The sequence below is a fragment of the Callospermophilus lateralis genome, chromosome 6, assembly GCF_048772815.1.
Source record: "Callospermophilus lateralis isolate mCalLat2 chromosome 6, mCalLat2.hap1, whole genome shotgun sequence".
NCBI classification, from domain to species: domain Eukaryota; kingdom Metazoa; phylum Chordata; class Mammalia; order Rodentia; family Sciuridae; genus Callospermophilus; species Callospermophilus lateralis.
The window spans coordinates 117375304-117436251 of record NC_135310.1 but is presented as its reverse complement, the minus strand read 5'-3'; the positions used below and the strand labels follow the sequence as shown (position 1 = coordinate 117436251).

Genomic DNA, 60948 nt, shown 5'->3' with positions numbered 1-60948 from the left:
CTTCCCTGGCTTTGATAAGACCTAAAAGAAGAAGGAGAAGGAGAAAGAGAAGGAAAAACAAAAACAAGTCTTTGGTGTTAGATGGGCCCTGATGGGACTCTGGCTCTAGCCCCCTGTAGCTGTGTATGGCTGTCTGATGGCTTTCCCTGAGGCTCAGTGTCCCCATCTATAAAACACTGACGATGAAACCCACCCCCTGCTTGACGCTGACATTTCATGGTCTTAGGACGCCTGTCGCCCTGCCCTGTGCTTGGTACAGAGAGGGGGTTCAGCGTGTGTCTGTCCCTTCCTCTTTCCAGATGGTGCCTCTCTCTGAGCCCTGGACAGAGGCTCCCTGTGCTCCTGGTGCTTGACCCTGGGGACCTTCCCCAAAGTTTCCTCTGTGGGGTGTGGGGGTCCCAGGTGCCCAGCCGCAGCGTCCCCAGCCACGCACAGCCGCAGTCTGGGGAGCGGGAGGCTGTCAGGAAATTCTGCCAAAACCGGGGGCGGGGGGCAGGGGGGGCGAGTCCCCAGGGAGCCCATGGTGCCGGGAGGGTCCCGACAGCGCTGTCCCCAGCCCTGCCTGGGAAGAGGGCCTGACGTGGCCTCCCTTCCAGGAGGCAGGTGTGTCCTCTTGGGGAGCTGAGCGGTGACTCACGACTGCCATGGCTCGTCCTCCCCAGGACACCCACCCCTCTGATTCTGTGTTGGCACAGCGGCCCTCGGGGTCCTCTCATTGATCAGATTTCCGGGCACCTGGAGGCTGGAAGAGGGCGTCCCACGCTGTGCAAACAGGTAGTACTCACTGCGTGACAGCCCCGCCCCCAGAGGACTGTTCCCAGACCTTGATCTATTTACCAATCAGCCCTGCAGGGTGTTTTCAAAGGTGAGGGTCAGCCAAATGTCCCCTGTTGGAATACCTCTAAAATGTCAGGGACTGGGGACACAGCTCAGCGGTAGAGCACGTCACGTCCCTAGCTGCCAGAGCCCTGGGTTTGATCCCCAGCAGTGCAAAGAAAAAAATGTAACTCCAGCTCTGTCAGTGGGGGAAACTGAGGCACGTGCAGACCTCAGAATGAGACCAGGAGAGGCTGGGTGGGAATTTGTGCATCCTGCCAGCCGGGCATGGGGGCCCACACCTGTGATCCCAGCCAGTCAGGAGGCTAAGGCAGGAGGATCAAGTGTTCAGAGCCAGCCTCAGCAACAGCGAGGCCCTAAGCAGCTCAGTGAGACCCTGTCTCTAAATAAAATACAAAATAGGGCTGGGGGTGTGGCTCAGTGGTCAAGTGCCCCTGAGTTCAATCCCCTGTACCCACACCTCCAGGCTTTGACAGTAACAAGAGACACCGCAGGCTGAATGCCTACACTATGTCCCTGTCACTGTTCCCCATACACCATCTCATTTAATCCTTCAAACCAGAACTGTCCAACATGGTGGCACTAAGCCATAGGTGACTACACAGCACTCAAAATGTGGCTAATGCAACTCAGAAACTTACATTTTATTTCGTTTTTAATTCAAAAACAGATACTTAACTTGGTTGTCAGAAAACTTTTGGTTTTTGGAACAACTTGGGTATGTATGAATGATTTTTTGGAAGTCGAACTGCAGATCAAGTATATGTACACTGAAGGTTTAGTGTCCAACTGAGATGTGCTGAGGGGGCAGCCCACGCTGGTTTCACGAGGTGGACAAGTGCTCTGACACCAAGCTCTCCCTCCCCCCACACCACCAATGTCGCAGACTTGATTTAGAAAAGGGAGTGTGAAGCCTCTTGTTCACTGTGCTTTTTAAAATTTATCTTATTTTTATGTTTTACTTTTTGCAGGGCCGACATCAGACCCAGGACCTCGAGCCTGCTAGGCAAGGACTCTACCACTGAGCCATGCGCCCAACCCCATTATGTTTTTTATATTGATTAATGTTGACATGACAATATTTTTCATGTGTCAGGTTAAATAAAATATATTATTAAAATTTATTTTATGTGTTTCTTTGTACATTTTTTTTTCTAAAAGGTGTGGTGGTACATGCCTTTATTTTTTATTTTTATTTTTTAAGATAGAGAGAGGAGAGAGAGAGAGAGAGATTTTTTTAATATTTATTTTTTAGTTTCTGGCGGACACAACATCTTTGTTTATATGTGGTGCTGAGGATCGAACCCGGGCCGCACGCATGCCAGGTGAGCACGCTACCGCTTGAGCCACATCTCCAGCCCCTTGTACATTTTTTTTTTTTTAAGCCAGACTCTTGCTAAGTTGCTGAGGCTGGCCTTGAACTTGTGATCTTCCTACCTCAGCCTCCCCAGTTGCCAGAATTACAGGCATGTTCCACTGCATGTGGCTCTTTTTACTTTTTATAATGTATTAATTGAAAAAATTAAATCAGCCAGGTATGGTGGCACATGCTTGTAATCTCAGCGGCTCAGGAGGCTGAGGCAGGAGGATCTCAAGTTCCAAGCCAGCCTCGGCAACTTGGCAAGGCTCTAAGCAAGTCAGTGAGACCCTGTCTCAAAATAAAAAATAATAAAAAGGGCTGAGGATGTGGCTCAGCGTGTTAAGCACCCCTGAGTTCAATCCCTGGTTTCAAAAAAAAAAAAAAAAAAGTTAAATCATATATATGCCATATATGCCATACATGAAACCTGTCAAATGTCTGTAACTTAGTAATGATATCGTGCCAATGTTAATTTTTGAGTTTTGGCAAATGTATTGTTGTTATGCAAGAAGTTAACCTTAGAGAAATAGGTGAAGGGTTTAAGAAAACTCTCTGATTATCTTTGCAATTTTTCTGTAAATATAAAATTATTCTCAAATGAAAAGTATAAAATACCCTCCTCCAAACGTATTTGCAATTATGTTATATTCTATTGGAGAAGTATACAACTCCATTATATATATTTTTAATTTATTTATTTTTAGTTGTAGTTGGGCACAATATCTTTTTTTTTTTTTTTTAGAGAGAGAATTTTAATATTCATTTTTTAGTTTTCGGCGGGCACAACATCTTTGTTTGTATGTGGTGCTGAGGATCGAACCCGGGCCGCACGCATGCCAGGCGAGCTCGCTACTGCTTGAGCCACATTCCCAGCCCCGGGCACAGTATCTTTATTTCTTTATTTTTATGTGGTTCTGAAGATCGAACCCAGGGTCTCACACGTGCTAGGCGAGCCCTCTACTGCTGAGCCCCAGCCCCCATTATATTTTTATTACAGAACTTTAAATAGTTCTGTGAGGTTATCATCTTCCTCTTACAGATGAAGAAACTGGTGCCCAAATAGGGTAATGGCTGCATTTCGGACTCATCTATCTATTTTGAAGCCCTTGGATTTTCTGCTGAAGCCCTTTGGTTTCTGACTTAATGACCGGCACCCACAGATCTGAGAATTTTTCTTGTTGTGCCCTTTTCAGAGGGCACTGGAGTGCCAGGTGATGGTGCACACCTGTCATCCCAGCAACTTGGGAGGCTGAGGCAGGAGGATGGCAAATTGGAGGCCAGCCTCAGCAACTTAGTGAGATCTTGTAATCTCAGCTACTCAGGGGGCTGAAACAGGAGGATCTCAAGTTTGAGACCAGTCTGTACACTTTGGGGAGAACCTGTCTTAAAAGATAGAAATGTCTGGGTTTGTAGGTCAGTGGTAGAGCACTCACCTAGCATGCACGAGGCCCTGGGATGGTTCCTAGCAGTGAGGGGTCAGGGCAGAGAGCACTGGTGTATGTCCACTACTTGTTGCAGTGGGCCGGGAATGGTGGGTGGTAGAGAAGAGGCAGGGGATGTAGAATGGAGGCTGGGTGATCTGGAGGGTTCCTTTGATAATGGGATGTCATCCAGGATGGACCCACCTGAGGTCTAAAGCTGTAGGACAAAGGAGAAGGGCTAGCCCAGCACAGTGGCACATACCTGGAATCCCAGTGACTTGGGAGGCTGAGGCAGGAGGTCAGCCTCCGTGACTTACTGAGGCTCTAAGTAACTTGATGAGCCTGTCTAAAAATGAATAAGTAAAAAGGACTGGGGGGTAATTTAGTGGTAAAGCGCCCCTGGGTTCAATCTCCAGTACCCAAAAAATAAAGGAAGGAAGGAAGGAGTGATAGGTTCTGACATTTCTTTGGCTACTTTCATCTCTGCCTGACTTTGGAGAGAGGCTCTCCAGAGCATCTGCTGTTGCCTCATGGGAAGAATTGGCAGGGGCACTGAACATCAGCTTATCAGGACCCAAAGAGACAAGTAATGGCACCATGGGGGTGGAGCAGGCGACCCAGGGTGTCCTGGAGTGGGGAGAAGGCAGAAGTTTCTCTTCTCACTTCAAACATGGGGTATTTCCCTTCCAATATAGAAAACCTGCCTCCTTGCCAGGCTCCGGAGTGCAAGCCTGTCATCCGGGTAACTTGGGAGGCTGAGTCAGGAGGATGGCAAATTGGAGGCCAGTCTCAGCAACTTAGTGAGATCCTAAGCAACTTAGTGAGACCCTGTGTCAAAGTAATAAACTAAAAGTCCTGGGGATGTACCTTAGTGGTAAAGTGCCCCTACATTCAATCCCCAGCACCAAAAAAAAAAAAGAAAGAAAGAAAGAAAGAAAGAAAGAAAACCTGCCTCCGGCCTTGGGTCCCCAGCTCTGAGCGCCCTGGGGCCGGGCAGTCGGTTCCGGCATTCCTTCCTTGCCGCTCATCCGGAGCTGCCCACGGGATGCAGCCCTGGCCTCCCTGAGCGCTAGACCTGCGTGGCTGCCTCCTCCCTCTGCCCTCAGCCTTGGCAGCCTCCGGGGCCCACGGTCCCCGCGCCGTGAGGTCACAGTGGTGCCGCGCTCCAGGGCCGGCCACCCGGCCAGCGCACCGTCTGCGGCCGGCCTCGCGGGCAGCGCTGTCCTGACGTGGCCCTTCCCCTTCGCTGCCCGCAGTGCACTCCGTCTCGCCGCGGCCAGATGTGCCGGCTTTGGTGCTGGCGGCCTCTAATGAGGTCCAGATGTGCAGCCGGGCCGAGGCGACGGCGGCGGCTACCAAAGAAGAGGGAGGCCCTGGGCGGGGGCGGCGGGCTGCAGCTGGCCCGCGGGCCGGGACGTCTCTGCCTAAATAAGGGCCGGCCTCGCCTGGAGCCGGCCTCCTCCTGGAGGTGCAGGAGCGCTCAGCTGTTCCCGGAACCTTCCCTAACAACTGGGCGGAGGGGGGGGGTCTTTTTTATTTTTTCTTTTTTTAAAAAATCATTACAGAAGTCATCCATGGTGACGAAAGGCCACCCAGAAGAACCAGATAAGAGCTGGGGGTTAGCTCCGCGGCGGCACAGGCTTGTCTCGCAGGCACGGTCCTGGGTCCCAGCCACCACCACAGTAAATGAAGCCATGTCCCAGCCACGGTGGGCATGAGGAGAAAAAGTATCAGTCATCTGGCATCTCCCCACCCCAACCCCCTTTAAAGTTCTGGGGTGCCTTCTGTGCTTTTTCCAAATACAAATTCATATGGACAGTTTTAATCAGGAATGGGACCCAGGGGCGCTCAGCCACGGAGCCCCGCCTCCAGCCCTTTTTATTTTATGTTTTGAGACAGGGTCTGGGTAAGTTGCTTAGGGCCTCGCCAGATTCCTGAGGCTGGCTTGGAACTTGCGAGCCTTCGGCCTCAGCCTCCAGAGCCACAGGGATGACATGGGATTGTGACATGTGCCACAGCGCCTGGCTCATAAATTAGTCCGAGTCATGCTTCCAAGACTCTCATAAACTGAGTTTGGGGCTCAGTCCTTAGGCCCTGGGTGGCTTCACCAGGATTCCCAAACTGGCTACACAGGACACCGGGACCCTTTTGTTATTAATTGGGATCCTTTGCCAATGTGCAGGATGCATCGACATTCGCCGACTTCAATGGGATTCTTTCCTGGAGGGTTTCTTGGAGTCTTTAATTTACTAATGTGTGTTCTGAATCATCACGAGGAGACTGGCATTGCTGAGACATATTTCACTTTGAAATCCCTCGAGGGATGCTCTTGAGGCTTGGGTCTGTGGAGTGTCATGTAGGAAATGCATTATTCATCATGGCTGCGCAGAAGCCAACTGCATTTATAACCCGCCGATTACTTCAGTATTCCTCAATGGCTGAGCATTAGGGTTGTTTTGAACTTATCACTATGGCAAATAACTCTGGGATGAGCACTCTTCTACTTCCATTTTGGTCGAACACAAACATCCCAAGAAATGGGACTGTTGCTTATGTTAAAGACTATTTTTAAGCTGGGCTTGGTGGTGCTGGACTGTAATCCCAGCAGCTTGGGAGTCTGAGGCTGAGGCCAGCCTTCAGCAATTTATGGAGGCCCTGACATTGAGCATGACCCTGTCTCAAAACAAAAAAATAAAAACATTAAAAAAGGGCTGGGAATGTGGCTCAATGGTTAAGTATTCTTGGGTTCAATCTCTGGTTAAAAAAAAAAGAAAAAGAAAAAACTAATTTTAGCCAGGAGCCCAGTGATATGTGCTTATAACCCCAGCAACTCAGGAGGCTGAAGCAGGAGGATTGAATGTTAGAGACCAACCTCTGCAATCTAGCAAGATTCTATCTCAAAGTAAAAATCAAAAAAGTCAGTGGCAGGGCTGGGGATGTGGCTCAAGCGGTAGCGCGCTTGCCTGGCATGCGTACGGCCCGGGTTCGATCCTCAGCACCACATACAAACAAGGATGTTGTGTCCGCCAAATACTAAAAAATAAATATTAAAATTCTCTTTCCCTCTCTCTCCTCTCTCTCACTCTTTCTTTTAAAAAAAGAAAAAAAAAAAGTCAGTGGTAAAGCACCTCTGGGTTTGATCCCCAGTATCAAAAACAAAATTTAAAAATATGTTTTGAAACTCTTATGTATGGAGTGCCCGCAGCTCTCGACCCTATTCCTTTTGTGATGTGGAGGCCACCCCCCACCACCAAAGAGCATCAGAGATGGGGATGGAGTCTTTAACATCCTTTGAGCTCTTGCACCCCTTTGGGTGTCCTGTGTGGGGGAGGGGGGAGGCGGCAGGTGGTGTTGGGAATGGAACCCAGAGCCTTGTGTGGGCCGGCAAGCGCGCTGCCACTGAGCCACCTCTTTGCCCCTTTTTGTGTTTTATTTTGAGATGGTCTCACCAAGTTGCCCAGCTAGCCGGAGCTTGCAAACCTCCTGCCTCAGGCCCCTGAGGAGCTGGGATCACAAGTGTCCACCAAGCCTGCCTGAAAAATAACTTTTCTTGGGTTACTATTTTTAAAAAAATTAATTCTCATTTATTTATTTATCTATTTTAGGAACTAACATTTTTGAACAACAATTATTTTCCGAAGAACCATTACAGCCCCAGAGGGTGAAAACACGTTCAGATCCCTTCTACGGGGTCCCCCAGAGGCCAGGACAGCCCCCAGCCAGTCTGGTGCCTCATGGGCGCACAGTGCTGGTGGCTCCCGGCCCGCGGGAACCCCGTGGGCACGTCCAGCACAGTTCAGACCCCGGCAAGACCTCCCCTTCGTGCTTTCTCCACGTTATTCCTTTGATCCTCACAACATCCTGGGGCAGTCGACTGGATGAATCCATTCCACAGAGAAGGAAACTGAGGCCGGGGAAAAAATTGCCCCAGCCACACAACTGAGTGGCCGGGAGGTGCAAGGACAGCGCCCAGAGTCTCTGAGTGGAGCCCCGTGGGCCACCGCTCTCCTTCCTCCCCTGCAGCACCAGGCACCCAGAGCCCGGGCACCTGGAGGCCACTCCTGCTCTTCTGTGTATTCGCTTTGGTGAGGGAGGGGAAAGTGAGGGAAGAAAGGTCAAGAGGGCTCTCATCCTACAAGAGCAATGTGGCCAGAGGCACCATCACCAGGGGACCAGGGGACTCATCTTTGTCCCCAGCACCGGGCTCATGGCGGTGGTCTCCAGAACAGGACTCTGCAGCCCTGGGACCATCTCTCCCAGACTCAGGCCTCCCCCAGTCACTCTCTGACTTCCCCTCCCGTATCCCTCTGCACGTCCTAAACCACTTGCCCCTTTCTGTCCTCTCTTCCCCAACAGTCACTGAACAGCCCCTCATCAGGTCTGCAGCTGAGGGGTCCAGGCAAGGACACTTTGATCTCAAGGGCACCTTCTAGCTGTGGATCACGTCTGTGACTCCAGCGGCTTGGGAGGCTGAGGAAGGAGGATCGTGTGTTCAAAGCCAGCCTCAGCAACTCAGCAAGACCCTCTCTATATAAAGTATAAAAAGGGTGCCAAAAAAAAAAAAAAGAAAGAAAGAAAGAAAGAAAAAGGGCAGCTTCTAGCAGGGTCCTTTGTTTTTTGCTCTGTGTGGGTGGGTGTGTCACTGGGGACGGAATCAGGGCCTCAAAGGCGCTAGGCAAGTGCTCTATCAGGGAGCTGCATCCCCGGCCTCTTGGTCTTATTTGGGAGGGAGTCTTCTTTTGAGAATCGGAGCACAGGTGGGATGCCAGAAGAACCCCCAAATGCATGTTCAGTAAAAGTGTGCCTTCAGGGTCAGGAGCTCATGCCTGGCCTGAGAGCCAGGTCAGGGGACCCTGCTCAGAACACACTCTGTGCCCTTCCTTCCCTCTGTCGGGAGACCTTCCCACGGAGCCCAAGGCCTGGCTGAACTCATGGGTCTGCTATCCCTTAGTCTCCATTTCAGAACCCCCAGATCTCGGGAAGCCACAGGCTAGATAAAGTGAATCTTGTCATCATGCATTGAGATGCAGAACTTGACCTGAGGTGAACTCATTTGGCAAGAAAATAGACCTCAACTGAGGTGAACCTATTTACAGCCTCTATTTACACCACTTAGCGAGTGAATATTCATAGACTTTGCTCAGAAATATTTATGTGTTTACCCATCGCCGTCCCAGATCCTCCCCGGGGCATTTTATGATGTACAGTGTATTCACCGTGGCACCGACTACACCAGGAGAAACTCTGAATTCTGAAACCTAACTGGCCCCAAGGGTTTCAGGTAGAGGATTGTGGCTCGGTATTTATAAAATCGCCCCTAAAAAAAGTTCGCAGGGACATGAGTGAAGGAACCAGACACGTGGCATATTACAGTGTGATCCTATTATCACAAAGTTCAAGGACAGGCAACACTAAAGGGTGGTGGTAGAAGTCAGAATAGCAATTACCGGGGGAGGGGCCAGGGGCCTGGGGGGGAGGGGAGGGGAGGGGAGGGGCCAGGGACCTGGGGGAGGGGGAGGGAAACGTACAGATGCTGGAAATCCCGGCCTCTGATGGGGTGGGGTGCAGGTTAAGTGAGTATCCACAAATGTAAAAATGCACCCAGTTATTCTGAAAAAATCCGTGCACTTTGCTCCAAGTCTGTTATACCTCAAAATAAAAGTAAAAATAACATTTATGGGAATATGTTAAGTCAAGTTAAGCAATAAGAAGCTGTTCCCGTTGGCACTGGAAGCCACCACCCTGTGAGATCTTCAAACTTCCCAACAAAGCTTAAATTAAAATCATCTTAATATAAGTCTGACTTTTCTTTAATCCCTAGAAATGAGTTTAACACAAAGTCAAATGTAGTGAACATAAAAAAAAAAAAAAAAAGAAAAGAAAAGGAAAAAACCCTCTGATTTCCCCTCCAAAAGAAGCCACCCCAGAGCGGGTCGTTGGTTTGAAATCTCTGAAGGGAGCACTTGGGGCCAGTCCCCTTCACGAGAGGCTGTCCACTCGCACGTGGCGGGAAGGTGTCTGCCGCCCTGTCCCTTCCTGCGGGGTGGATCAGAACCAGCTGGGTGTGGCACCCCATCCAGGCCAGCACCCGCCGGTGGTGCTGTGTGCCAGAACCTGTACCCAGCAGCAGGGTCCTTAGGGCCTCCTTGATGAGACAGGTCAGGTAACAACCTGTGGCTGAGGGAAGCAGGGCGCCTCTCTCCTTGACCTTGCTCAACCTCTGATTGCGCATAACCTTGTCCTTTGACACTCAGTCCCTCAGCGTCCCACCTCCGCCTTCCCTCCCCTCCCCTCCCTATCCCAGGCCCTCTGGGCCCCGCTTCTCTCCAGCTCCTCTCCTGACCCTGATCAGCCCATGTGCCAACCTTCCCCTGTCTCCAGCCAGAGGGCACTGGCCTGGTGGCCTTGGGCTGTCCCCAGCTGCCTAGGAGCCTTTGAGGAACGGTCAGGGTATAAACAACCACCAACCTACTTGGGCTCCTTCCTGGTCTTTCTAGAGCAGGACTGTCCACCAGACCTGCCTTGTCCAGCATGCCAGCCTCCAGCTACGGGGGTCTCTGTGCCATCTGATTCGTAGCTTAGTGCAACTGAGAGCTGGATTTTTCATTAAGATGTTTTAAATTAAAATGAAAAACTAGGAACCTGGTGTGGTGGTGCACCCTGTGATCCCCGGATGGGGGGAGGCGAGGTAGAAGATCCAAAGTTCAAGGGCAGCCCCAGCAATTTAGCAAGACCCTATCTCAAAATAAAAGATTAAAAGGGCTGGCGGGGTGGCTCAGTGGTAAAGCTCCCTGGGTTGAAGTCCTAGTATGGAAGGAAGGAGGGTAGGTAGGAAATTTATTTATTTTTTATTTTTTTTTGGTTTGTTTTAATTAGTTACACATGACAGTAATTTTTTTTTGGTAGGAAATTTAAACACCCTAGTGGCTATTGGCTGCCACACCAGGCTCTGGAGGGAGCGGACAGCGGGACCTAACTCCTTTAACCCAGCCTGGCAGTATCTCTGGAAAGCGCCCTGGCTGTTCACTAAAGATACCAGCCCTAGTCTCAGGAGTTCCCAGATCCCTCTTCCTGCAGAATAATAACTAGAAGCATTCGCTGAGTCTCTGCAATGTGTCATCCATGTTGTGAATGTGACCCAGATGTGTTGGGCCACCTGGAGACTCATCCTAGCTCTTGAGAGAAGCTCAGATTCCAACACAGTTTGGAAAGTAAGATAGTAGGCACAGGCCTATAATCCCTGCCACTTGGGAGGCTGAGGCAGGAGGATCACAAGTTTGAGGCCAGCCTTGACAACTTAGTGATGCCCTGTCTCAAAATAAACAAATAAACAAAAGGGCTGGGGGTGTGACTCAGTGGTAAAAACAAAAAACAAAAAAACAACCCTGGGTTCAATCATCAGTACCTTGAAAGAAAGGGGGAAGGAGGAGAGAGAGAGGGAGAGAAAGAGACCTTTTCTAAGACACTGTTGCTTCCCAAGCCCCCTCTTGAGCACAGCTGCGCCTCTTCTTTCTTCCCACCACCCCGTGCCCTCACATGTGGACTTCACGTGGGCCTCTCTTCCTCCACCTCCTCCTTCCTTCTTTTTTCTTCTCCTCTCTTTTTGTTCTCTCTCTCTCTCTCTCTCCTCCCCCACCCCTCTCTTTCTGGTACAGGACTGAACCCCAGGGGCACTTGACCAGCAAGCTACATCCCTACCCCACCTACTTGTTTATTTATTTTTAGTATAGGGTCTTATTAAATTCCCCAGGCTGGCCTTGAACTTGCAATCCTCCTGCTTCAGCCTCCCCAGTCCTTGGAACTGCAGGCCCGTGTAGCAGGCCAGGCCCCCTTCATTCTTATTTAGATAAAGAGTGGCAGAGGCACGTGACACCTGCCGGCAATCCCAGCAGCTGTGGAAGCAGAGGCAGGCTGATCCCAGGCTCTAGGCCGGCCTGGGCCACTTAGTGAGACCCTGTGTCAAAATAAACATCAACAACGAAAGGGCCAGGGACACAGTTCAGTGGTAGAGCACTTGTCCAGCACACATGAAGCTACCCACCCCCACAAAAAACTTGGCCCCTCTGGGTTTGCCCTGACTTCCCTCACCTGTAACAGCTTCTGACAGACCGGCCACCACTCCTTCTTCTAGCAGTGGAGAGGGAAACGTGACCCGTACTTAGAGTGAAGTCTCCCCGTTATACAAAGCCACTGCTGTGCCATTTTACAGATGAACAAACTGAGGCCGGGAATAGTTAGGGCCCGCGGCTGGGAATGGAGAAACCACCGATTTCATGGACCCAGGGCACTTCTCATCAGGACAGGATGAGCGCCCTGCTCAAGGATGTCAGTTGCCCATGGATTAATGTGCCGGCTTACCCCACCCCAAGAAATGGTTTGTTTTAACCAAGAGACAAAGGCTTGACCCCAAGGAGTGACTCAGTGAGGATCTTAATCCCAAATTTCTCAACCTGGAACCAAGGCTCAGCCAGCCAGGCTCAGCCTCCTGTCACCTCCTGGTCCTGACGGTGGAGCCTGTTCTCCAGCTCAGGGAGACTCAGCTCCGTGGCCAGGCTTCCCCACTGCTAAACAAGCTGTGCACCCCATTCTTTAAAATCAGGGTAAAATATGCATCATATAAAATGTGTCATTTTCTCCGTTTTCGGGTGTATGGTTCAGTGGTTTTCCCATTGTCACACAATCGTCTCCTAAGCTTTTTCAGTTCCCAGACTGAAACTCCACACCCATCAAACAGAAAGTTCTTCTCCCTGCTTCCGACGACCACCCTTCTATGCTGTTTCCAAGGGCTTGACGATTTTAAACACTCATACAAATGGAACCATGCCAGGTTTGTTCTTTAGTGCTAGGTGTGGTGTGGTGGCACACTTCTGTCATCCCAGTGACTTGGGAGGCTGAGGCAAGAGGATCAAAAGTCTGAGGCCAGCCTGTCACATAGCAAGACACTGTCTCAAAATAAGAAGTAAAAAGGACTGGGGGTGTGGCTCAGAGTAGAGCAATTGCCTAGCATGTGCAAGGCCTGGGTTCTGGGTTCAATCCCCAGCATGTCTTCCCCCTGCCAAAAATAAAATATCCAACCCTGCTGACGGCTAAGGCCAGAGGATCCCAAGTTTGAGACCAACTGTGGCAATTTGCTGGGGGTGGGAGTATGTGACAGGGGATTGAACCCAGGGCCACTCTACCACTGAGCCACATCCCCAGCCTTTTTTATATTTTATTTAGAAACAGGGTCTCACTGAGTTGATTAGGGCCTTGCTAAGTTGCTCAGGCTGACTTTGAACTAGTGATCCTCCTGCCTCAGCCTCCCACCTGGGATGGCAGGTGTGCACCACTACGACAGGCCAGCCACGTGCTATTTAGCAATACCCTTTCTCAGAATATAAAAGGCTAGAATATGGCTCAGTTATCATATGAAAGACCTGTTTTCAATCTCTAGCACCTCAAAAAAAGAAAAGTATACAGTTTGATGAGCTTTCGCTGTATGAACTTGTGAAATAGTCACCAGAATCAAGAACATGTCTCTCATCCCAGTTTCCTTGTTCCTCTTTGTAATCCCTTCCTCCTGCTCCTCCCTGAGCAGCCACAGAGGGACTTTCACCGTAGACTGGTTTGCATTTTGAAAAATTTTATATAAATGAAGTCATACAGCCAGGACTTTTGTTGTTTTTCCATCTGGCTTCTTTGACTCAACATGATTATTTTGAGGTTCAGCGGTGACGTTCATCACCATGGACCAATAGTTGTTCAAGGGTATTGATAGCTTCTTGTTTTTCTTTTTCTTGTTTTTGTTTTGTTTTGCTACTAGAGATTGAACCCAAGAGTACTTTATCACAGAGCTGTAGCCCTGGACCTTTTTATTTTTTATTTTAGGACAGGGTCTCACTTAAGTTGCTGAAGTTGGCCTCAAACTTTCAATCTTTCTGTCTTAGCCTCCTAAATCTCTGGGACTACAGGTGTGCACCCCTGCACCCAGTTTATACTTGGAATTTTAAAAAGGAGTCTGATGGCTGCGCACAGATTACACCTGTAATTCCAATGGCTCTGGAGGCTGAGGGCAGGAAGATCGCAAGTTCAATGTCAGCCTCAGCAACTTGGTGAGGACCTCAGCAACTCAGTGAGAACCTGCCTCTAAATAAAAGACCAAACAAACAAACAAACAAACAAATAAATAAATAAATCCAAGGCCAGTCTGGGCAAATTAGCAAGACAGACCCTGTCTCATAAAAAATTTATAAAGGGAATGAAACTATAAATGTCTATTACAAAATCAGAACCTGGATGTGAGTGTGGCTGATGTATTTTTTCACACCATCTCCTGTTCCTCCTCCTCCCCTCACCTGTGGAGCTACTTTGTGTGCAGGGTGGCGTGCCCACTCCTCAGGTTAGGTGGCCATACAAGGGTATGCTACAAGGACATTGTCTGAAAGCTGATGACTTGTAATATCCCCCTAAACAGATGTGACTAAAATAAAATGTAGTCCATATTTTCTATTAAGGGTCTTAATGGACCCTATAAGAATCTTAATCCAAGAAAATAGACTAAGGATATTTATTCACTCTAAGGTAAATAAATTATATTCAAAGTTTTTTTTTTTTTTTTTTAAGGGCTAAGGATATAATTACCCATGAGTTAAATCCCCAGTACCAAAACAAACACCAAAAAAAAAAAAAAAAAAGTACATGGATTGCCTATTTAATAAAATTAAGATGGACACAGTGGCCCACACCTATAATCCCAGCAATTTGGGAGGCTGAGGCAGGAGAATGGGAGATCAAAGCCAGCCTCAGCAACTTAGCAAGACTCTGTCCCCCCCAAAAAAAAATTAAAAAAATAAAAATAAAAATAAAAAAGGGTAGGAGACAGGCACGGTGGCACATGCCTGTTATCCCAGTGGCTTAGGAGACTGAGACAAGAGGATCAAAAGTTCAAAGCCAGCCTCAATGAGGATGAGGGGTTTAGCAACTCAGTGAGACCCTGTCTCTAAATAAAATACAAAAAAGGGCTGGGGACGTGGCTCAGTGGTTGAGTGCCCCTGAGATCAATCCTGGGTACAAAAAAAAGAGAGAGAGAGAGAGAGAGAGAGGGAGGGAGAGAGAGAGAGAGAGGAAGAGAGAGAGAGAGGGAGAGAGAGAGAGAAAAGAAAAAGAAATCACTCATGGTGGCCCATGCCTATAATCTCAGAGACTCAGGAGGCTGAGACAGAAGGATCAAAAGTTTGAGGCCAACCTCAGCAATTTAGTGAGGCCCTAAACAACTTAGTGAAAGCCTTTCTCAATCTCAAAATAAAAAATAAAAAGGACTGGGGATGAGGCTCAGTGTTGAAGCCCCGGGTTTCGATTCCCAATACAAAAATAAAGAGAGAAGAAATTAAACTAAAACACTATTTTGAAAGAGAATAGAGGCTCCTGCTTGGTCCAGCCTGTGGCGCTAGTCAGTGCCCCTCAGTTTTGGCTGTTCAGCCTCCCTCCTGGAACCTGCTGCCCAGGGAGTCTGGCATTCTTTGCTCCTCCCAGGCAGCCTCTAGACCTGTTTCCCAAACATCCACGGCAGACCCAGCAACCTGGACTGTGATTCAGCAGCCTGGGGTGATTCCCAGACTGAGTTCTCAGCAGCTCCCAGGAGAGGCTGGAGCTGCGGCCCGGGACCACCCCTGGTGTAGGGAAGGCCTGCAGCTCTGTTCCTCATGGTGAGAGGCCTTGAGAAGCTGCCCTGGCCCACAGAGTCAGGACCACTGCCTGCCCCTGGTTTCCTCCCTCCTTAGCACTGTTGAGGCCAGAACACAGACTGGCTCCCCAGCCGCCTTCACTGAACAGACTCTGCCAAGCAGATGGGACAATGCCACCCAGAGGCCCAAGGGCTGGTGGAGGATACTCTGGGATACAGTGTCCCCACTGCACAAGTTCAGCTGGCCCAGGCCTCATAGCCAAGGAGCACCTTTCCTGTTTCCCATGGGCTATGGGTGACTGCCGGCCACTCTTCTCCTCTCTCCCTGAAAACTCAGAAGCCAAACCAAACCTCCTTCAAATGAAACCAGACGGCGCTTGGCACAGACTCCCTGCTTGTTGTGAGAAGCTCGCGTCTTGACTCCAGGTGCGGGTGGACCACCTGCTCCCGCCGACAGCTGCTGCCCCCGGGCGGGCAGAGGGCTCCTCTCTGCCCAGGTGGGAACTGACCTGCTAAGTCGGAAGTCAACTGCTGAGCACCCAACGCCCCACCGCGCCCCTCGCCCCGGGCACAGGGTGGTGTACCAGGCCACACACACGAGTTTCCCTGATGAGGCATTTTCTGTGTGACAAACCCCACTCCCGGCCACAGCGGGAGAGAGAAAGGAGGATAGTGGGGGTTCTCCAGGAAAACAGCAGGGTGGTCCCTCAGGGTGCACCACCCCTGGCTGGGGCAGGCAGGGGCCCGCGGTGACCACTGGGGGTGTTCCAGGAAAGGCACCCCCCCACACATGTTGTCCCCACCCACCAGTGACCATGCCAGAAATTGCAACCGTGCACATTCATTCTTTTGAGATGAGAAACTGCATCTCTTAGAATGCCTCCACCCACAGGAGAGGTCGAACATTAAGCTGTTATCAGTCATCTACAGCTTAATGGGAATTAGCTGATCAGACCTGGAATGTTAAACCTGGAATGGCTCTACTCAGGCCCACTTTTTTTTTTTTTTTTACAAGTCAAAACATTGGAGCCCAGAGTAAGAGATGACTAGTTCAAGGTCAAGTTCAAGGTAGTGACCCACTCAAGGGCAAGAAGAGCCATGAGAGATGAATTGTAAACAAGTGACTAGGATGAAGAAGAGTGGGGCATCTTGAAACTTTCACTTTATTGACTCAGAACTGTACCAAAGCCCAGCCCAGGGGCACACACCTGTATAATCCCAGCAGCTCAGGAGGCCGAGGCAGGAGGATCCTGAGTTCAAAGCCAGCTTCAACAATTTAGCAAGGCCCTAAGCAATTCAGTGAGACCCTGTCTCTAAATAAAATACAAAAAAGGGCTGGGGATGTGGCTGAGTGGTTAAGTGTCCCTGGGTTCAATACCGAGTTCCAAAAAAAAAAAAAAAAAAAAACTGTACAAATTTTTCTGCCAAGAGAAGGCAAGAGACAGAAAGCAGGAACAGTGCCCAACTGGCCCCATCCCTGAGCATAAAATGTCTTTAAAGTCTCCTGTTTTATCTTAAAGTTCATTCAAATGCAACATTTTACTCCATAATATACACTGATTTTCACATCAAAATAACAGAGATTCATTTAGTGAGATACCATTTTCCCTTTATCAGATGGACTGATAACAAAGTTTGTGTTCCTGGGGAGGTATGTGAATGATTGTGACAGAAGTAATGTCTCACTGTAGGCTCTTTCCTGACCTTTTGTGAATTTTGTGCGATCTGAAAATATTACCCAATCAAAATTAATGAAATTTAAGTTTAAAATATGGGTTGGGAGAAGGCGGTGGGGAGAAACAGTTATTCTCAGCCTGTGGCCAGGCAGTGCAAACAGGAACATCTGCATGTTGGACAGTTGTGATATTTGTCCAAGATGTTAAATATGCACACCTCTTACTCAACAATGTGTAGCCTAGGAATCTAGCCCACGGCCAAGGGCAATGGTGTCCAGCATATTTACTGCTACCTTCTTTGTGCTGACCCTAAGGGCTGGCCTGAGCATCTTACCATCTTTGAAGACTCTGACAAATCTTTTTTTCTTTTGGTGGGTGGTGGTGGGGGGGACTACCAGGGATTGAACTCAGGGGTACTAAACCACAGAGCCACATCCCCAGCCTGTTTTATATTTTATTTTGAGACAGTTTCCATAAGTTGTTTAGGGCCTCACAAAGTTGCTGAGGCTGGCCTCACACTTGTGATCCTCTGATTCGGCCTCCTGAGTCGCTGGGATGACAGGTGTGCACCACTAAGCCCAGCTTGGATAATTCTTAACAAAACCAGAGGTCCGATGGTGTAGCACTTGTCTGTAATTCCAGCAACTCTAGAGGTTGAGGCAGAAAGATCCCCAGCAACCTACCTAGTAGTGCAAAAACAAAATGAAACCAGAAGCCAAATCTCCCATTTCCAGTTTGAAGACTCACTCAGCACAGAATAGTAAAATAGTAGCAACTACTGATGCTAACAGAGTGCTTGATTTGCTCCTGGCCTGACACATAGACCAAACAAACCCCTTCAGTTCTCCCAACAGCTTCCTGAATTAGCTCCGATGATCACTGACCACTGTGATAGATGAGGACATTAGCGCTCATCTTGCCCAAGGTCACACTTGCTAACCTGGTTACCCAGGCCCACGCTGGAACCACAGCACAGCCCTGCCTCTCCCACCGCAGATGGCACGTGCATGCCCCGGATGCTATTTGCTAAGTCCCTGTGCAGGTCATTTTGCTGTGTTTTTCTGAGATCTTCTCTACGCCCAGTCCTGGTTGAATACAGGAGGTGACAGGAATGAGTGCGTATCATTAGGAGGACTGAAGAAGAAAACCGAAGACACTGTCCCTGACCTTCAATCTACAGCATGTAGCATCACTTCCCCGTTTTCAAAGTCCTCTCATTATCTCATCTAATCTTGTTGACAATCCTGACAAATAATTTTCACGATCTCTGCTCCAGGATGAGGAAACCAAAGCTCTCCAAGTCACGAGGGGCTGCCCCCAAGATCATCTAGCCAGCCCCGGGAGGAGCTGAAACTTGACCTCGGGTCTCATGACACCCCTGGGCCCAAGGGAAATGACACACTGGCTTGACAGCCCAACTCAGTGGCTTCCAACCTGCTCCGACAAGAGGAGTCCTGCTTCCTTCTGGAAACTGTCGCAATCCTGCAAATGAGCAGAGCAGTTATTTTAGGATTTGGTCAACTGGGAAAATTCAGAGTGATGAAAAACAAGGGCTTTAGCACGGCTGAAAAGGAGCAGCCCTCCTCCTCCAGACATTACTTACACAGGCGGCAGACGGTATTTGGTGTGCAAATAGACACAGCGACTTCTTGCAATAACTTAGCAGCCCATGCGCAGGTAACAACTGGCTGAGACCATCCTGCCAGAGTGGTTCAGAGACGGGGACATCTCCAAAGTCAGTCCAGGACATGGGAGAAAAGAGCACTTAAATTCACAGTAGCACATGCCTCTAATCCCAGCAGTCTGAGAGGCTAAGCCAGGAGAATCACAAGTTCAAAGCCAGCCTCAGCCATTTAGCAAGCCTCTAGAAACTTAGCAAGACCCTGTCTCAAAAGAAAACATAAAAAAGGGCTGGGGATGTGGCTCAGTGATGGAGTGTCCTTAGGTTTAATATCTGGTATCAAAAAAAAAAAAAATATTTTGAACTTGCAATCCTTCTGCCTCAGCTTCCCAAGTAGGTAGAGTTACAGGCGTGCTTCTCTGTACCAGGTTAAAAAAAAAAAAAAAGACTTTTAGCGGGGTGCAGTGGTGCACACCTACAATCCAACGGCTTGAGAGACTCAGGCAGGAAGATAGATGGTCGCCAGCCTCAGCAATTTAGTGAGACCCTCTGCAACATGGCAAGACCCTGTCTCAAAACACAAAAGGGACTGAGGGTGTAGCGGTGGTAAAGCACCCTGGGTTTAATCCCTAGTACTGCTAAATAAATAAAAAGGACTTTTCTGTCCCAACCAAACACTCCCTTCTCTATCCTGAACACTAACTATCAGAGCACTTCTCCATTTATTTATCTTTGTGGGTCTTTCTTGCTATTAAACTCTAACACGTTGTAAGGGACCAGGGTTCGTCCCTATCTCCTCCTGACCCCAGCAACCAACACACAGACTGGCCCGCCATTGACACTCATTAAATGCTGGCCAACTGCTCAAAGGGACCCCGCCTGCAAAGTCTTATGCTTTTATTAGGGAGAAAATCATCGATGTAAAAATAAACCATATGATCCCCGTCGTCTAGAAACAAAGCCTGACTTCTAGAAAGCTGTAGGGAACGGGGTCTGTCGAAATCACACTCGTTTCCGTCCCAGGGCTGAGGGTCTCTGCCGGCAATGGGACATGCCCGTGTGAAAAAGAGCTGCGGAACCAGGCCCTGCGTGGCCCAGGGCAGCTGAGGGATGGTCAGAGTTGCAGGGAGAGGGCAGAACATGAGATGAGTCACAATGTGCATGTCATCCTTGCTCAAGGTGAAATGGGATTGTTGGGTAACAATAGGAACCATGTCACCAGGAGCCCGGCATGTGCTTCTGGTGGGTGGGGCCATGCTGTGGGGTTCAGAGGATGAAGAGAGGGGGGAAGGGCTTGGGTTGCTGGCCAGGACTGGTGTGCTGAGACAGTGGGAGAGTCCAGAGCCCAGAGCCCTTGGGCTGCTCCTGGTTGAGGGCCCCGTGTTCAGGATGGAGGGTGGTGAGTGCTTGCCTAACGCGCACGAAGACCTGCCTTCCATCCCCAGAACTGTCAAAATGGAACCTTAGTGTTCAGAGTTGGCTTCTAGCTGCCCTGAATTGACCTCCACCTGAATGAGCAATTACAGGTCTGGGTTTCTGGTAACTTTTTTATTATTAGACAAATAATATGCTTCCCCTAAAAGAGAAGAGAAAATGCAGGAAGGAGCTGGGGGGCGCACACCTATAATCTAGCTACTGGAGAGGCTGAGGCAGGAGGATCAGGAGTTTGAGGCCAGCCTCAGCAATGTAGTGAAACCCTGTCTCAAAATAAATGCAGCTCAGTGGTAGAACACCCCTGGGTTCAATCCCCAGTACTCACCGCCCCCCCACGAAATAAAAGAAGAGGAAGAAATTAATATAATCAGAGGAAAAAATAATCTATAATCCCATTTCCCCAAAAAAGCAAGTCAGTAGGTGGATGTCACCTGCCCACCCATCCGTCCAACCTTCTATTTGCTCATGCACCCTCCCACCTTCCGATCCAACTGCCATCCACTCGTCCAGCTCTCTGTCTGCATCAGAGTGCTCTGTTTCCGATGACAGAATCCACCCTGACAGAAAAGAAATCTATGGCTGACCAGGTGTCATGGAGCTTCCCAACAATCCCAGCCTTTTGGGAGGCTGAGGCAGGAGGATCACAAGGCCAGCCTAGCAAGACCCTGTTTCAAATTAAAATAAAAAAGGGCTGAGATGGAGCCCAGTGGTAGAGACCTGGTACAATCCCCAGTACCAGGGGGGAAAAATGCAGCCACCTCTCAGCTAAAACTCTGGAACTTACCTCATCCCTCTCCCCAACAAACATGGTGGAAATTAAACTCCAGAATTTCCCCCCTGTGGCTCCTGTGGCTTTAAAGATGCTGCCTTGGGCTCCTCTTTCCACGAAGCCTGCATCACCACCGTGGCTCTTTTCCAAATCAGTCTCACATGGATGCATCTGACTGGTGGAACCTAGGTCACCCGCCTACACCGTCGCTGCTGCAGTGTGTGGGAGAGGACATTTCTGTCCTTTACTTTGGGGAAGTGGGATTTATGATGTGGGGAAAACCCATAAACAGGAAAGGTGCTGGTGATCATAAGGCATGGCAAATGTCCCCTGTACTACAGATTTTTTTTCCTTCTTACAAATATGGAATGATACGACTTAAACCATTCTGTGACTGTGGTGCCCAGCTCAGTGCCTGGCACACAGTAGGAACTCCACACTCCAGCAAGAAAGGGGAGAGAGTGCAGATTTACAGGCCATTCGGAGGTTTGCTCTTTTAGTTGGTGTGGATTATGGAGGAAGGGGACTCCCTCTCCTTGCAGGGAAGCACAGAGCCATGGCCTGCAGCATGTGGACCATGCAAAACGTTCAGTGCCACCCGCGCAGGGGCGCATGCCTGTAATCCCAGCAGTTTGGGAGGCTGAGGCAGGAGGATCACAAATTTGAGGACAGTCTCAGCAATTTAGCAAGGCCCTAAGCAAGTGAGACACTGTCTCAAAGAATAAAGTGGCTGAGGATGGTGAAGCACCTCTGGGTTCAATCCCTGGAAACACACACACAGAGACACACACACAAAAGAAAACCTCTGTGTCCCAAGTAGTCGCTCTGCAGCCCACCAGTTGAGGTTTTACTCTCATCTCTGAAGGCTGGTCTGCGCAGTTACTGGGAAGGCACAATTAGAGGCTTCCCAGGGTGGCCATGTTGATGAAGGTCACTGTCACCTCAATTCAAGTGCACATGTTAAAATCTGTTGTTCTTTAAGGTCAGGATGAGCCAGCACAACTTATAATCCGGGCTCTGCCTTTTGGAAGTTTATATTGTACATTAATTGGTAAGAAGCAAGATACACACAGTTAAATGTCAAGGCAGATCTCTTGGTTCCAGATGAAGTGGGAAAATGTGTTTCCAAGGATTAGGGAAGGGTCAGATTCATAGCAGGCTAAGGAACAGAAGCTGCTAAAAAGGGAGGAGGAATGGGGTGGCACAGGCCTGTAATCCCAAGCAACTCCAGAGGCTGAGGCAGGAGGATGGCAAATTCAAGGCCAGCCTCAGCAATATAGCTAACTCTGCCTTTTGTTTTTGTTTTTGGTACTGGAGTTTGAACTCAGGGATACTTTACCACTGAGCTCCATCCCCAGTCTTTTTTTTTTTTTTTTTTTTTTTTGAGACAAGATCTTACTAAATTGCTGAGGCTGGCCTCAAATTTGCGGTCCTCCTGCCTCGGCCTCCTGTGTGCTGGGATTGCAGGCCTGTGTCACCTCTGTCAGACTGAAATTCTGTCTTAAAAAAATAAAAAGAGCTGGGGAGGTAGCAATATAGCTCAGATTTAGAGCGCCCCTGGGTTCAATCCCCACTACCAAAAGAATTTAATTCATTCATTCATTAAAAAGTGGGGTCGTTGAGGGGTGAAGTGGATAAGGCATGATTTGTGACCAGGGCAAAGCTGCATTCTGCCCCGAGCCCCCAGCCAGCTTCCCAACCAGGTGAGATCTTGTAGCATCACCTTGCTAATTATTGCTGAATTCCATTTGGGTGACGATCTGACCCACATCTGCTACCTCGAGTCTAAAAGGCACTTGCCATTGTGTCCTAGACGGAGGATGGGTGGACGGGGTCCGGAAAGCACCAGGTTAGGGCAGGCTGTGGGGCGGCAGAGGCTGAGACCCGTCACAAAGACAATCCGCAGCCCTCCCCCTCCCCCTCCCCCAGGGAGGAGCAGCTGATGGGTTTCTGGAGGGTTCCAATCCAATTAGTGCCCCCTCCCTCCTGGATGGGGGACGGAGCCACCACGCCCTTCCCCGAGGTGGAGGCTGATGGGGAGGGGTTGCCGGAGGTCTGCGCATCCTGACCGGCTCCTCCCGGCAGCAGGCGGGCTCGCTGCTACCCAGCGGCTGCTATGACGGCGCCCGTTTCTAGGCGACTGTTCTGGGGAATGGTCTGTTTTGGCAACCGCAGGGCCCCTGGGTAAGGGGGGCCGCGGGCCGCGGAGCCATTTGCATAGCAACCTCGTCCCTCCGCGAGCTGCGCGCTCCTCTGCGCCCAGGGGCCCCGCGCCCCAGCCCCTCGGCCTCGCCTCGCCCCGCCCGGGCCCGCCCTGGTCGCCGCCGTGTCCCCCGGGAGCGCAGGCTGCACCCGAGCTGGGGTATTTCCGGAGAGGCTGGTGCCCGGGGGAAGCGGGGAGGGTGCTGGGGACCCACACGGGGTGGGGGAGGGGACTGAAATCCCAGCCTTCCCAAACCAGAGCCGCCGCCACCGGGCGGCGGAGCCCCCAGACGCATTCGGGACGGGGGTCCGGCTCGCGGACTGTTTATTTAGACAAACTCACAGCGAAGCCGGGGGCGGGGGGACCCAGAAAATGCCCCTGGACCATTCCACCGCAAACCTGCGTGCGCCTTTGGAAATGGGCAGGCAGGAAGGATTTCTTACCTAGAAATAGCAGGCGGTGATGGGCTTGGGCAGTACTCCGAAATACTGAACAGGGGACTTGGGGACAGAATATTCTCTGGATTTGTGGGAAGAAATCGAAAGAGGAAACACAGAACCCCGGCGTCCCCGCTCCTGCGCACGCCCACCCCACCCCAGCACCCGCGGGAGCCCACGATGCCAACCCCGATACCAGGGCTCAGACAGGCGGACGACATCCACCGCCCCAGGACACAGGCTCGGAGCTGGAACCCGAGAGGGGGCTGGGCAGGGGCAGGTCACCCCAGCTGAGCGATCACATTTCCCTGGCAGCTGTCCAAGGGGCAGCTCCCAGCTGCACCTGTTTGTGGGGCGATTTGCTTTTATCAGTATTGACACAGGGGCAGGGCCGCGGAATAGCATAGTAATAAATAAATGAGAGCTGGGGGGGGGGAGGGCAGAGCCACCGAGGCGAGGCGAAAGTGCTGAGGTGGATTTTTGCTTGTATGTCAGCATGTTCAGTCCGGCTCCCCACCCCTGGAACCTCGGAGCAAAAGAGCAGGCTTGGCATCCAGGGAGACACGGGTCTTAAAGAGATAGTGAGTCCAGAGCGCCTTGAGATCCATTGTGCCAGGCGTCCCTACCCAACAGACCCCCAAGGTTGCCTGCGACCCTCACCTGCCACTTAAGGTTTGTCAGGAACCTCCGCGGGAAGGGAGTTTCTTCCTCATTCTGCCAAGTTTAGCATCCAGGAGGCAACTGTGATTAAAGTGTGGGTTTTGGAGTTTTACAAACTTAGGATCATCCTGACTCTGTCGAGCTGTGTGATTTGGGAGATGTTAACTAACAGCTCTGAGTCTCAATTGAGAAAATAGCATTTATCATTGCAAAGATATAAAAGCTGATCTAGCAAGGCTCCAGGGTCATTCCCTGTGAGGTGTCCTCTTGGTTTCTCGCCTATCAGCCACTGGTCTGGTATTTGTTTTGCAAACCAAAACAAATCTGGGGTATCATCCATTCCAGAAAAGGGAGAGGGGAAGCCAGAGCTGATTCTCTGTCCCTCTGGTGAGGCCAAACGTGGCCCTGGGTTTCTGCAGCCTTGTCAGTCTTCAGGGGGCTGCAGGCTGAGCCATCTCTGCTCTAGTACAGCATGGTACAGTAAGATGTCAACAAACCTGTTCGTCAAAAGCCACCTGACCAAGCCCAGAGATAAACTGCATTTGTAAAAATTAGGAGCAGTGAGTCACTAACGTTCAGGCAGGAAGGCGGGTCTCCAAGGGCTAGGGTATCGGTGAAGAAAATGGTTTCAGCTGTCAGCCTGCTGGGCTCTACCCCAGCCCGGACACCTGCCGGTCTTGTGCCGGTGGCAGGTTATTTCACCTTCGTGAGCCTGGCTCTCCTTATGGATAATCACACACCAAAAGCTTGTCTTCAGGATTCAGTGCGTGGAAGGCCTGTGGTGAGCGCCCGACATGGAGAAAGTCTTGGCACGTGGAGTCATGACTGTTTATTTAGGAGCACGAGGTCAGGGGCCTCCCCCCATTCATCTCTGCATCTCCAGATCCTCGCAGAAAACCCAGCACTTGGGGGGCTGGGGCTATGGCTCAGTTGATAGAGAGCTTGCCACACATGCACAAGGCCCTGGGTTCGATTCCCCAGCACCCCAAAAAAGCCCTGGCACTGGGCAGCCTACCATCCATCCGATGAACAAATGGCCTTAAAGGAGTTAAACTTCTCCTGGAAGAGACTCTGACTACCTATCCCGTCCACACAGGGGAGACAACACAGGGTTAAAAGCCACTCAGCTGGTCCCCAGGCCCCAGAGGCAGGCAGTCCCTTTGATCCCTCAGTTTCATCTATCCAGGATGCTTTCAAGAGAGGAAAACAGGAAGCATCCCTGATAGCCTAGCTGACTCTTTTTTTTTTTTTTTAAACGGTGAGAAGTGGGAGGAGGATGGTCCTTTGGGTCACATTTTTGCCAGGAAATCAGCCTCCTTCCTTTCAAACGCTGGAGCTTCCAAGGGGGCAGATAAATAGCTTCTTACTTGGAGTAGACCAGATCCTTGGTGGACCCCATTCCTCTGCCAGACCCCGGGTGGTTTAGGGCCCCCATGCTCTGACTTCACTCACTGTTGACTGCCTGCCTGGCCGTGGGCTGGACCCTGGGGTTTTGGCTCAGCACCTGGTGGCCAGGGCATCTGCACACCAAAAAGACAGAGGGCAGTCAGGTCAGAGAAGATGGGCGAACAAAGAAAAGTAGCATCTAAAGGAGAAAACAGGAGGTACCGGGAAACAGTTGTAGGAAAGAGAATCGGAAAAGAACAAGAGGCAAAACCCCAGAGAAGAGTGAGTACATAGGAAGGAGGCGAGCAGGCTTCTAGGGATTCGCAGTCAGGGTGAGTAAAAGCCTCAGAACAGAAGCACATGCAACAGCCTATGCTCCAGGGACCCACAAAGATGGCAGAAGAAGAGAGGGTCAGAAAGAAAAATATTAGCTGGGTGTGGTGGCGCACGCTTGGAATCCCCGCTACTCGGGAGGCTGAGACAGGAGGATCGTCAATTTTGGCAAGATCCTGTCTCAAACAATAAAAAGAACTGGAGATGTAGCTCAGTGGTAAAGCGCCCCGGGATTCAATTCCCAGTAACAAAAAGAGAAAGAGGGAGAGGAAGGAGGGAGGGAAACAGTTCAAGACTGTAGCAGGGTACATTCCCTGAATCCTAACAATTTGGTGAGGCTGAGGCAAGAAGATTGCAAGTTCGAGGCCAGCCTCAGCAATTTAGTGAGGACCTCAACAACTTAGCTACACCCTGTCTCAAAATGAAAAAAATAAGGTCTGGGGATGTGGTTCAATCCCCGATACCAAAGAGAGAACTAGTCAGGCGCTGTAGGCACTCCTGTCATCCCAGGACTGGAAATTCAAAGCAGCCGATGCAATTTAGTGAGACCGGATCTCAACACAAAAAGAGCTGGGGGTATAGCTTAGTAGTAGAAGAGAACTAACTAGCCTAGCATTTCTAAGACCCTGGATTCAATTCTCAGCACCACTAATGATAACAATTAAAAAAAAATTGTCAAGTGGGTGAGCAGGTGGTGGTACAAATGAAACAAAAAGTCAGAATGATGATTACTGAAATTGGGAATGAAAACATGGATGTGCAGTACACTCCTTTTACACTCTGGTTTTCTTTGTTCCTTTTGCTACTGGGGATTGAACTCAGGGGTACTTTACCTTTGAGCTACATCCCCAGGCCTTTTCTTTCTTTCTTTTTTTTTTTTTGAGACAGGGTTTCACTAAATTGCTGAGGTTGTCCTTGAACTTGCAGCCTCAAATTTGTGATCCTCCTGCCTCAGCCTCCCAAGTCCCTATACTACCATGCCTGGCTCATTATATTGTCTTGTTAAGTGAATTTGGGGGAAATTTCCATAACAACAACAAAATGTTTTCAAAAACACCCGCAGGCAATTTAGCAAGATCCTAGAGCTAGAGATGTGGCCTAGTGGTAAAGCTCTCTTGGATTTGGTCCCCTGTACGGCAAAAACACAAAATAAAATAAAAAGAGCTTGGGGTTGTAGTTTGGGTGTATAGAGTGCCTCTGGGTTCAACCTCCAGTGCCAGATAAATGAATAAAAAAATAAATATTCTCCCTGATGAGTCACGGTCGTCCTCACGCAGATGCAGAGCCCTTTCAGGTTATCAGAGGGCAGCTAAGACGTTATCTAATCTAGTCTTCCGGTCATAAATGAGGAAACTGAGGTGCACCCTGGTTCCTTCAAGGTGTTCTCAGATATCAAGAGGCAGAGTAGATGCTGGAATCTCAGGAAGAGCAGTGCCCTTTAACCTTTCAATCCCCCCACCCAGCTCCATGCTGGCCTTGGGCTGCAGATGGAATTTGCCCCTACCCTGAATTGCAGTGTCAGCCTCCAGTCCTAAGGCTGTGTGTGTGTGTGTGAGTGTGTGTGTGTGTGTATGCGTGCAGTGCACCTGGGAGCACCTGCTCTGCCTTGAACCATCCCAGCAGCCCAAAGCCTGGTAACTGATGTGCAGGGGACTGAGTAGACTGAGGGGTGGTCCCTGGCCACTGTGCTTCCCACTGTTTTGGTTCCCAAAAGGTAATCTTGAGCTTAGGTCCTCTGGCCTCCACTTCCAAAGATAAGCATGTGAAAATCCACACAATAAACAGAAGATTTCGCCTGGTATGATGGTCCACACCTGTAATCCAGCGGCTCTGTTGGCTGAGGCAGGAGGATTGCAGAGTTCAAAGCCAGCCTCAGCAACTGCAAGGCCCTAAGCAGCTCAGTGAGCCCCTGTCTCTAAACAAAATACAAAATAGGGCTGGGGATGTGGCTCAGTGGTTGAGGCCCCCTGAGTTCAATCCCTGGTACCAAAAAAAAAAAGAGGAGGCAGAGTGCGGGCTCCTTGGCCAACTGTGGCTGCCTCGGGGGCTCCATTTCCCGTCTATCTCAACTGTGATGAGGGAACAAAGATCGGAGGTCCAGGTTACCTTGCAGGGTGTCAGGAGGATCTCCAGAGGTGTGGCTAAGAAACACTTTGAAACATAAAACTGTATAAATTCAAGGTCCCATTATTACAAAGTGAGAGAGGGAAGGTGGGAGGGAATGAGAGAAGAGCAGGAGCCTTTTTCAGAGTCTGTAGTACAGTCCTTTGGGTTGTGCCTCAGGGGGGACAGACGGGTGGGTGGAGAGATGGCCTTTATGAATGCCCTGCGCTAAGCCCGCACTACGCACCTTGCTTTCTTGAGAGTGTCTCCTTGGGGCTGGGGGTGTGGCTCCATGGTGGAGCTCTTGCTTAGCAAGCATGAGACCCGGTTCCAACCCCAGCACCAAAAAAATACACATATGTACATCATAAGGGACTATTGGTTTGCTCCATTTTTTTTTTTTTTTTGTACCAGAGATTGAACCCGGGGTGCTTAGCCACTGAGCCACATCCCCAGCCCTTTTTTGTATTTTCTTTTCTTTTTCTTTCTTTCTTTCTTTTTTTTTTTTTTTTTTTTTTTTTTTTTTTTTTGAGACAGGATCTTGCCAAATTGTTGATGCTGGCTTTGAACTCACGATCCTCCTTCCTCAGCCTCCCAAGCTGCTGGGATTGCCGGGGTGCACTACCACGTCCAGCGGCTCCTATTTTGCTCCTTTTACAGATGAGGAAATGAAGGGGCCGAGACCTTCAGGTGACCTGCTAGCAATCCACAGCTGGGACTCAAACCCGGGTCACCTGGGAGAGAAGCCATCTCCTCACCCAGAGCCTCTCAGGGGCACCAGGCCCCAGGACACCTGGGTGTTCCACTCCCCTTCAGGGTGCTCCAGCTTGGCTGCTAATTAGCCATGTCACCTGGGCGGAGTCCTGCCACCTCTGGGGGCCTGTCTCCTCAGCTGCAAAATGGTGATAGCAGAGCCTGCTCCACCTACCTTGGAGACAGCGTGCGGGTTCTGTTTGGCAGGTGCTTTGAAACTGCGACAAAAGGTTAGAGAAATGAAGAGACAGTGATTTTTTCCAAGCAGCGCGCCCTGGGGTAGCTCACAGTGGACCCCTGAATCTGTTGGAAATCGGAACACAGACCTCATGGCCTCTTCCAGTGTTGTTTTGGTGCAGAAGGGAAGAGAGGTGTCACCCACTGTCCCCCGCTTGAGTGTTCCCCAGAGGGACCTATCAGAGCCCTGGCTTCAGGTTCAATCCTAACCCCGAATTGCAACCCGGCCCCTTTCTCCTGTTTGTGGTAAAACAAACAGGCTTTCCGCTACTTGAGCAGGATTTAACTACCGATCAGCCCCGGAGATAAGTGGATCACGCTGAGCAAGCTCACATGGGAATAATTTGTACCCAAGAGCAGTTTATAATTTATATTTTTGAAGCTACCATCAAGGCGTTATCTTTGCAGGGACTGGAGACAGTGTCACCCATGCTGTTCCCCCCTCCTGTCCAGGGTAGAGAAACAGAAGGAATAATTAGGAGATGCTGCACCCGGCGGGAAATCACAAAGGTGTGAACAGCTGATTCTATACGACCTGTAAAAGTGTGAAGGCAGGACCACCGTCCACTTACCTGTATTTATACCACACTCCCCACCATTCCCTATGCTTCTTAGTTAAGGCTCCAAGCACTAGAGGATTTGTTGTTTTGCGGGGCAAGTGGCACTGGGGATTGAACCCGGGTACACTTTATCACTGAGCCACCTCCCCAGCCCTTTTTATATTTTATTTTGAGTCAGGGTCTTGCCAAGTTGCTTAGGGCCTCCATAATTTGCTAAGCCTGGCCTCGAGCTTTCAATCCTCCTGCCTCAGCCTCCAGAGTTAATGGGATTATAAGCATGTACCATTGTATCTGACTCTCTTTTTGTATTTTGTTGGCAGATTTTTCTCAAGCCAATTTGCCAGTTTATATCTTTTCTTACAGTGATGTGGTTACTCCTTAATACATCTCCGGACAGCCCTTACATGCATCAGTAGACTTTCAAAGAAACCCTGTTTTGGGGCTGGGGTTATAGCTCAGTGGTAGAGCGCTTGCCTAGCCCATGTGAGGTCCTGAGTTCCATCTCCCACACCACATTAAAAAAATAAATAAATACACAAAATAAAGATTTTTTTTTAACTCACCCTATGTTTGTTGGCTCTATTCTGAAGGTTGCTCATTTCTCTACTTTCCTTTTCAAAGGTCCTTGCAGTGCATTAGACTATCCAACCCCTCTCAAGGGCTGGCCTCTCTGGGCCCTACCTGTGGCATGGAGAATGGAATGGCGGGCTTTACTACTGAGCAGCTACATTCCAGTCCATGGTATTTTTTATTTTGAGACAAGCTCCCACTAAGTTGCTGAGACTGGCCTTGGACTTCTGATCCTCCTGCCTCAGCCTCCCAAGCGGCTGCGATTACAGGCATGCGTCACCACACCCAGGCAACTTAAAGTCTTGATGAACTCTTGATGAAGTCAAGCATTTGATGAGTCATGGGATGTGAGAATTTGCCCACAAACTCTGCTTTCCCTTCTGCTGTCCAGGGATAAATTGTCCCTGCTCCTATCTAAAGCAAACACCCTCCTAGGGCACACGATCCCAACCCTGGGCTCCAGTGATTCTCCCCTGCATCATGTTCTCTCCCTCTTTGCTGAATCATTTCATCAGCACATAAATAAATATGCTGTAATCTCACCCAGCTTCAAAAAGTAAGAAGTCTCTCCTGACCCCACTTCCCCTGCAGCTTCAACCCTATTTCCCTGCACCCTTTCCTAGGAAAACCCCAAAATAACTGTTGATTCTTAATCCCGTCCACGCTCTCTTGAACCCACTTCACCTCCATGTCTGCACGGGACCTGCTCTTTGTTCATGCTGCCAGTTCTCCCGTGTGGCTGACCCTCCGGGTCCTCACTGCCTCACTGCTCAGCCAAGACCAATGGATCCCTCCTTCTTCTTGGTGGCTTCTGAGGCTCTCCATTCTCTTAGTTATTCCAGTTATCCCCTCAGGGTCCCCTTTGCTGGGTTCTCCTCATCTCCATCACCTCTGAAGGCTGGAGGGTCCCATGACTCAATGCTTGGGTCTCTCTGTTTCTTTCTTCCTTTCTATTTTTTCTCTTATGCACCCACAGGGATGGAACGGACCCTAGGGCCTCTCACACGCCTGCACATGCTCTGCCTGCACCTATCCCCCAGCCCCCTTCCCTATTTCCATCACTGTTGCTGATCTCACCCGGTGTCATGTTATTAAATGCCACCCCGCATAGCCCAGGTTCCCCTAGGAGCAGAATCTTAATAAAAGGTCTGCATGCGGGTAGCTCATATGGGGAATGTAATTCCAGAGACCAGATAAGAGGGACCCAGGAAACAGGACAAGAAAAAACAACTCAAAGATGCATTTTCTTTCCCGGCAGTGTTAGGGATGAACCCAGGGCCTTGTGTATGCGAGATAAGCACTCTACCAACTGAGCTCTGTCCCCAGCCCTACTGAGCTACAATGGAGACAGAGGTCTGAGCCATGGAACCTTCTAAGGAGGTGCACAACTGTCCATCAAGGGATCCAAAGGGGGAGGTATTTTCCACCGGCTTCCATTTGCCGTTGGTTGGAGGAGACAGTAAGCATTTCAGATGTGGGAGCCACAGGAATGAAGAGAAAAGCTCAGCCTTGGTGCCACCCTGGAAATCTCTGTGTCATGGGAACATCAAGGAGGAGGAAGCAAACGTGCGGGCTGAAGAGCAAGAGGAAAATGAGGCAGAGGGCCAGTAAACCAGCCTGCGCTCCAGGGAGGCCAGAGGAGCAGAAATCAGGAGGCCCGGGACGCTGGTACGGTCGGACAGTGTGCTGCCTTCCAGAATTGGTCTCAATGGATCTAGAGCTTCCGTCTCCCTCCAGATGCGGAGACCGCCTCGGAGAGGCCCACCTTGTTCATGACACAGAGTCCCTGCTGGTCCTTTGCCCAGGACCTTTGGCCTTCTGGACTAGATCATTCTCAGTTGTGCCAAGTGTAACAAGTGCCCAATAAATCACCTCCTGTGCTGTTTTGGCTGTGGCTGGGGGGAGAGGACTGACCCCCCATATATCTGTGTATTCCTGCCCATCTTCTCTGGAGGGGAATGACCTTGGGTTTGACCTAGGGGTCTGAGGTCCACTGGGCCTCGTTGTGGCTATGTGACCTGTTCAAGTTCCTTGAACTTTCTGAACCTTGGTGCCCATATCCTCAAACTGAAGGAGAGGATACCTACAACAATGAACTGTAAACCTTCCATTAAAACAGCTGGGCATGCTACTGCCAGCTCCTGGGGGAGTGCTTGACCCATCAGCTCAAGACCAGCCTGGGAATCAGCAGCAGGACCCCATCTCAAATAATAATAATAATAACAACAACAACAAAACCAGTCTGGATCTGGTGGCACACGCCTGTAATCCCAGCCACTTGGGAGGCTGAGGCGAGAGAATTGCAGGTTCAAGGCCAGCCTCAGCAAGTTAGCAAGGCCCTGAGCAACTTGGCAAGAACTATCTCAAAATAAAAAATAAAAAGGGCTGGGGATGTGGCTCAGTGGTTAAGCTCAGTGGTTAAGCCCTGGGTTCCAGGCTCGGTACAAAAAAGGGGGAGAGTGTCAGAGAGTTGAGGGTGGAAGAGTGAGAAGCAAGGGCCACGTAGCAAGGTGCTGAACCACGTATCGAGGTGCTGAACGCCAAGCCGGTCTTGGCCACGTGAAGTACTGAAGGATCTTGATGAGGGACACACAGAACATCAAGTCCTGTGACGGGAAAGGCCAGAAGGCCACAGGGAAGGAACAACCTGCAGCCTTCCCGGGCTGCCATCTCTCCACCAGGGCTCTTTCTCTGTTCTGCTGCAGCTCCCTGATTCCACCTCTGTTCAGAGTTTCCCCGGAAGGTTCTCCACCAGAGAGCTTGGCGCCAGCCTGGCACCCGGGCAGGCTCCCGAGTGTGTGGAGATCTTGATGGCCTAGAGTGACAGTTCACACCTGTGATGACGAAAATTTAGGTGAGGGTGGCAGGGACAGCCAGGGGAGGTGGATTACACACCTGGAATCCCAGGGGACTCTGGGAGGCTGAGGCGGCAGGATCACAAGTTCAAGGCCAGCCTCCACCCCTTAGCAAGGCCCTGTCTCCAAAATAAAGGGCTCAACCAAAACACAAACAAACAAACAAAAAACACAAAGGGGCTGGAGGTAAGCACTTGTGTAGCCTGGCGAGGCCGGGGTTCAACACACATGCTCACACGCACACACATAAGGGGAAAGATGGAAGGGAGACCCAGCCACTCTCAGGAGCACAGATATTGTGTGAAGGTGCTGGGGCGTGGGCTAGGGATCCGGGTGAGATGGAGGGTGCTGGACTCCCAATCATTGATAACATGGCTGTGTCCATTTTCAGAAAAAGTGATCAAGTGTGACCACAGAAGAAAGAGGGGGAGAAGATTGAGCTCACCTAAGGCCCCCTCTCCTTCCTCCAGGCCAGCCCCCGGTAACTTCGGGACCCTAATCCCTTTGTTTTACAAAAGACAGAAGTGACTCGTTCAAAGTGTGAAGCCCAAGAGGGTCAGACTGGGAGGCACTGGGACCTGCCCTCTGCCAGGCCTTCCCAACTCCTTCCCTCTCCATTCAGCCTCCTCCTCCTCCTCCTCCTCCCTTCCGCTCTCTGCCTCCCCTCTTTCTCTTTGGTGGCAAATCCGAGGCCCTGATTCACAGCAGCTACACAGCCTCACACCCCTAATCTCGCTGTCTGAATGACAATCCCGCCAGGCTGCCGGCTGCATTCAGCCCTTCACACCCTCCTCTCGGTAGCTGGGTGGTCCCTTCCCCAGCAGGGGCTGCTGGCCCTTCCTTCCACTTAGCATTCCCCCAGGAAGCCAGGACTTCCCAGGAGCCAGGCGCTGGCCTCCAAAACAATATCCAGATAGGACACGGCCTCCCCACCCCCTCCCAGGGCCAGACCATAACATAAAGCCGCGTGGCCCGGCACCCCTGGCCAGGGCCCTTTGTCTGGTTTGGAAACAGCCTGAAAAGATGAAAGGGGCCTGGACTCTGACCTCTCCACCTCTCGTTATCTCGGGCCCACTCCCCTTGGACGCTCTGAGGCCGGCCAAGGCATTTTCCCATGGCCACTGGGGTTAGGGACGTCCTAGCAGGGGACTCAGAGAGGAATTTGAGGAACGTACCTGCCCAGGGGCGATTATTTTCATCCAGGACAGGCTGAAATGGATAATGAGGTCCAAAACAAACGTCCTGTCTCCTCAAAGGCTCTCTAAAGAGAGGCTGTTAGATATAGTCCATTAGCTGGGGGTGGCAGGGGGGACACTGGAGCCACTTTTTAGCCTGCTGCTGAAGACAGGGGGAGGCGCTTTGCCAAGTTTAGATTCTTTTCCAAGTCAGTCCGGGCCGAGTTTGGATTCAAACTCCAGCTAGGAGTCTCTCACTCAGGTACCTGCAACAAGTGGCCTCCTGCCCACCAAGAAAAGATTTGCAAGAGATGGTATCAGAGAGATACCAGCAGGGTCCACCGTACAAAAACAAAAACAAACCTAACATTTAAAAAAAAATTGAAAAAGCAGAGCTGGTTAGTTTGTTTGTTTATTTTGGTCCTGGGGATTTATCCAGGGGTGCTTTACCACGGAGCCACCTCCCCAGCCCTTTTTATTTTTTATTTTGAGGCAGGGTCTCTTTAAGTTGCTGAGGCTGGCCTCAAACTTGTCATCCTCCTGCCTCAGCCTCCTGAGTTGCTGGAATTACATTCCCAGCTGAAGAAGAATCAGAGTTTATGTGTGTGGCAAAAATATATTTGTAAAAAAAAAAAAAAAAAGAAAAGAAAAAGAAAGAAAGAAAAGATATTTGTCACATATCAGTATCTTCATTACATGTCCCCTACCGTTGTTCTCCTTTGTCATCTCAATTCAGGTTCTAATTCCCCATTTCTCACAAACTGGGCCTGGTAGCGGGGACTGGGGATGGAACCCAGGGCCTCCTACATGCTAAGCCCATCCTCTACACCCCCAGCCCCACCTCCAGATTTTCCTTTTTCTCTTGTTTGGCAGTGCAGGGGACTGAACCCAGGGCACTGTGCCTGCCAGGCAGGCGCTCCACCCTGAGCGGCAGCCCTGGATTTTAACATAACTCCCAAGCCAGAAACCAGAATCTCTTGTAAATCCTTTCCCTTCTAATTCATCCTTACCGGACGCAGTTCATCTTAAAATAGAACGCATCTGTACTCTGTTCAGAAACCCTCCTAGTCACGGAGGCCGCGTGGTAAGGCTGGGCTAGCTCAGGGCTGGGCAGGATGACGTCCCTTTCCCTTTCCCTTACATCACTGTACAATGAGGTTTGCGTTCTCTAGACACCCTCAAACCTGAACCTCGTCAACCCCTCCCACGACACTCCTCTTCCTTTTACTGACTTAAAAAACTACTTTCCATTTTAAAAAAAGAAACAACTTTACTAGCACGGTTTCCAGGCAAATGTTTTGGGCAGTGGTGATGGTTCAATGAACACTTCTGAATGTGCTTTGGTTCTTCTTTGGTTTAATATTTCTCATTAGAAGAAGAAGAAGAAGAAGAAGAAGAAGAAGAAGAAGAAGAAGAAGAAGAGGAAGAGGAAGAGGAAGAGGAAGAGGAGGAAGAAGAGGAAGAAGAGGAAGAAGAAGAGGAGGAGGAAGAAGAAGAAGAAGAAGAAGAAGAAGAAGAAGAAGAAGAAGAAGAAGAAGAATCATCATCTCACGCTTGGTTCCTTGGTTCAGGTTGTATAGAATCTTGTTGCTGGAACATCATCGGGGATATGGGGAAGCCCAACAGGTGACTTCCCAGCCAGTGTTCCCTGGACAGGAGCAAGGCCTACTTAGGCACTTGGGTATGAGCGCGCACGCGCACACACACACACACACACACACACATATACACACACTTGAGAAAAAAAAGTGCACCCCATCACCCCCTCCCCACAAATCATCTACAAAGCAAATGGAAAGAAAAAAACTGGAAATATAGAGAATGATAAGAGCATCGTGCTTCACCTGGTCTGAACAAGGTCCAGGATTTGATCCCCAGCAACATAGAAGGGAAAAAATAATAATAATAAGGGCTTTTGGATGATGATGATGATGATGATTTTTTTCCTTTTTGGTACCAGAGATTGAACTCAGGGGCACTTGACCACTGAGCCATAGCCCCAGCCCTATCTTTGTTTGTTTACTTTCTTTTTTTGTGTGGTGCTGGGAATTGAACCCAGGCCATTATGCGTGCAAGGCAAGCACTCTACCAACTGAGCCACATCCTCAGCCATGTTTGATATTTTATTTAGAGACAGGGTCTCAATGAATTGCCTAGGGCCTCACTGTTGCTGAGGCTGGCTTTGAACTTGCGATCCTACTGCCTCAACCTCCCAAGCCACTGGATTACAGGCATGCGCCATCGTACCTGGCTGGATGAATATCCTGTGTGTGGGGGGCGGGGGGGGGCAAGTACTGGGCATTGAACCCAGGGCCTCACACGCCAAGCTCATCCCCAGCCCTTTTTATTGATTTTTATTTTGAGACAGGAGCTCCCTATGTTGCCCGGGCGGGTCTGGAACTTGCAATTCTCCTGCCTCAGGCTTCGGAGTTACTGGAATCAGTTGTGAGCCACCATTCCCAAATTCTTTAACCCTCCATTTCCTCCCCTGTAGACTGGTATTCCTAATAGCTACCTTTCAGGGTTGTTGTTTTTTAAACAATGTGAGTAAAGCATTTAGCAGAGTGTCTGCCACATCCTCAATTGTATAAATGTTTGCTTAGATAATGTTGATGAGGATGATATAGACTAATAGCTGCAGAGGTTGTTCTTCACATAAAGACAAGCAGACTTCCTGGAGAATATTCTGGACTCTAAATTCTCTGCTCTGCCCATGCTCACCTAGTACTTTGAACCTTTGCTCCAGCGCCTCTCTGGATTGGAATGTACTCTCCCCTCCTCCTCTTATCTCAAGATTCAGCTCAAAGGACAGTTTCCCAGTGAGGTCTTTCCAGACCGGCACCTCACCCCAGCCCAGCAAAACTGACCATGCCTCCACCGAGTGCCCGCAGCTCCAGGGCAGCGTGTCTCGCATTGCATAACAGAGTCTTGCTTGTAAGTTGGTCTTTAACTTCTTGAGTATTAGTTCTGAATTCCCAGTACTACACAGTCCAAGACCCACCTGCCCCTATGGGTACTCAGTAAGTGTCATGGGAGGAATGAGCGAAGCCCTGGCTTGTTCCTGAGGGTCTCCTTGTGGCCTCCAAATCCCACCCACAGTCCCCAACCCTCGGGTCTCTGATGGCAACTGGATGAGTAGAATCCTCACTCCTGGCAGATTCCCGAAGGTAAAGAAAGGTACAGGGTATTATTGCATGTTCAGTTGCTGTCTCCATTCGTCCCCTGTCACCTGCTGACCAGGTGCCTTGCCACAGGGAGCACAACTCGGGAGAGTCAGAAGATATTTCAGAGGCCAAACTTACAAAACTGAGTTAGTCATAGGGGTTAGGTGGAACCCGACACAGGCAACACCGTTCTGAAACATGTCCTCCACCTTAGAACAGTCACTCTGACTCAGCCTGACCTTAAACCCCAGGCAGTACTCCCTCAGCACGCAAAGGAAGGAAACTGCTGCTGGGACTGGAGTCCTGAAAATACCACGTTCACCATGGAACAGTGGCCACCTCCAAGAATGGAGGCGAGGACCAAAGGACCCTTCCCTGACAACCCCGTAGCCACGACCTAACCTCAAAATCCCCCCACTCTCTCATCCTCCTTTATCTACCCCAGGCTGAAAGTGGAACACGTCCGCTCCACTGGGCCCCCTCAGCAGGTTTGTACAGAATAAACCCGGGGACCTGCTGGGCCCCTCCCCTCCCCCACCCCATTTCCTTCATTCCCTTCTTTCCTTATATTTTGGTGCTGAACCCCAGACCAGTGTTGGAGGTTCCCACCATAGGTGCCCCCCCCCCCCGCCGTGCCGCTCCCAGCCTTCTCTTGACCTTGACCCAGTGTCCCTTTCTTTCCTCCTCTCATTCTCCTTCCTCTCCCTCCAGTAAGGACCACTCACGTTGCTGGGCTTCTCCTCCACTGGCCCTCGCCCATTGGGTGAGTGACCCCCTCCCGCTCCTTGGATTCTTGGAATCCCTGCCTTGGTTTCCCTCTCCTTGGATACTCTTCCTCTGACAAATCCCAGCACTGGTGGGAGGAAACCCCTGCCACCACGTAGTGGCAATGACAGGCTTTCTTTAAGGGACACCCCTCCCTCACCTGTCCCTCCACCCATGGATCCTGGAAAAGCATTAGAGATGCCCCTTGATTTTGGAATCCTTGGGGGCCCTCCTCCATCCACTTGTCCAGCATGGGCCAGACCCCCCCACAAAGTACCCATGAGATGTCCCCTTGGGGTTCCTTCCCAAACACATCCAGACCCTGGGGCTCCAAGACAGTCAAACCTGAAAGACTGGTGCTCCTCTGTGATCCTGCCTGTCCCCCTACAAGCTGGACAAGGACAGTTACTGGCCCGAAAACAGCACATTGGACTTCCAAATTCTCCAGGACCTTGAGAATGTTCTCCACCACGATGGCAAATGGTCTGAGGTTCCCTATTTCCAGGCCTCTGGCTCCAGGCCTTCTCTCTGCCAGAACTGCTCAGCTTTCCACATTCTTCTCCCCAATCGCCCCTCCAGGTATCCCCAACCCCCTCCCTCTGCTCCCTTGCCCTTTGATTTTTTTAAAATATCTTTGTTTTATTTATTTATTTATTTTATTTGGTTCTGAGGATCGAACCCAGTGCCTCACCCATGCGAGGCAAGCACGCAGCCACTGAGCTACAACCCCAGCCCCTGCCCTTTGATTTTGACCCCAAGAGGAACCCCCTCTCTCCAGCCTCACAATCAATGTCCTCCTCACGCTCATCCTGACTCCCTTCACCCCTTTTCGTCCCTCCCCACCCCACCCTTGCCCCCGGGGCTTCCCCCAGTGGGACCTCTGCTCCCTCCAAAGTCCTCCCTTCCCGGAGGTGGCAGGTGCTGAAGGCACTGTTTGTGTCCACCTCCTGGCTTCCCTAGGCGACCCTTCACCCTTTGGGCTCTTTTGACTTAGAACCCACCAACTTTTGGAAGGAATTCCTACACATCACGCAGTCCTGCACCCTCACCGGGCACGATGTCTGTGTCATTCTTTCTTCCTATCTCTCCTGAGTATAAGGATGGCATCTGGTCAGCAGCTGAGGCCCACGCAGACGCCCAAATCCTGCCAACAACCACGCAGTTGCCCATACTGACCCCACCTGGAACCACCAGACCACTTCACCGACAGGACCAAGCCAGGCCCCTGCTCACCTACCTATGGGCAGGAATGGAAACGGCTGCCTTAACTATGGAAAGATGAGAGAAATCACGTAAGGCGCTGGTGGAAACCCCGCCCCCTTCCTCTCTGGCCTCTCAGAGGCTGTGATTAAATACACCAACACAACCCTGACTCAGAAGACGGCCACTCTACCTTATTGACATTTCACCTCCCAGTCTGCCCAAGATACCAGAAAAAAGCTCCAAACCTGGGGACGGACCAGACCCCTCAACATGAACTTGTAAAACCAGCCTTCAGGGTCCACAACAAGAGAGAGGAGGATCAAAACCCCAAAAACTCGCTGAGGCAGGAGGATCACAAGTTCAGAGCCAGCCTCAGCAATAGCAAGGGGCTAAGCAACTCAGTGAGACCCTGTCTCTAAATAAAATACAAAATAGGGCTGGGGGTGTGGCTCAGTGGTGCCCCTGAGTTCAATCCCTGGTATTTCCCCCCCCAAACCCCAAAACTCAAAATGAGGTCAGACTGAATACCAAGTGTGGGCAGCTGCACTCAGACAAGGGCCCCAAAGACCCCATAAACAGGTGTCCTCCATGTCACCCTCCACACCTCCAGGCACCTGCTTCACATGTGGCCAGCAGGGACATTGGGAAAACACAGGCCCCAACTCTAAACCTCCGCCAGGGCTCTGCCCTCTCTGCCGCCAAAGGGGGACCCCGGAAATTGGAATGCGCTCAGCGAGACTCTCCTCCCGTTGGCTTCCAGTTCCCCCAGTCCACGGATGCAAACCCAGGCTGGAAACACCCTCAGCCTGAGGACAGTCGGCCGACCTACGGAGACAGACAGCCCCTGCACTGTCACCCCCACCGCCATCCCTCAGTCGAGCTGGGGTGACGCCATCGGCACCTGGTGAGCCTGGATCTTTCTTCCTGGACTCGGGCAAGTCTTTCCTCACCTCCTCCAGGAGCTTCCTCACCTCTATCGTTGGCGTTGAGGGAAGTCCCTCTGCGCCTGCCCCTAAAGGTCCTCTGCTCTGCAACCTTCCCGACACTCTGTTCTCACACTGCTTCCTGGTCACACCAATGCCAATGCCCATCCTCGCTGGGGACACTCTGACCAAAGCCAACGCCTCCACTCATTCAGCTCCCGCCACAGCTCCCCAACCCGCTGCCCCTTTATCCTCTTAGGCCTCCCCTGTCAGCTCCTCCTTGAGGTGTCAGCCTTGGCAGGGGACACCTCCAACCCACGTGGCCACCCACCACACTCCTGTTGAGACTTCCCTGCAGACCTGCCTCCTCCCTGCACAGTGCCTCATCCCTCAGTCCCCAAGCCCTCGGGGCCCCAAGCCCATTGTTTCCTGTCTTCTCGGGGCTAACACTCTCTGCCCGCCAACGCCCCACAGGACAGACCCAGTCCTGGCTGGTGGAGAACCTGGCGGTCTTGTCCCCCTAGTCCAGGACCTCCCCTCACTAATTGGCCGCTGTCCCAATGCATCCTCTGGTCCCAGCCCTCACGCCTGCTCCTGTTCCCTCATCGCAACCCGGTCCCAGTCCTCGGCCTCAGAGATGCCCCGTCACCAGTCACCATCCCATCAGACCCTCCTCTCAGGATCTGTCTGCCTCCATGGGACAGACCCCGACAGCCGCCTCTCCACCCAGCTGACCTGGACGGTCCTTCCTCAGGGCTTCAGGGACAGGCCCTGTGCTCAGCCAAGCCCTCTCTCACGACCTGGCGAATCCCAACCTCTCCCTGGTCCTCTGCCACAGCATGTGGGGGACCTGCTCCTCTGCAGCCCCTCCCGTGACCTCGGACACACCAGCCTCCTCTTAATTTTCTAAATAAGTCAGGCTACTGCACCTCCCCCAGCAGGCCCACGTGGCTCCAACCCGACTGACCCACCTGGGACTCGCGCTTGCTCCCCAGGTCCCAGCCACTCCCACTGTCCCTAGACAGCTCCTTCAGGACCGCCAGTCCCCACTCAACGTGATCCTCTCTCCTTTCTGGGACTGGCAGTTATTTCCGCCTCTGGGTTCCTGACTTTGGAACCTCCTTGCTAAGTCCCTCTGCTTCTCATGTGACCTTTCTGAACCCTTCGATGCTCACAGGGCGGGTAGAGCTTTTCCTCCCACCTCGGAGAAGGCTCCCACGGTGGCCTCCGTCCTCCCTGATCACATCACCCCAGAATCGGGCTGCCCACCTCTGTTCAACTGGACAGTGGCCCAACCTGCGTTTCCAAGGCCACTAACCTGTCTCAGGCCCCATATCACACGGCGGCTCCACACCCCTGCCACCCCCACCCTCAGGACAGGGGAGCCCCCCAGTGCCCCCTAAAACCACACCCCAAGCCGATGCTCCCACCACACTCCTGCACCAAGCTTCTCCCTTGGCGCTTCTTGGTTTACCAGTTGTCCCCCCAAACCCCTCACCCCAGCCCTCGAGCTCCGCTGTGGCCGTCCCTTGCTGCTCCAGGGCTTTCCTTTCTGCCCCTCCCATTCCCCACACCTGGCCAGCCTAATCAGACGACAAGCAGAGCAAGTCCTGCCTGAGCCCACCGACTCTCAGCGCCCTTTAAACCCACAGCTGGGGGAACAGACGCTCCGACTCCCCTGAACCCAAACATGTAGGTCCACATCGGGGAGTTCAACAACGCCCCGGAGGCCACACTGAGGTCATCCCCGCCCTGGACACCCCATTCCAAGCTGAAAAGGGCAAAGCTCCACTCGTCACCCCACCGTTCACCCCCTCCCCCCTCCTCGCTCCGGCCCCACTTCCATCGCTGGACCCCGAAACCCAAAGACCTGAGATGCGGATGCTCCCCGCGACCCCGCATCTCTTTACTGCCCGTCTCTCTCCCACCCCAACTTCTGCTGGGTCATTGTCCTCACTGCCAGGACCTTGGTTGGTGCCTGTTCCCAGAGCCCCTCCGAGCTCCGCTGATGTCACCAGCCAGACTCTTCCTACCTGGGCGGGCACCAGAGGGCTCCTCTCCCTCCCCTGAGAAACTGTTAGGACAGAGTTTGTGACGTGCCAGGCGACACATGCCCTCTGATACACGGCTGCCGACGCCTTGCCTCGCACATCACTGTCCCCGTGGCAGGCCAGCTGGGCACCCTGCTCACCTCCTGCCTCCCGGGCTCCTCTCTGTTTCGGGGATCCAGGAGAAGGGCCTGTGGCCCCCTACCTCCCTCTTTGTGGAACTGTGCCTTTCCCCTCCCAGCCCCATTTCTGAGCGCATTGCCTGTGCGGGACCCACAGGCCACTTAGGAGAGTGCCCATTCCCCGCTTTGGAGTGCACCTGTGACTAAACACCTGTCCTGGCTGTGCCCAGTGGAGGTCCACTAACAGTGTGCCTCTCTGAACAGCAGCCCTACCCCGTCAGTCCAGATCACTGCCGGCCTCCCCTTACCTGGGCAGTGTCCTTAAACTCCAAACCCTCCACATTCTAATTGAAGAGCCCCGACTTCTGGACACAGTATTGGTCCCTCGGAGCTGCACACATGGCTGCCCCCTTTACCTTTTACCAGGGTCGGACGTGGGGCCACAGTCATCTCAACTACAGCCAGCAGTCTCCTGGCTCCTCTCTGGCTGCCTCCATCATAACCAGGGAGCCTCTTCCTGGGTGGGAACAGCACTTAGATCTGTTCACCACTCCTTGGACAGTAATGTGCGCCCTGGCCCTTCCTCACCCCCACCCTCAGTGGCCCATTGAGGGGGGACCACTCCCCATCCCAATGTTCATCCTACTTGGACCAAAACGAGCTGCCCCTCTGGCTCCCCTCCTGGTGGGTCAGTGCACAACCACAGCAACCACCCAGGAGCAGCAGTAATAGGAGTCTCCGCCCACCATGTTGCAAGACCATCTAAGGAAATGGCGGACAGCCTTCGAGAAATCCCCACCCAACTGTCCACGCTTCAGGACCAAACAGACCCATTGGTGGTGACTGTCCTCCAAAACAGACGAGGACTAAGTTCATTAACTGCAGAAAAAGGAGGAATCTGTGCCCTTCCTACAAGACACCTGCTGCCAGGGCACAGTGGTACACGCTTGTAATTCCAGTGGCTTGGGAGGCTGAGGTGGATGGATTGCAGGTTCAAAGCCAGCCTCAGCAACTTAGTGAGATCCTGTCTTGAAATAAAAAATAAAAAGGGATGGAGATGTGGTTCAGGTTAACCATCCCTGGGTTCAATCCCTGGTACCAGGGGGAGAGAGAGAGAGAGAGAGAGAGAGAGAGAGAGACCTGCTGTGTTCACACGAACAAGTTTGGCCTGGTGAGGAGTGGCATAAAAAAGTTAAGAGATCAGGCTGCCAAATTCCATCAGTACTCCTCCTCATGGAACATGGAGTGGGATGGTTTTCTCCCCTGGCTATTTTTCTTGGTTAGCGCCCTTCTCCTTCCCAGTTCTCTGTATAACTGTGGCCTTGTGTGGGGCCCTCCGTGTTTCGGCTCTTCACCTCTGCTTTACAGAGGACCATCGATTCCACTACCAACCAGAGGGTGCAGAGCATCCCCCTGCTGAGCTCCATGAGAGCTGCTCAATGCCAAGGCCTACAGGAGTCCTCAGATGAAGCCCCCTCCCAGCAGGAAGTAGCTAGAGAGTCACGGCCACCCCCTCTCCCTTCACCCTTTTCTTATTAAAGAAAAAGGCAGGAATGTTAGGGAGAACTTGACACAGGCGACACAGTTTTGAAACATGTCCTTCACCATAAAATAAGAGTCACCTCCCAATCTCTCTGAGTCAGCCTGACCTTAAACCCCCGGCAGTGTTCCATCAGCACGCAAAGACAGGAAACTGCTACTGGGACTGGAGTCCTGAGAATACCACGGAACAGTGACCACCTCCAAGAATGGAGGTGAGGACCAAAAGGACCCTTCCCTGACAACCCAATAGCCACGACCTAACCTCAAAAATCCCCCCACTCTCCCATGGCCCTGAATCTACCCAGGCTGAACGCAGAAGACAGTGTCAGTCTCCGGCCCCCTCAGCTGGTTTGTCCTGAATAAAAAACCAGTGTTGGTGTAGGGCCTCCTCTCCTTCCCTCTCTCTATTTCCTTCACTCTCTTCTTTCTTCTCAGGAGGGTGGTTTCCAGTCTGCGACTCTAGCAAATGTCTACATGCAGATCCAGGGAGAGTAGTTTACCCACCCTGACCCTCAGTGGGCTTTTATCCTCTTTGGCTACTAAGAAACTCAGAGGAACAAAATGACAGCTGATCACTTTGAAATTCTGTCCAGTAGTCATGAAAGACAAATGATCTTAGTTCTTCTCCCTAAACAGAACCCTAACCCAGAGTACTCACGGGATGAGATAATAGGTCAAATTCAAGTGTATAGGCTGTGGCCTCAGAATAGGGTAAGCCAATGACCTCTCTCTCCCCACCCTCTTTGAATTCAAGGGCACCCAACCACTGAGCCACACCCCCAGCCCTATTTTGTGTCTTATTTAGAGTCAGGTTCTCACTGAGTTGCTTAGCACCTCGATATTGCTGAGGCTGCCTTTGAACTCACCATTCTCCTCCTTGGCCTCCAGAGCTGCTGGAATTACAGGCGTGAGCCACCGTGCCCTGCTGACTTCACTCTCCTGAGAACTGTTACACACAGCTGAAGTCCACAGTCAGAACTTCAGGGTCCCAGGGAAGTCGCACAAGGCAGTGGGTAAAAACTAGGGTGAGGCAGTTGGTAAACTATGGGGCTTGGCCACCAGCTAGATTTGGGTTCTCAGGGATTCACCACATATTTGCTAAGGAAATATGCAAGCAAGTCAATCTATGAGCCTTAGTTTCTTCATCTACATAATGGAGATGATAACCTAACTCAAGAGGGAGAAGCAGGAAGATTAGTACTGGAAACAGACTGCAGTGCCGGCCTTGAGAAATGATCCTAAAGGCTGGAAGAATGGTGGGTCACTAACCAGCAGAAACTAGGAAATATGTCTCTGGGAGGCTTGGGAAGGGAAGAGGAGGTGCTGGGCGCAGAGGCGCATGCCTGTAATCCCTGAGGCTCAGGAGGTTGAAACAGGAGGATCACCAAGTTCATAGGCAGCCTAGGCAACTTAGTGTCTCAAAATAAAAACTCTGGGGATGTAATTCAGTGGTCAAGCACCCCAGGCTCATTCCAAGGCAGTAACACACACACACACACACACACACACACACACAGAATACAAGTGAAACTACAGTCCACGAGTTCTCTGTTTATCACATGGCCCTCTCCTGGTGTCTTGCCCAGGACCAGTGGATCCATAGGGTCCCCATGGCCTGAGAGAGTCACTCATTTATGGTTTTAGTCATTATTTTAAGATCTGGAAGGAAGTCTTGGACATCATTAAACCCCACCATATCACTTTACCAATGAAGGAACTGGAGATCCAGAGGGAAAAAAGTGACTTACCCAAGGTCATCGAGTCTAACCCTGCCATGGCTACTTAATTTGCTGTGGACTTGAGTGAGTCCCAACCCCCACGGAGCCCATAGTTTCCTCTGTAAAATGAGGGCTTTGGAGTATTAAGACGTCTCAGTTCCCTTTCACCTCTGCCCTTTCCTATATTAAAATAATAGTTCTTTCTATCATCCTGTAATTTAGTCAGGACATTCCTCCTTCCACCTCAGTGCTCCCTCCCAAAGCCCAGGAGACAGGTCTGTCCAGGCACAGAGCACATGCCTCTTATCCCAGTGACTCGGGAGGCTGAGACAGGAGGATCGCACGTTCTGGAGGTCAGTCTCAACAATTTAGGTAGATCCTGTCCAAAATTTAAAAAGGGAGGGAGGAGCTGGGGATGTAGCTCCGTGGCAGAGAACCCTGGGTCCAATCCCCAGTGCCACACACAAAATTAAAAAAAAAAAAAAAAAAAGAAAGAAAGAAAGAAAGAAAGAAAAAAACACATTTGGGGAAAAGAGAAAAGAAAGAAAAACACATTTCAGTGACTTCTGAGCTCACTGCTCAATTAATTTGAATCTGAGTCCTGAATTTCACCAGGAGTAAGGACAAGAAGGAGGGAAAGAGCCAAGGCCTAGGGGAAGCCGTTGGCCAGCCGGTGCCATCCCGCCTGGGAGCAGCCCCGTGATCGTGATCCCATGCCTGCAGGCCTTCCAAGAGCTGGCAGCGCCGCGGGGATAAATAAGGCCAGCAAGCGCACCTTACATGGGCATCCTGGCGGCCGCCGGAATCCCTGAGATTGCACAGCCCTGGGGAGGTCTTGGAGCAAGTGCACGTCACCTGCTGTGGGCACAAGTGTGACTGGGCTTCTGCAGCCTCTGTCTTGTGACAGAGGAATTTTTAAATGGAAGCTCTGAGCTCACAAAGAAGAAAATGTCTCCTTGATGTCACACAGTTGCTGCCAATTTATCAGCAGGAGCTAAAGGTCAGAGAGGGGGAAGCCACTAGGGTCCTGTGCTGCGCCCTGAGATGGGGCTTCCCTTCCCCAGGCTCACCGCCAGCCCGCCCAGCCAGCCCTGGAACTAGAGCTGTGTTTGCATTTCCAGGGCACGAAGCAAAGCAATCCAAACCCCACCTCCTGCTCCTGCCCTTCTCTCAGCTCACCCTCTCAGCCCCCTAGGCCACCACTCTCCACCGCACACTGTCAGGGACTCGGAGGGGCCCTGTCCTGGGGGTTCTTCCCTGGGGTCACTTAAAGGGTAAAACCAAATTGTGTGATATTCTTTCAGATGTTGAATAACTAAATGCAGTGGTTACAGAACTATAGCTGGGGCCAGATGTGATGGTGCATGTCTATAATTCCAGCAACTGAGGAGGCTGAGGCAGGAGGATCAAAAGTTCAAAGCCAGCCTCAGCAATTTAGCAAGCCACTAAGCAACCTAGCAAGACCCAGTCCAAAATAAAAAATAAAAAGGGCTAGTGGTGTAGCTTAGAGGTTAAGCACTCCTGGGTTCAATCTCCGGTACCAAAAAAAAACCCTAAAGCTGGGAATCCAACTGCCTGGGTCACAGTCTGGTTCTACCATTTCCTACTAGTGTGACATCTACAAATTACTTAACCTTTGTGAGCTTATTTCCTGACTTAGAAAATAAGGATAATAAGAACACTATTGGTGGCAGCAGCATGCCTTTATTCTTAGCTAGGATCCCTTGAGCCTAGGAGTTCAAGGTTAGCCTGGGCACCACAGCATGGTCCTCAGGATTCGGTATGAAGCAGTGACACAGAGCCTGGATGGTCAATGTCAGCTTGGAACCAAAACTTGAAGCTACCACTGAGCAATTTGCTCAATCCTGAGTCTTCCTCATTCATCCTACAGGGATGGGCACAGGTAAGGATCAAGAGCCCTTAACCTGGCACCTGATGCTAGAAAACAAACAGTGGTTGCTGGGATGACAATCTCTAGCCACTAAACTGAGCTGCAGGGAAACCCCTTCCCAAGGCTGACACCAGTGTTTGCCCCACTACAAGTCCTGACCTAGAGTTGCAGAAGAAACATATAAAACATGCAGAGAGTCAAACATGCACGCATAAAACATTTTTTAAAAATCTACCTTCATTTTTTTTTAATTTATTTTTTAGTTGTGGTTGGACACAATACACTTATTTTATTTATTTGTATGTGGGGCTGAGGATCCAACCTGGGTCCCGCCCATGCTCTACCGCTGAGCCACAACCCCAGCACCGCCCCCTGCATAAAACATTTTTTAAAAATTCCTTTTAGAGGGCTGGGATTGTGGCTCAGCGGTAGAGCACTCGCCTAGCATGGGTGGACCCGGGTTGGATCCTCAGCCCCATATTAAAAAAAAAAAAAAAGGCGTTGTGTTATGTCCATCTACACCTAAAAAATAAATATTTTTTTAAAATAAAATTTCTGGGCTGGGGATGTGGCTCAAGCGGTAGCGCGCTCGTCTGGCATGCGTGCGGCCCGGGTTCCATCCTCAGCACCACATACAAACAGAGATGTTGTGTCCGCCAAATACTAAAGAATAAATGTTAAAATTCTCTCTCTCCCTCTCTCTCACTCTTTCTTTAAAATAAATAAATAAATAAATAAAATTTCTTTTAGAGCCATGCACAGTGGCCCACATCTGTAATCTCAGCCACTGGGGAGGCTGAGGCAGGAGGATCATAAATTCAAAGCCAGGTTCAAGAACTTAGCAAGCTGGGTTGGGGATATAGTTCAATTGGCAGAGTGCTTACCTTGCATGCACAAGGCCCTGGGTTCAATCCCCAGCACCACACACACACACAAAAAAAAAAAAAAAAAAAAAAAAAAAAAAAAAAACTTAGCCTAGGCCCTGAAAAACTCAGCAAAACCCTGCCCCACCTTAGCCCCCAAAAGGGCTGGGATATGGCTCAGGAGTAAAGTGCCCCTGTGTTTTTTGGTACTGGAGAGTCCAAAAAAAAAAAAAAAAAAAAAACACATGGATAGGAAAGAAAGAATCAATTGAGGTGAAAGCGAGAAGACCAAGGGTGGAGAATAAAATGACAAGTAGGAAGGAGAGAGCTGGGTGTGGTGGGGCACACCTGTAATTTCAGTGACTCAGGAAACTGAAGCCTTGAAGGTTTGAAGCCAGCCTGAGTGATTGTAGTGAGACCCTGTCTCAAAACAAAAACAAAAAGGATTGAGGATGCAGCTCAATGGTGGAACGCTCCTGGGTTCAACCCCAGGACCACAAAAAATAAAAAAATAGCCAGGCACAGTGGCACACCCCTGTAATCCCAGCTGTTGGAGAGGAGGAGGCAGGAGGATCCCAAGTTCGAAGCCAGCCTCAGCTACTTAAAGAGGGACTAAGCAATTTAGCATGACCCTGTCCCGAAATAAAAATTTAAAAAGGGCCAGGGATGTGGCTCAGTGGTTAAGTGAGCCTGGGGGGTTCAAACCCTGGTACCAAACAAATAAATGTAGGTGAAACAGGCTGAAAAGCCTAATAAAAAGAGAGCAGTTGAACAGGGCATGGTGGCTCACGCCTGCCTCTGGAAGATGAGGCAGGAGGATCACAAATTGGAGGCCAACCTCAGCAATGTAGTTTCAAAATAAAATACAGTTGGTGCATGCCTATAACCCCAGCGGCTCAGGAGATTGAGGCAGGAGGATCCTGAGTTCAAAGCCAGCCTCAGCAACAGCGAGGCCCTAAGTAACTCAGTGAGACCCTGTCTCTAAATAAAATACAAAATAGGGCTGGGGCTGGGGCTCAGTGGTTGAGTGCCTCTGAGTTCAATCCCTGGCACCCCTACCACCCCCCCCAGGAAAAAAAAAAAACAGTTGGGATGTGGCTCAGTGTAGAGCAGCACTGGGTTTGATCCCCAGAGAGGCACCCTGCGGAAGGGCAGGAGTGGGGTAGGAGGGAGAGCTGAGCTTAGAGTGGAGAGGCCAGGTGTGGTTCGGGTGGGTTTGCCCAGTGTGCCCAGGCCTGGGGTTCCATCTCCAGCACTAGGGCGTGGAGGTGCGCAGGAAGGCTTCCTGTCTGGGCTCCTCTGTCTACCTGCTGGAGCTTCACCCCTGCAGTCTCCACCTCACAGTGGCCCCAACAGGTGAGCCCCAGCAGAACACACCCCATCTCCTGGGTTTCCTGCTCTTCAGCGTCTTTCCACCAGCCTTTCCTTTTTCCTTCAAGACCAAGGTGTGGAGGACCTGACGGCGGCTCACAGGTTTCAGCCCTCCAGGGGCCATTAGTATTTTGAAAGATCTGGAGATCTGACATAGTATATTCTGTAAACATTTGCCAAGGCGTTCAGTTAGGCCTGTCCAGCTCCTCACAAGCACCCTGTTCCTGTCCCCCCGGGCAGCGACCTCCCAGAGGCTTCTTATAAGAAACCCTGGAGGAGCCTGGGCGCTGTGGCCTCACCTGTACTGTTTCAATCCCCAGTCCAAACAAACAAACAACAACAACAACAAAACAACCAACCCTGGACAAGGGTGGGGCGGCTCTCTTCGCCCCACAAATCCAGCAATGACCACGCGCTTATTCATGCCTTACCTCCTGCCAATCTACCCCTCCTGACAGCCCCGTTTATTACCTTACCCTGCCCACTACTCCAAACCCTTCAAGAGTTCACAGTTTCATTCCACGTGCTCCATGGTCCTGCCTAAACCCTCAGGGGTGGGATGTGTTCCCCTGGGGTCCTGCCCCCACTCGGCAGCGCTTGCTGAAAGGGCCCCAGGGTGCCAGTCTGACCAGAGGGGCGTGTCCACAGGAGGACCTGGCGCAATGTGGCTGGGGTGAAAATCTGAATCATAGTCAACAGGGCAGCCAAATTCCTATCTGGAAATCGGGGCAGTCTGAAGGGCGAGGCCGCACTGTAAACAGAATGAGTAAGGAGGTCAGAAGCTGGTGGGGACCAGAATCATGTCTAGATGCAGCTTAAGGAAACGGAAACGGTGGTACAGGACTGAGGCTGTGAATTGAATGATAAGACGGTACCAGGACACTGGCTGCGGGACTTGGGGGTGGCCTTGGGGAGAGCAGCCTTCGAAATCTCTTTCCTCTGGCTGCCTGGAACCCACGATGCCAAATGCTCGTGGTTTTTGCTCTGTGTGTGGAGTCTCCCCAGCTGCCTGCGGTTTCAAGCCCCTCGCTGGCCCCTGGGCACTGCAGAGTGATTTGTCCAATGCTCCATGGTGGTTGGTGTGGAAACAGCTGTGCTAGAGCTGGCAAGTGACCTCGGATCTCCAAGTCTCAGATTCCTTATCTGTAAAGCGAGGATAATGGCAACACTGCTCCATCATAGTGTTATATAATAACAACACCAGGGTGAGGATGAGCCCAGCAGATATTTGTAAAATGCTTAGATCGGTGCTTGGCACAGAGCAAATGCTGTACAAGTGTTAGCTCAATAAAAAACAAGGTGCCCAGCTGGTAAATAAGGCCAGTAATCCAAGTCAGCTATAATTGCAACATTTGAGTCCTTAGGTCCTCCACCACTAAGGTCAACAGCAGGCTACCATGGGCTAAGCTGACCATAGAATTTTCAGAAATTAATTTTCATTTCAGCTAAGAATAGAAAGGTAGGTTGTTGACTTATTTCATTTGGGCACACAGGAAATATCACTGCAGTTACTCCCCTTACCTGTTCTTAGGAAACCACTCAGAAATCCAGAAGTACCAGTTCAAATATAGTACCTGTCCAAATTTAATAGGCCTCATTAAAAAAAAAAAAAAAAGTCAGCCAGGCAGAGTGACGCAGGCCTATAATCCCAGCTGCTCAAGAGGCTGAGGCAGGGAGATCGCAAGTTCCAGGTCAGCCTGGGCAACTTAGGGCGATCTTGTCTCAAAATAAAAAAAATAAATAAATAAAAAGGGCTGGGAATGGAGCTCAGTGGTAGAGTGTGCTCTGAGTTCAGTCCAGTAATGCAAAACAAAAACAAAGTCCAGGGCTTGCTTGGGGTGTAGCTCAGTGGTAAAGGCCCTGCCCAGCAGGCAGGAGATATGAGCGGTCCTGGGTTCAATCCCTAGTACTGCAAAAATAAAGAAAGAAGAAATAAAAAGTCAATCTTAGAAAATGACTATGGGTGTCAAAAAGGATCCGCCTGGATTTAGGCAGACTCACTGAAGTCTGGCAAGGTTCAAGGTTATAGGTGCCCTTGGAAGAAAAGGAGTCCTGAGGACACAATGCAAAGAGGAGGAAATATATTTATTTTTCTCCAAACTTATTGAGGGTGGTGGTGTTTGGCAAAGGAGAAAGGAGGGGGAGAATGTGAGTGTATGGTTTGTTAAATGATAAAAAATGGAGTCAATGCATTGTAATAGCTCGGTAGCAATTCAAAGAGAGACCAAAAAGTCTGTTTCCTCTAGCAATCTATCAACCAGAAATCTTTATTAACTGAACCTCTCACTAGACTACTAGATGGCACTAATAGATGGTTGAAAATGATGACCCTGATACACTGCAAAATCCTAAACAGCTTTCTGAAACAGGAGGGAAAAAAGATTCAATGAAGCTTGCAATGATTTGTGACAAGCAGATTTTATTGTCTTCTAATTTTTTTTGAAAACACGCAATATTTTTGTCATCTTTAGTATGTGATGATTTATAGGCCACCTAATAACTTTCTACCCACCATAATATTAGAACAAAACATTGCTCAATTATGGTTGGTATCAGGGTTTAATAGAAATTCTTTCTCTCTCAACCGCCTGCAGCCCTCCTTGCTGGGTTCTGTTCTCCCACCTGCTCTTCTTCTTGCCAGAGCGGGATTTCATTTGGGGTCCAAACTTGACCCAGAGGCCCTTCCCCAGTGTTTCTTCTTCTTAGGGAGCACCTCCCCCACCTAGCTGAAGTTCCCCCCCCCCCCCGGGAGGGTCTCAGGGTTGGGTGCTTCTCCCTGAGAGAAGGGACGTGGGCCCCGGGTAGAACTTTTAAAATACACACGTCTCTGGAGAGGAAAGGCCCGCTGAGAGCCAGGCGGTGACAACAGAGTGGTGTGGAGCACGTGGCTTAAGTAGAACAGAAACAGATCCGGCCGGGGCGCCCCAGGGACGTCCCAGACACAAAGCAGAGCGCAGGCTGCGCCTGGAGGGCGCGGATCCTGCAGCCACCCCGGGGCTCTCCCGCCTGGGCTAATCACCTTCCGCGTCCCGCGGCTCCCCGCCTTCCCAGAGCCCCAGAGTTGGGGCTCTGCATACCACAGAGGTCAGACACAAACACAATCCATACATGGACTCCATCCTCGGGTCACAGGATTCGGTCCACAGCGGGGACGGAGGAGGGTCCCAGCACCCACGTCCCACCCCCACCGGGACGGCTCTGTTGGTAAACACCGGCCACTTGGAAACACCCCCGTGAGCGCGCCTTGGGGCCATTATTCATCACCCACTAACCTTAAACCAACTTCGTCTTCGCAGGGCCTCCCCCACCCCAGAGGAGAGGAAATTCCACAGCTCTGATGTGATGAGAAACGTGATCTGCGCCCAGCCCTCCCGCCGGCCTCCCTCCCCGCCGGCTCCCAACCTGGGCGTCCCGGCCCCTCTCCCGAGCCTCCCGCCCCCTCCCCACCCCCTGCCCCTCTCCCTCGGCGTTTTACACTGTGTAACCCGAGAGGCTGGAAATGTCGCTTCTTTCATCTTCCATTTCCCACATCCTGAAAGTTTGGAGAGGAGAAGCCCACCCAGAGAAAGGAATTCCAAGTATGTGCGCCCCCCTCCTCCTTGAACTCCATTCACAAAGCAGATTACTCATGGCTCCGGGCTCCGGGGAGGCCCCCCGCTCCCCTCCCCATCCCCACCTCCCAAAGAGTTGACTCATTCCACGTCCTCACTCCTCACCCGCACAAAAGCCCAAGTCCACATGCTTAGCACCCCAAATTAACTTTTCCCTGGGCTCTGCTCCTTAGGCTTTCAAACCTCACCCGGATAGGGACTGGGCCATGAGCAGAGTCTGACTCCCATTCATCTGTCTGCTCTTAAGCGCCTCCAAACAGAAAGTGCTCAGGGAAAAACGTGTCAATGGATCAGGGAGAAAAGATACAAATGAAACAAGGGACGCTTCAAAGCTAAGAGCTGAGGTCTTTGGGAAAGATCAGAGTGTTCTAACCCCGAGACGCTGGCTTTCCAACAGATATTGTATTAAACCCAGAATAAGAGGTGCTTTATTTGAGGTGATGGGCAGAGAATAGAGGCTCTGGTAAAGGTTTTTACTTTTATTATTATTGTTATTATTATTATTATTATTATTATTATTATTATTATTATTATGTGTTGCTGGGGCTGGAACCCAGCCAGTGCTCTAACCACTGAGCAGCATCCCCACTCCCTCTCCCCATCCCACCCCCATTACTGGGAATTGAACCAGGGATGCATCACGAATGAGCTACATCCCCAGAACTTCTTATTTTTTAAATTTTGAGACAGTCTCACTAAATTGCAGAGGCTGCCTCCTTAATGTCTGGAATCACAGACGTTTGTCACCACACCCGGCTTGGTGATGTTTTTTAAAAATTGTCTTAGTGATTACAAAATATGCCAACAGGTCAGTTCTTGGGTTCCCTGTCCTGAGTTCTGTCACTGACCAGGGACACAGAGGGCAGAGACACCTTCGCTGACTTCTCCCTCAGAGGTTAGGAAGTAACCGCTGAGCATCCTTTTCCATGAAGGATGATTAGCTATCTTATCCATCCTTCCAGGAGGGTGAGAAAGCCATTTTGAACCTGTGCCAGCTCTGGGAAAATTCCCTGAGTTCACCAGCGCTGTGTGAAACAGGATTTCCTGCATCAAGAAGTGCTCCCTTGCCTGTTATTAGGGAATGTGTTTCAGAGATGACTAATCCATATTATTTTTGCAATTCGGGATTGTTAGCTACTTTGCTCAATGTACTAGCGTTTGACCAAAAACAGGATAAAGTCTGGGTACATGTTGGTGCACAGGGTCATGCATTTAATGGGGCTCATTATTGCCCAAGAAGCCTCCTGGAATTCCAAGAAGAATTCAAGAGGCCAGAGTTGGAAAATGCAGTAACAATGATAAGAAACGACAGACTGTGGCAGAACAGCCACACCGTGCAGCTCCTCAGAGCATCCATGTGCTGCTGAGGAGAGATCAGTGCTGCAGCTCAGCTCCGAACTTCCTATGTTCAGGTAAATGCAGCCTGCACCTGACGTCCAGCAGTCACAGGCTCCTATGAAGTCAATGACACAACCAGTGCCCACAAAGGCAAGTACTAATCTCTCAGGACCCCAGCTTCCTTATCTCTAAAACACTGGGGTTAATTTAACCCTTGCTGATCAAAGCACAGCCCCCACATACCAGCCGTAAGGCTTGACTTGTTAGTTTGGGATTTAACTAGAAATACCCCCTAACCTGCTGCTGTTTTGTACATAGGATTGAACTCAAGGATACTTAACCACTGAACAACATCCCTAGCCATTTTTTAATTTTTTTTTTTTTTTTTGGTACTGGGGATTGAACTCAGAGGCGCTCAACCACTGAGCCACATCCCCAGCCCTATTTTGCATTTTATTTACAGACAGATCTCTGAGTTGCTTTGGGCCTCAATAAGTTGGTGAAACTGGTTTTGAACTTGCAATCCACCTGTCTCAGCCACCCAAGTCACTAAGATTACAGGCATGTGCCACGACGCCCAGCAGGCCCTGGGTTTGATTTCTAGCACCACAAGAAAATAAAGTAAAATAAAAATAGACAAAATAGTAATAATGAACAAACATGTTCCAACATCAGCTTTGATAATTAGCAACTCAGGGCTAACTTTGTTTCACTTGGAATATTTATCTGAGGTTCCTTTTACAGTTGGGGAAACTAAGATATTTAAATACATCTTACCAAGTAAAAACATTATGAAAAAGCTTCCAGAAGTCCTGGTTTATACTCCCTTTCTTCTGATCATCTTAACATAAAGAGATTTTTGTGGCAGTAATATCAGCGGCTTGGGAGGGTGAGGCAAGAGGATCACAAGTTCAAAGTCAGCCTCAGCAATTTAGCAAGGCCATAAGCAACTTAGCAAGACCCTGTCTCAAAAAAAAGGCTGGAGATGTGGCCCAGTGGTTGAGTGCCTCTGGGTTCAATCCCTGCACTCCCCTAAAAAAAGGCAGGAGTGGGAGATGGGGTGTGGTGGTGCATACCTGTAATCCCAGGTACTTGGAAGGTGGAGTCAGGATTGCTTGTTGAAGGCCAGCCTTGGCCACTTAGAGACAGCTTGTTAAATAAGAATATCAATGGTCATTCTTATTCAAACTCAAAACCAGGTCAGGAGGCTAAGCAGTAGAGCACCAGCAAGGTCTATTTCGAATGTAGAAGACCTTGAGGCTCACCTCCGGGAACCCCTCCAGCCATCTTCTTTGTCCCAACAGTGGAAAACAGAGGTGGAGGTGAACCCACATGGAATTATAGGAAGGAAGGTGGGGTGAGCCCAGATGGGAGTTATGGGAGGCCACAGCCTCCAAACTTTTTCCAGGCCTATTTTACATACATTTTGCTCCGTGCTGTACGCAGAACCATATATAAACTCCTAAACTGGCGCACCAAAATGTTTTCTTTTTTCTGCTATGAGGCCCCCCTCCCACATGGGGGTTTCTTACCTCTTCTCGCTTAAATAAATATTACTCTGTTTATTCTTCCCTCCCATGACGGTCCATGGATTTTATTCTTCAAAATTTGTGAGACAAGAACCCGGAGGAGGGGCTGGGGATGTGGCTCAAGCGGTAGCGCGCTCGCCTGGCATGTGTGCGGCCCCGGTTCGATCCTCAGCACCACATACAAACAAAGATGCTGTGTCCGCCGATGACTAAAAAAAAAAAAAAACAAACAAAAAAAAACCCGGAGGAAACTAAGGAAGCAGGGAATCTATTCTCATCTCATAACTCTGGTTTCATTGTCTCCAAACAGTAAATTTAAAAAAAAAAAAAAAAAAAGGCTGGGGGTATACCTCTGTTTTAAAGCACCACTGGCTTCAATCCCAGCCCCTACCCCCTCAGAAAAAGACACTAGGAGCAGTGGTGCATGCCTGTGATCCCAGCAACTCGCCTGTGATCCCAGCAACTCGGGAGGCTGAGGCAGGAGGATGTAAATTCAAAGCCAGCCTCCTCCACAATTTAGCAGGGCCTTACCAATTTAGCAAGACCCTGCCTCTAAATAAATATCTGGGGATGTGGCTCAGTTAAGTGCCCCTGGGTTCAATTCCCAGTACCAAAAAAGAAAAAGAGGAGGCTTTTGTGCCCTGAGTGTGTTGTAAGAGAGAAGGTAGGAAAACACCTCAGGGCAATGAGGATACGTCTTCTGGCCTTTGCTTTACTCTTTAACCTAGTAATAAATCTCTTAAAGCTTGCTTGGCATTCAGAATATCTTGTAAACAGCAAGGTCTCTCCTCATTGGTGACAGGAATGCAAGTTTACTGAGTGGACCAGGAGCTGCTGTCCCCAAGGCACGGTCCTGCCCTTTTCACCTATTGGCTAATTATAATGGCTGAATCTCAGGCCTCGGACAGGCGCGCTCCAGAGGTGGAGGGCGGGCGAGGGAAGGCAGAACCCAAGCTGAGAAAAGAACTCTGCAGTTCCAAAACTCAGCACAACAATCAAGGGATAAAGCGGTAATTAGGCCTGATTATCATGCAAGGCAGCCCCAGTTCAATTGGAATGTAGCCGGAGAGACGGGAGGCTGGTTGGAGAGTTTGCTATGCTGGAGACACGCTTTGATGTCTGCCGGGAAGGCTGTTTCATTCAGCCATCCAGCACCCCCCCCCAAAAAAAAAAATGCTGCAGGAGAATATGAAACCCTCTCAATACAGCATACGGCTAGCAGAAGTGGAGAGCTAGTGCCCGGGACTGAGTTCTCCTTGAGTGTGTGTGTGTGTGTGTGTGTGTGTGTGTGCGTGCGTGCGTGTGCGTGTGTGTATATGCCTGCTTTTCTCAGATTTACTGCTCCAGCCTCTTGGATCTGTCAGAAGACAAGAAAAAAAGAGAAGAGCTCAGGGGCCAGCTATTGACTCGCCACCCTTTGTGGAGTGGATTCTTGTGGCCAGGGAGACGGTGGCTAAGCTCAGGGCAGACTTTTTACCTGCTGTTGGGGAGGAAGTAAAAGAAATAAGAGGTAAATGACTCTGTGTGTCCCCAGGAGGCCCTGGAACTAGATAACAGATGCCGCTGCAGTCATCTGAGGCTGCCAGCTACCACAGCTTTTATACCCACGGATGGAGGAAGGAGAAGAAAATGAGCCAAGAAAGTAGGTTAATCTCCCAGAGAAACACAAAATAGGTGGCAGGTAGCTTTCTGCACCTTTCACTCTCTAATTGCTTCAGACCCAGAGCTGTGAAGCACAAGGAATTCCTTCTGTGTCCTGACTTTACCCCTCTCTCTCCCCCTCTCTCTCCCTCTCTCATCCTTCTCGTGGGGTTCCCCATCCTGATGTATATTATTCTTGTATCCCAGCTAACCGATCAGCTAGCTGCACACCCCAACCAACCCTGGACTTTCATTTCCATACAGGAGACTTCTAAAGCAACTCGGCATTGGGAGACAATGGGCTTTCTCCTAAATCACTGGCCGGAAAACAATAGGTTCCTAGTAAGATGTCATCGTGTCATTATTTTACTTTTTTCACAGGGTGCTTATCCTAGGAAATAGGATGTGCAATCCTGACTTTGCATTAGGAAAATCCATGAAAATACAAAGGTCTTACATGGAAGGCTACATGCAAATTCTCTTCCCTAGGGGTCACCAAAATAAGACCCATGTACCACTGTGCTATACCACTTAGGCATGTAGTTAAATCAATCTTTTCCTCCCCTTCTTCCCCACTCCCCTTTTTTCCCCTGGAACTGGTGATTGAACCCAAGGATGCTTTACCACTGAGTTATATCCCAGCCCCACCTTTATAATTTTTTTTAGTTGTAAATGGACGCAATATTTTTATTCTATCTATTTTTATGTGGTGCTGAGCATCGAACCCAGGGCCTCATACATGCAAGGCACGTGCTCTACCACTGAGCTACAGCCCCAGCCCCCACCTTTTTTTAAATTTTGATTTTAACTTTTAGACAAGATGTTGCTAGATTGCTGAGTCTGACCTCGAATTTACAATCCTCCTGCCTCTGCCTCCAGAGTCACTGGGATTAGTGTGTCACCATTTCTTTTTTTTTTTTTTTTATATTTATTTTTTATTTATCCGCGGACACAACATCTTTGTTTTTATGTGGTGCTGAGGATCAAACCTGGGCCGCACGCATGCCAGACGGGCGCGCTACCGCTTGAGCCACATCCCCAGCCCCCTCACCATTTCTTTATATAAAATAAGTTGTTGATCAGATTGTCCTGAAGAAATTAAAGAACACTTATTATCTGGAGGCTGAGGCAGAGAATTGCAAGTTTGAGGCCAGGCTGGGCAACTTAGCAAGACCTTTTGAAAAAAACATTTTTTTTCCTTTTCTTTTTGCTGGGCTAGCGCTCTACAACTGAGCTATGTTCCCTTCCCAGCCCCCAATGCTAAAAAAGGCTGGGTATGTAGCTCAGTGGTAGAGAACCCCTGGGCTTAATCCCTGGTATGGAAAAAACCTGCTATCTATTTTTGCAGTGATTTTTTTCTGTTAACAGAATTTATTGTTTTTTTTTTTTTTTTGAGGGGGGGACGTATGGGGATTGAACCCAGGGTCATTTAACCACTGAGTTCCATCCCCAGCTCTTTTAACTTTTTTTTTTTAATATTTATATTTTAGTTGTAGTTGAACACAATATTTTATTTATCTATGTGGTGCTGAGGATCAAACCCAGGGCTTCCCACGTGCGAGGCTAGTTCTCTACCATTGAGCTACAACCCCAGCCCCCCTTTTTACTTTTTACTTTGAGACAGGGTCTCAAACTGCTGAGGGCCTCAAACTTGTGATCCTCCTGCCTCAACCTCCAAAGTTGCTGGGATTACAGGTGTGTGCCACCACGTAGGGCAACCCAGTTTACTCTTAAAACCTTTATGAAATAATAATGGCACACACTTGCCATAAAAGGAAGAGCCGGTGGAATAACTCCGGATACAAACCTTCTATTCATCCATCACCACTGATATTGCTACTATTCTTCAGAAATTTGTGTGAGTGAAAAATGATGCTTTCACAGCATAGACAGTTCCTTTTTTTTTCTTCCCCCAGAGTCACTTGATTTAGGAGAAACTCTACTTAATCCCTTCTATAAAATTCCCTGAAATTACTCTTGGAGTGTGCAGCACACATTTAGGATAAATACGTTGCACAAGATTGAAAATACCCTTCCGATATTTTGTACAATCTTTGAAAATGAAATGGAGAGTTTTGTTTTTACTTTTTTTTTTTTTAAAAAAGGGGGGGGTGGGGGAGGGAGAGAGGGGAAAAGAGACTTAGCAGCTGTGTGTTTTTTAAATAATAAAATAGCATTCCCCAGAATTTCCAGTAAAACCCATAAGATCCAGGCAGTTCATCCCCAAAGTATGTGTGGGATGCTGGGAGCTCCCTGGCTTTTCCAGGCAACCCCACCCCCCAAAAAAACTCCCCACAAAAAAACAAAAGCAGATGGGCTGCATCTGAACCAATCCAACTCCCCAGGGGCCAGAGCTCTCGGCTCTAAATGCTAATAGAGTGAGTAATCAGAAACCTACATTTGGTAAATTATTTATCTTATCTCTGGAACTCAGCAAAGCATGGAAGACAGCAACTTCTGAAGAAAGACATTGTTGGTCAAGAACTCCAGCTGGAATTTGTACTTTTACTAGAAAAGGGAAAAGTTCAGAGACCAGTGGGGCTCATGAAGCAATCTTTTTTTTTTTTTTTTTAATGACCAAAGGCAAAGCCAAGGAAAACTGACTTCACAGTTCCGTGGAACAGGTCTGGTTTATGTTTTGCCTAATGGGTATTGTGCTCCACCCGTATTAGGATAATGGCCAAGCCAACCCACCAATAGACAATAAAGGTCCTTGAAGAGGTGGGAAGAGGTTCCCATATTCTCCATCTCCACCCTTCCTGGCAAAGGGCAGCCAAAGTAATGGAGAATCGTGGTTCACGTAGGGAACTGGCATCCGGCATCCAGGGCACTTGAAGGTTTGTTAATAATCTCAGTGATGGGCCTCACCCCCAGGTGCCAGGTACACTTGAAGGGGAAGGAGCTGAGAATTTGTATTTTGCCCAAGTTCCTGGATGCTGTTTTTCCTGGTTAGGGGGCCACACTTGAGAGTCCAGGTCCTGGGGGTGGGGGTCTTTTCTGTAATCTCGTTTGGTTTCTGTGGAATCTGGGCACCTTCGATCAGGATAACATATGGAGATTTGGAGATTTAAGGGCTTTGACTGGGAAGTTGACAGAGGAGTTAGTCCCTGTAATGAATTTTATCACTTTCACCAGTTTTACAAAGCATTAGCTTAATCAATCAATTC

General features: G+C 50.1%; 1 long non-coding RNA gene across 2 annotated transcripts; it reads right to left on the bottom strand.

The window, feature by feature from the left end:
* Positions 1 to 16428: 16428 nt before the first annotated feature.
* Positions 16429 to 23550, bottom strand: LOC143401386 (uncharacterized). 2 transcript variants are annotated; one of them, XR_013091637.1, is made up of 3 exons: positions 23427 to 23550; positions 18560 to 22589; positions 16429 to 18438 (listed from the first exon to the last, which is right to left on the bottom strand). It is a non-coding gene; the product is annotated as an uncharacterized LOC143401386 (long non-coding RNA). The 2 variants fall into 2 exon arrangements; XR_013091636.1 differs by lacking the exon at positions 23427 to 23550 and having other exon boundaries at positions 18560 to 23243.
* Positions 23551 to 60948: the final 37398 nt, after the last annotated feature.